General features: G+C 40.9%; 1 protein-coding gene across 2 annotated transcripts; it reads left to right on the top strand.

Moving 5' to 3' along the window:
* The first annotated feature begins 11641 nt into the window (after positions 1–11641).
* On the top strand, positions 11642–38391 carry LOC114655119 (zinc finger protein 474-like). Of its 2 annotated transcripts, none has more exons than XM_051929977.1 (4): positions 11642–11978; positions 24202–25387; positions 29476–29656; positions 34957–38391. In XM_051929977.1, exons 2-4 carry the CDS (start codon positions 24434–24436, stop codon positions 35097–35099), a joined length of 1278 nt encoding a protein of 425 aa, XP_051785937.1. In that variant the 5' UTR covers positions 11642–11978; positions 24202–24433; the 3' UTR covers positions 35100–38391. The 2 variants fall into 2 exon arrangements, with proteins under 2 accessions (XP_051785937.1, XP_028661829.1); XM_028805996.2 differs by having other exon boundaries at positions 11646–11978; positions 34951–38391.
* Positions 38392–60713: the final 22322 nt, after the last annotated feature.

The following is a 60713-nucleotide window of genomic DNA, read 5'->3' as shown; positions in this document are numbered from 1 at the left end:
GGTATCACTGTACTGTCTCCACCTTCCACAAAACACTCAAGAGATTTATGTACTAACCAAGACATTGCCATAATATGAAGTTCTTTCAGCATTTCAAGACATACTGTATCTCAGGCACCACTTTTACTTTTTTAATCAGTGCAGTAGCCTCAAGCATAGAAATGGACCCAATCCCAACTGTTTTTTCCTGATAACCTTTTGTTACCACTTCAAATCATGAAAGGGTGTAAGGGTTTATCATTGTGCACTTTTGACCTTTAGATGATACCTGAATGACTTACCATCTCTACTTTGTGAAGTATGAAATAGCTTGGCAGAACCTAATAAAATATACTCTGAAATAATTCTTCTTGCCTCTCATATGGCTTTTAATTTGACCACTGCAGCGTCTGCCCCTGCCCCCTTTTTGACTTGTTAGTGTGTCCCAGTCAAATTCAGAAACTCTCCTGGTGACATTGCCCCAAATGACTGTTTCTTTATGTGAATAGCCTCCTTTACCACTAGTGTTCAACAAAGGTCCCTTGGGTTGCCACCCTGACAGCCAAACCTCTTGGCAACTAGCTCTCCTGCTGAGGTTTTAAACATGTCTCATTTATGCTCCAAATCCCCAGCCTCTCCTAATATATGGGAGAACGCTCTTCCAGAAGTGAGAACTGAGCTCAACTGAAGCTGAAGCATCTTTCTAGCCATTTTGTCTTACGGGTCTGTCTAGCACAGATTCTGTCCATTTTCATAAGCTCACCACCAGGTGGTGCTGAATTTGTTGACAGATTGGTAAATTCTTTACCCATGTAAATAGATTTTATGGCCTTGGATCAGTTAACACAACTGCAAAATCAAACATTAACCCTTTGGCCCAAGCTAAGTTTAGGTACACCTTATAAGAAACAAGGTTTGCTGTTTATTATGGACAGTCCATATCTAGTACAGAAAACCATTAACATACTACTTCAATTCAGATCAAGCAGATCAGTCCTACCAATAATATCCTTCCTGGTGTCCATGTTATTTCTCACATATCATTTCTGATATGGGGTGGAAGTGTCACAGCATGATTACAGAGAGAGTAGGTGTTATGCTTTTGAGCATTAAATACAGTGCATCCGGAAAGTATTCACAGCGCATCACTTTTGCCACATTTTGTTATGTTACAGCCTTATTCCAAAATGGATTAAATTCATTTTTTTCCTCAGAATTCTACACACAACACCCCATAATGACAACATGAAAAAAGTTTACTTGAGATTTTTGCAAATTTATTAAAAATAAAAAAATTCAGAAAGCACATGTACATAAGTATTCACAGCCTTTGCCATGAAGCTCAAAATTGAACTCAGGTGCATCCTGTTTCCCCTGATCATCCTTGAGATGTTTCTGCAGCTTAATTGGAGTCCACCTGAGGTAAATTTAGTTGATTGGACATGATTTGGAAAGGCACACACCTGTCTATATAAGGTCCCACAGTTGACAGTTCATGTCAGAGCACAAACAAAGCATGAAGTCAAAGGAATTGTCTGTAGACCTCCGAGACAGGATTGTCTCGAGGCACAAATCTAGGGAAGGTTATAGAAAAATTTCTGCTGCTTTGAAGGTTCCAGTGAGCACAGTGGCCTCCATCATCCATAAGTGGAAGAAGTTCGAAACCACCAGGACTCTTCCTAGAGCTGGTCGTCCATCTAAACTGAGCGATCAGGGGAGAAGGGCCTTAGTCAGGGAGATGACCAAGAACCCGATGGTTACTCTGTCAGAGCTCCAGAGGTCCTCTGTGTAGAGAGGAGAACCTTCCAGAAGGATAACCATCTCTGCAGCAATCCACCAATCAGGCCTGTATGGTACAGTGGCCAGACGGAAGCCACTCCTTAGTAAAAGGCACATGGCAGCCCGCCTGGAGTTTGCCAAAAGGCACCTGAAGGACTCTCAGACCATGAGAAAGAAAATTCTCTGGTCTGATGAGACAAAGATTGAACTCTTTGGTGTGAATGCCAGGCGTCACGTTTGGAGGAAACCAGGCACCGCTCATCACCAGGCCAATACCATCCCTAAAGTGAAGCATGGTGGTGGCAGCAAAATGCTGTGGGGATGTTTTTCAGCGGCAGGGACTGGGAGACTAGTCAGGATAAAGGGAAAGATGACTGCAGCAATGTACAGAGACATCCTGGATGAAAACCTGCTCCAGAGCGCTCTTGACTTCAGACTGGGGCGACGGTTCATCTTTCAGCAGGACAACGACCCTAAGCACACAGCCAAGATATCAAAAGAGTGGCTTCAGGACAACTCTGTGAATGTCCTTGAGTGGCCCAGCCAGAGCCCAGACTTGAATCCGATGGAACATCTCTGGAGAGATCTTAAAATGGCTGTGCACCGACGCTTCCCATCCAACCTGATGGAGCTTGAGAGGTGCTGCAAAGAGGAATTGGCGAAACTGGCCAAGGATAGGTGTGCCAAGCTTGTGGCATCATATTCAACAAGACTTCAGGCTGTAATTGCTGCCAAAGGTGCATCGGCAAAGTATTGAGCAAAGGCTGTGAATACTTATGTACATGTAATTTCTCAGTGTTTTTATTTTTAATAAATTTGCAAAAACCTCAAGTAAACATTTTTCACATTGTCATTATGGGGTGTTGTGTGTAGAATTCTGAGGAAAAAAATGAATTTAATCCATTTTGGAATAAGGCTGTAACATAACAAAATGTGGCAAAAGTGATGCGCTGTGAATACTTTCTGGATGCACTATATACTGTCTAGCAGACAAATACTCTGAATAGTTGCTAGGTTTAGACAGATAGATAGATAGATAGATAGATAGATAGATAGATAGATAGATAGATAGATAGATAGATAGATAGATAGATAGATAGATAGATAGATAGATAGATAGATAGATAGATAGATAGATAGATAGATAGGGAAATTTGGCTTCTTACAGAAGCTCTTTAAATAAATAAAACATAAATAGACAGATAGGTAAGTAAATAAATAAATAGGCACACATGCACACACACTGTGATCTGAAGACAGACTGGAATGACTACAAATCAAGGAAATTCAAAAGAAAGAAAAGTTCTGACTTGGCTGTTACAGTCACAGTGAGGCATTATGTAGACATATTGCTGTTGGTATAAAGGAGCCCCAGTAGTGTTTCTTGACACACTTCTGTCTATACTATATATGTTTTATACACACGAACAGTCAAACGTTTCAACTGTAACCCATTATTTGAAGTGACCCTCTAGTCCAGTACTACAAATTCCAACTGCACATCACCCTGCTTATGAGTATCATCCAACTTGCTTGGGCTTCTTTTGTGTGAAACCTCCAGAGTAGAAGGAAGGCCACCTTCAACTGAGTGATTTAGTTCCTGCACATAGAGATGAGTCTGGCCATATGTAGCCATTATAAGTTTGGTACCTCAAGAGCCCATGTCCAGGTCCAAGTTTATACTTGGATCATTCTAACTATTGCTTGTCACCTGAGTACCATTGCTCCTGACTCCTACCCTTCACCTTGGAGATGAACCTACCTGGTGACTCTATGTTGCTTCCTCAGGCCCAGCCTGACTGAGCTATGCATATGTTGCCACTGGCTGCACATAGAGTATCCCAAGGCTTGGCTCCAAGAATAGTTTGTGGTATCTATGTTCAATGTCAAGCTTGAATAGACTTGTTAAGATTCACCATGAGAGTCTTACTCTTGGTTTAGATCAATCTGAAATGGATACCTCTAACAGGAACTTGATGATCTTGACAGCACAATTCTGAGGGAAACTCAGAACAAACTCCTCCATCATAATCCTTGGAAGGTTGTCAGAAAATGTGTTCCAAAAAAAGATGTAAATAATTTAAATCCAGGAGGGTTGACAGTAGAATATAAAGAACCAAAGTATGTTTGGCATAGAATGTGATCCAGACTTTATGATGGTATGCATTTCTTCATTTTAGATTAGCTCCACTGACTTTCTTAGCTTTGAGTCTTTACAAATGTGATTCATTTGTATGTATACAACATGGTTTCATTTATATAGGACAACCTGTGCAAATATATTACAAAATCAAGGGTCTAAGTCTTCTGAATGAAAAAAATATTTCTGTAGTCTGCAATGTTCCTCTTCTTTAGGAATATTGCTATGCCCCTCTATCTGTCTATCCATCTATCTATAGTACTTATATGGAAAGAGTATTTCCATATTTTCAAACTAAATATCATTATATAATATTATTATATTTCCATAATAAATACATTAAATTTGATTAGGTGGCATGGTAAAAAGTGTTGTCGCTTGAGAGATCTAGAGTCCTGAATTAAAATCCTGGGACACAATGTATTGTTTGTTTAGTTTGCAAGTTCCCCCCATGTCTACATGGGAGCTTCTTTGGGAACTCCAGTTTCCCTTTCATATCAAAAGATGGGCATGTTAGGTTAATTGCCGCCTCCAAAATTACCCAGCGTGTGTGTGTCTCATGCAATTGATTGGCTGTCTGTCTAAGTCTGATTCCTACCTTGCGCCCAGTGGTGCTGGGATACAACACTGGATCCCTGTGGCCTTAAACTGGTTATGCAGTTAGAAAGTTGGTGGGTGGAATTGTCTGCAGCTTTCTAATATTTCAAATTATTGATAGTTAATGGCCCACTGATAAGAACATAACTTTTCATTTCCTTATTAATAAACACTAACTGAATTTGACTGTTTTGTCTTTATTCAAAGAAAATAGTGTCTGGCTCAGATAATACCATTATTTGTTTTCCCATAAAAATAAATTTGAAGATTGAAAATATTGAAAATTCCATCAGCTTTAAAAAAGAATGAACAGAAAAAAAATTCATCACTTGAGGCTTTGGAATTTGTTAATATCCCATATCCAATGAAATGTCACTGTAATGTGCAATGTGACCATCATAGGTATTGCATACTTCATCCTTCTTATCAATGGCTCATTGTAATTGGACAGTCAAGCCCTGGCAATTTCACAAGCTGAAACCTGGCTTAAGTCATTTGGAAAATATTACTTGTAGAAGTTGCTTTTTTATTATTTCTCCCAACAGACTGTACTGATTAACTCTCTTCATGTTCTGTTTGATGCCAGCTGCAGAATTTCTGAAAGCTATCACTATGCTTATCTCAATAAATTCTGGCATACAGACCCAAAAGAAAAAAAAGAAACAAATAAGCAACTTCATTATAATCCTCCACAGAAAAATAAATACCTCACGTTCTTTGCACATTTTTAGGATTAGGCCCTGTTGCAGTATGGTGTCACACAGCACTTTGACCTCAGGTTCCAGTCCAGACAGGAATTAAAAGACTGCTGTGTAGATTTGTGGAAGCTTTGTGTTCTTCTTATGTTTAAAAAGTCTTTATGCACCAGTTGTGAAAACTGAACATGTTGTATTTAGCTATAGTTTGCACTCAAGGTTTTCACACACATGCAGTTAGAAAGCATTATTTTTGAACAGATTAATACACATGATAAATTATAGATTTTGTTGATTTAAATTTTAAAACACCAGTTAGAAATAAAAGTTAGGAACATAAATCAGAAGACCATCTACCATAACACAGTACATAAATCAGAATTAATTCATTGGAAATTATTAACTTTACTCGATCCATTTTCAGGTATGCAGCGCCACCTTCTGTAGTTAAACTTCAATGACTAGAAGAGGAGAATTCATTTACTGTGAGATTAGGTTAGAACTTTTGAAAAGCCTGGTGTTGTGCATTCCCTTGATTGAAATTTTTTTTTTTTCTTGTTCAAGCTTTATTATATAATGCCTTTTGTAGTGCCACCATTACTGAAACTTTAATGAAGCTGTCTACAATTTCTGTGTAAGCAATGCTGTAGAGTACAGTCCTCTGCTTCTCTCACCATAGACCATTCATGGGTACATTCTAACTAAGAATACCCAGGGAGGAGCTGGGCAGCCACTTCATGTAAGTCCACGAGAACGGGAATTCTGTACAGTTAGTGGTATTTGTACTAAAGGTAGTTTTCATTTTCCTTACGTCTTTTTAGAGTGGGAATTGACCTTGTGAGTTTTGAGGACCAATGACAGTAGGTACTATATGGAATGTGTTTTCTTATATGATTGTTCTACACATGCATATAGATTTTGTCAATGGACAGCTGTACAAGTCTAGTCAGCTTGAAGGATTCCGATTGCGATCATGATATTTTCCCTGATTACCCCTTATGCTCAGGGCCGACTGGATAGTCATAGGCTTACCAGGTAGAAAACAGATTTATGTTATGGCATTATATGCTACAGCCTAATTAGTGAGAAGGGTGCTATATATCAAGGACATAGAATTCAATTAAATGACTTAGGCAAGGGTGGCTTAGTGGTACAAAGAGATGTTCAATGACCTGGCAAGTGTCGTTAGTGGCATAGTGGTTAGTGCTATTGCCTCACGGAGCTAAGATATGGTGCTTATCCTCGCAGCATGAGGTGAAAAGCTGGAATTAGTGCTGAACTGAGAGCTCCTCCACTCAAATCCCAGCCATTGTGCAGAGTGCTTGTGTATTTCAGAAACTCTTGTACACAATGTCATATACTCTAAATGAGGGTTGGGGTTAATTCCTGAATTAACTCATCAATTGCAAATCAACTAAGGAACTAGACTTATAAAAAACCAACAGAAATAGAACTGAAATTGAATTTCAGGGAAGTAAATTTCAATACAATTCTGTGCAATTACATTATTTTCTTACCACACTTCTGAGATTATATGTAGTGATGCAGTATTTTCCATACTGAATAGCATGAAATCATGAAATATAAAGCTACCTTACACTTTTAAAAATAACAATTCTTTAATGGAATTGTATTGTTTTTTACTGGGTTGTGTGGTTCCTCATAGAACCATTTCATTCTGGGAAAGGTTCTCTACATATGAAGTTTGTTCTTTGTGCTTTGAAAAGCTTCCTAATTCCTAATCCCCACCCATAATTACAACAGCGCAAGTGAGCAGAGAGCTGAGGATACTTCGTGCCAGCAAAGCAGCGGGTCCAGATGGAGTATCGCCACGACTGCTGAAGGTCTGTGCATTGGAGCTGGGGGGTCCTCTACAGTGCATCTTCAACCTGAGCCTGGAACAGGGGAGAGTCCCGAGGCTTTGGAAAACATCTTGTATCACCCCAGTCCCAAAGGTATCACGTCCTAGTGAGCTGAATGACTTTTGGCCTGTTGCTCTGACATCACATGTGATGAAGACCATGGAGAGGCTACTGCTTCACCACCTTAGGCCACAGGTTCAACACGCCCTTGACCCTCTGCAGTTTGCATATCAGGAGAAGGTGGGAGCGGAGGATGCCATCATCTATATGCTACACCGATCCCTCTCTCACTTGGACAGAGGCAGTGGTGCTGTAAGAATTATGTTTCTAGACTTCTCTAGCGCCTTCAACACAATCCAACCTCTGATCCTTAGGGACAAGCTGACAGAGATGGGATTAGATTCATACCTAGTGGCATGGATTGTGGACTATCTTAAAGACAGACCTCAGTATGTGCGTCTTGGAAACTGCATGTCTGACATTGTGGTCAGCAACACAGGAGCGCCACAGGGGACTGTACTTTCTCCGGTCCTGTTCAGCCTATATACATCGGACTTCCAATACAACTCGGAGTCCTGCCACGTGCAAAAGTTCGCTGATGACACTGCTATCGTGGGCTGCATCAGGAATGGGCTGGAGGAGGAGTATAGGGACCTAATCAATGACTTTGTTAAATGGTGCGACTCAAACCACCTACAACTGAACACCAGCAAAACCAAGGAGCTGGTGGTGGATTTTAGGAGGCCCAGTCCCCTCATAGACCCAGTGATCATCAAAGGTGACTGTGTGCAGATGGTGCAGACCTATAAATATCTGGGAGTGCAGCTGGATGATAAATTAGACTGGACTGCCAATACTGATGCGCTGTGCAAGAAAGGACAGAGCCGGTTATACTACCTTAGAAGGCTGGCGTCCTCCAACATCTGCAATAAGATGCTGCAGATGTTCTATCAGACAGTTGTGGCGAGCGCCCTCTTCTCCGCAGTGGTGTGCTGGGGAGGCAGCATTAAGAGTAAAGACGCCTCACACCTGGACAAACTGGTGAGGAAGGCAAGCTCTATTGTTGGCATGGAGCTGGACAGTTTAACATCTGTGGCAGAGCGAAGGGCACTCAGCAGGCTCCTATCAATTATGGAGAATCCACTGCATCCACTTAATAGTATCATCTCCAGACAGAAGAGCAGCTTCAGCAACAGACTGCTGTCACTGTCCTGCTCCACTGACAGATTGAGGAGATCGTTCCTCCCCCAAACTATGCGACTCTTTAATTCCACCGGGGGGGTAAACGTTAACATTTAACATTATACAAAGTTATTGTCTGTTTTTCACCTGCATTATTATCATTCTTTAATTTAATATTATTAATTGTATCAGTATGCTGCTGCTGAAGAATGTGAATTTCCCCATTGGGATTAATAAAGTATCTATCTATCTATCTATCTATCTATCTATCTATCTATCTATCTATCTATCTATCTATCTATCTATCTATCTATCTATCTATCTATCTATCTATCTAATTTGTAGAATAAAAAGTCTTTACTGTATTGTGGATACTTAACAGATATGAAAACCTGAACTTAGCCTTTGTGTTAAAGAACATAGGCAGCGAGACCCATCTGTATTTCACAAATCTGTTACCATCTATTTGTGGTTATTTATTGTATGGAGCCTGTTACAGATCTAAATAGATAAAGATTTATTTTCTGAAACCTTCACATGGATTGGTCTTTTGGAAACCAAAACTGGTTATTCCATGGCACTGCTCTGAAGAACCGCTCTGGCACCTTTATTTTTAAGCGTGTATGTAGAAAAAACTGAAATCTTTAATGTGTGGTAGGTTATCTAACAGGACACTAATACATTAAGAAAACCATTTTGGGTTATTGTAAGCAGGAGTCATTTTTAAATCATGACTTATTGGTATTTCACAAATCTGTTACCATCTATTTATGGTTATTTACTGTATGGAGCCTGTTACGGATCCAAATAAATAAAGGCCTTTCCTGGAACCTTCATGTAGTAAACACGAGACAGTGGAATAAATCTGTGGCAGGGTGTGAGTTTTACAGTCTCTGCCAGAAAAGGATTACAATTTTTTTTATCGGAATTTTGTTTTGACATCTGTACTTTTAAGCTATCACAAAAAGCGGTGGAAATGTGTCCCGCTTTGCTGCTATATAATGTGTGATGTTGCAAACCTTCAAATACAAAAAGGAGTAATTGTAAATAAATAAATTTATTTGTTAACATATTTTATATCCATCCATCCATCTATTATCCAACCCGCTATATCCTAACTACAGGGTCATGGGGGTCTGCTGGAGCCAATCCCAGCCAACACAGGGCTCAAGGCAGGAAACAAACCCCAGGCAGGGCGCAAGTCCACCGCAGCATATTTTATATTTCACACTTTTTATTACATCATTTCATCATTATACATTCAAACAATGGAATTGTTCTGGAAAATAATTAAGAAGAATGAAAGATAAAAATAAAACAATCAGGTTTTCTAAACAAATTAAAACAAGGTGAGAATTAATTGTGCCTAACATGTAAAAGTAATGCATTAATTGTCATTGTTTAACTTTCTTTTATATAAGTCACAATGTTTGATTTGTATTATTCAGCAAGTTAAGACATCCCCTCCTCGAAGTGACAAAGTGAAATTCCTTGTAAGTTATTAGATTTAAATTGAATTCTGCCTCCTTTGATCTGGGTGCAATTCTGAATCCAACTCCAACTCCAGCTCTAAAAATGGAATTTGTATTTAACAAACATTCTCAATCCAAAACTGCTGTACAGTACAGTACCTCGTACTTTTTCAAACGCCAATTACATTCCCTGACGCTAGGCTACACTGTGCTCTTTTCTTTGAATATCTGTGTTCAACACACAGGGGCATCACTGCAAAGCCAATGTGCCACATGAATTGGTGTTCTGTGCAGCACATTTTTTCGGTAGTCAGAAGAAGACGTAGCCCCTTGCATTTGAGGCACCTGTGAGTATGTAGAATCTGCCCAAGAAAAACTAACGGAACACTGTGAGTGGACGAGTGGCAAACGTTATGAGCCTTCAAAACAGGGGTGTCAAACTCAACTCTATTGGCCAAAAATAACTCTTTATATAACCATAAGCAGCTGAAATATAGCAATAAAAACTACAGGACGTGGTCTTACATCTCTGCTCGTCACAGTTCTATATTTTGCCTCGCATCTCTCTTTAAAACAGTTGTTCCCTGTTTATCGGCTTTTCTTTTCCCGGACATTGCAATGGGTTTAGAAAGCTACTGGCGCCCACTGGGCTAAATCATCGAGTGGAAAATTATGTCAGCGGATAAAGTCGAGTTAGAGCGACAGTGAGGACACAGGTAATTTGTAACAAAGTAAATCCACTTACCTCTGCGTTAACGTGTACTACAATCAGATCGCACATGACAGAAAAAAGGTTGTAAACGCGCTAGTGGGGTGATTGGTCAGAAATGGATCATAGTACTTAACTTGATTGAAAATGCAAATACGCCTTCTAACCACATAACAGTTCAGTGACTGTAAGAGATAAGAGAATGGAGTATGGTGAAGGCAGCAGTAAGTTAAAACGTACTGGATGGCCAACCCTTAACACCTAAGCTACTTTAAAAAACTAGAGGAGAGTGTGAAGTCAAGCTATCGTCTCCTTCATGTGCCTGTCACATCTTTGGCATCATGTTAATTACTACATGGCAGAGTGGCATGTCACCTTCTTTTCACTTTTTGTAGTTGGGTCATCTCGAGCACGTTGTTTCCACTTTTACCAATGTTAGTATAAGTATAATCCGGCTAAATTCTATGCAGATAGAATCGATATTTAAAACGCACGTTGAATAGGGTCCTTGAAAACATTAACGGTCATTTGAGACGGTATTTAACATTTTTTGTAGATTGAGGAAGTGTGTAAAAAGGTTCTAGGGTCGGCGGATCGGGCTAGTGGTCTTTGCAATTTGCAGTCTTGCTTTAAAGAGACGTTCTGTAGTACTGTACACAGTTGTGCTATACTGAGATATACAGTTTAATTGAAACATAATTAAAAGTGCATGCCGAGTAAAGAGGTAGCTGTTGGAGGGCAGAAAGGTAGGAAGTGATCAGAGAATGGAGAAGCGGTGCAGGTCTGTTGCTATACACTAACGTGTTCCTTGTTATTTACTGTTACGTTCAGCCTGCGATGCATCTAAAGACTTAAAACACTGGGTCGGTGGAGTCGAATAACTGATAACCTGACTAATTCAAATTTGGACTGTTTCATCGCATTATTTAGTAGGGCCTACGCATTACTTCAGGTTTGTATTAGTGTATTCGGGAACAATTTAATGCAGCAAAATAAACCATACATCCAGCAGTTAATTTAATCATCTGCTTAATAGGTGAATCTGTTTAATAAAGATTATTTGGGAAAGTTATATATGTATGTTAACCCTTTACAATATGAATACTGTATAGACGTATTAAAGATAACGTTACCTAGTTTAATGTACATGGTGCACACTATTCAGATGTATAATTCAGTACCTCACATAGTAAAATAAAAACGACCGATTAAGTCAGCGATAACTAATTGAATAGACTAGTCACATTGGTCATCACACAATTTTCATCTTTAACGACGCTTTCCATACGGAACACTTAAGTATACCTCCACTCTCAAATAAATCCAAAAGTATGAGAGTCGCCCTTTAGCTGTTCAAAAACAAGACGCACGTGACGAGTGCCTCCCTTATTAAGTAATCCCAGGCAGTTCCAATTAAATGAGCGTTCGCGTCACTTTGTTGACAGTTGCTAGGAGACAAAGACGCTGATGCCTGGAGATCTATGGTTAATCTGCGTTGTCATGGAAGGACTGTAAAAGTGGGACAGTCCAGTGGAGAAGTTTGAAACTGAGACTTCAATATCGGTAAGCACATTTTCTTTCTTTCTTTCTTTCTTTCTTTCTTTCTTTCTTTCTTTCTTTCTTTCTTGTGAAGACTAAAACACTTGTTTTCTCTTAGATTATTTCCTTAAGCAAAAATAGAACAATACATATCATTTCATATTACAGTATGCAAAAGCTTTACTGTACATAACTGAACTTTCTGTTTTTGGAGGAGTAAACATTGTTTTAGAAAGCAATACATGAACAGTATAGCTATATACACTCTGCAGTTTTTGCACAATAGATGGAAGGCAAGGTTTTTGCATGAAATCACATCAAGAAGTGAGCTAAATGGGGAAAAATAACTTTTACTTGGTATTTACTAAGGTTGTACTACACAAGTAAATGAATGAACAAAAAGAAGGAAAAAAAGCAAAATAATCTAAATCCCTGTGTCTGATTAATATTAATGTAATTTCAGGAAATTTTAAAGACCAAACCACTACAAAAATCCTTTGTAGTAATAGGCTCACTTCAGTGCCTGCCAGTTTAGTGTCAGCATGTGTTTTCCCTCATGGTACACTGGTTTTATTCCCACATCTCATTGTCGTTTATGTTAGATTAACATATTTATGCACTATAAAATGTGCAATTTATGAATGTTGGGGTTCATGAGTTGTAATTTTCAGTTTGTGGATTTTGGTATTCATGAGTTGGCCCTCTGATGGACCAGTGCTCCATACATGCTTTGGTTTATGCTTTGCCCATAAAAAGGCTGGGATGAGCTGCGAAACTCTAAAACACTGAACTGAATTAAGTATGAGAATTTATGCTGTGTAATAAATAATAGGGTACATAAATGAGATAATGTATAATAAGGTATACAAATGAAATACTTTTCCTGTTTAAACATAGGCTAAAAGCCATGCTCCATTATGTTTTCTGTGGTGCTTATCAATAAAGTTGTAAGGTCTTATTAAATGATACCAGTTAATGGGTGGTTCTTTGCAAATTATGCCACCACTCAGAATAACTGCTTGCTTGAATAATAACTTGAATAAAACAGGGATTATAAAACTGAAAGCAGATATTCCTTTTATTTTGTCACTCTTTTATTGATGGATGGAAGCATTTCCATTTTTGGCTGACATCTATATCCTAGACAACTTACACCTTTTGAGGTCACAAATGGTTAAATCTTATTTGTTTTTCCAATTGGAATACAGGCAGGTGAAGAATCTTGCTGATGGTCACACAGTATCAGCAGCAGAATTTGAACCCACCACCTCAGGTTTTGAGGTCCAAAGCCTTAATTGCTGCATCACACTGAAACTAAAACTTTAGAGAAGACTTTTTATTTGGATTTAAATAAAAAAATATTTAATACAAGTCTCATTTTCTGATTATGGAGTGTTGTGGTGCAATGGTTAGTGGTTCCAGCATTCTAGGTTTGAATCCCATATGCACAAGGGCTTTTTAAGTCTCATCCCTGACCCCTACCTGGAGTGTACCAGAGACTACTTCCAGCATCAGAGATGGCCTGAAATAGACTTAAATTCCTGGATAACCATTTTATAATTATTAGGTGGATGTGTGGTGTAGAGGGTCCACAGCTCATGTCAAAAAGGCCACTTTTTAAATAAATAATCACCGTCTTCGCGGCTTATAGAGAGGGCGTGGTAGTGTAGCCGCAAACAGTTCCTGGGGAAGTTTGTGATGCGGGCGGTCCTCGCTTAAGTGCACAAGTGAGGAGTCGTCCACATCTGTAATTATTGCCAGGAGCTGCTGATTGCCACACCTGATCCATGTCCTCGTGATAAATAGAAGCACGAGGCGCCTAGGAGGGGGGATTGAAGAAAGAAAAGGAAAAAATGAATGGAGGTTGCAGGAGAGGAAGGCAGTAGGAAGCAGAGAGAGGAAAGCCGGTGCAAGAGAGCACCGTGGGCAGCTGAGCAGTGAGCCTGGGTGTTTGGCCAGCACCCGAGGGGCAGTCGATTGTGGTCTTTCCCGCAGTGCATTGTTTGAAGAGCAGGAGTGACCGGAAAGAAGATGGCTCGCTGTGTAAGGCCACAAAGACAGTGGGAGTCGGGACTTGGGATGTGAAAGCCTCAGCGTGAGCGCTCTGGTCACTGGGGAGCCCAAGTCATGGTCTGGTTAAGCCTACTGGAGCCAGGGATCGGCGAGGCAAACAGACTAGCAGAAGAATGCAGAGAGAAGGTCAGCTGCAGGTAGGGTGGCTCCCCTGGTGCATAGCCTGGATGGGAGAAGGAGGGGAGTCACCAGTAGAAAGGCACCGGGCCTTGTGTTAAAGGACAACTTCCAGCCATTGTTTTAACCTCATTGTTTTTAAAAGGATTTTTTTTCCTATTGGATTTTAACCTCCACTTTTCACTTGTTTTTATGGGATTATTTATTTGAATATTTTGATACACTGCACTTATTTATTTGAACACTGTTTTGAGTTTTGTTGTTTTAATAAAAGCACTTGGCACTTTTGTACACCATCCCCTTACTTTGTTGTGCCTCATTGCCTAGATCATCAGTGATGTTACCGATGGTGTCGGGTTCAAGAGCTCCCAGAAGCAAGATGGGAGCATGGAGTGAACCTGCATCGTTACAGGATGCATATACATTTGTGTGTTTCTCTTTTGCCTTTTTTGTCCTGGGGCACACACAACCACAGTAATGGCATACCCATGTCCTTTTTTGCACAATCTATCATTGGAATATTTATCTTACATTGTCTCTTAACCTGGCAGTATAAATTAAGATTGGCCACCCATCTTGGCTTCCACAATAATTATTGAAATTCTGGTCTTGACCATCATTACCTTTAAAGCATAATGTAGATGTATACACTGTAATATATTCAAATAGTGTGAAAACTATTGTTGTGATGTGAGATTTTACATATAACTTGATAAATATTTTGTATGTCTTTATTTGTAATTTAGGCAAAGCAATGTAATTTAGTGTAATTTACCCCTCCTCCCCCCTTTACGACTGAGCCAATTTTGAATTTTACGACAGAGTTGGGAGATGATGTACCTTAAACCAGTTTGGCTAGTGTTTCTTTGCTAAAGTCTGTCAACCCCCGCAAGAAAGACTTAAAGACATATGGTCTTGGGGGTGGCAGGTTTTAAGATGTTGTATTCTCCCATTGGTCTGAGGTATGGCTGTTTGGAATTGGCTTGTGTCAGACACTTTTAAGTATCATGATGTCCTATTGGCTGTAGAGGTTGGACAGAGAATTTATAAATCTGCTTGTTCAACCACATTCTCTCCCTCTTACCAACCAACAAATGATGAAGAATCTCTCTCTCTTGCTAACCTGTGATGATGTAGAAGTATCTCTCTCTTACTAACCAACATCTGAAAGAAGCATCTCTTGCTAACCTGTGATGATGAAGACAACACAATGAAGAGCACAGTTTAGCAGCCATTTTGAACAGACATGTGGCAGAAAGCTGAGCACCAATGATGCCTTAACTAGAGACATTTAAGTAACTACAAGTCTGTGTGCCGCCTGAACTAAATATCACCATTTAATCAGGTTGTATGGTTGCCAATATTCAAATGTACTTTACATATTGTTATTATTTATGAATATTATCAGTAATACATTATTTTATGTGTAACCTAACTTCTGCTTGTCTTTTTACTACATCTGATTGCCTGAGGTTATAGATATAGAAGGGAAGGTGGGGATAAGTTATATACAATAATACCTTATAAACAGTGGTAAGTCTGTGAGATTAGGCATTCTAAGCCTACATATTAATAATGCAATAGGGGAAAGTACAGCAATATATATTACTCTACCAAGACAAAACAACTATATATTTTACCAGGTAAGACTGAAATACTTTATGAAGCCCAAAGTATAAATGAAGACAGGCTGTTCAGGTTACAACATGCAAAACCAATCAAAGTATTTTTATTATAATCTTATGCCATTTTCAGCATTACTAATGAAGAAATTAAGTAAGACTATTAAGTCCAATGTTTGCAAGTGTATGGCTCTATGGGTACGTAACCCTTTTATAGGTTTTCATTGTAACCAATGTATTTCAGTCATGGAATAACTAATTAATGTTAGTCAAAATCCTTATCAGACTTCTGGTTTTACTTCTTTGTAATGAAATAACGCTTTGGTATATAAAGCAATAAAAATCCTTACTCCTTTTGTGGAAAGCTGCCAGTCTTTAGTATTAGCCACAGTGTAAATAACCATCAATGAGCTGGTATTATGTTGTACAAGCCATTATAAATACTTTGTGAAACAGTAGAGAGAGCAGACTGAAACATCCAGTGTCTCTCTGTTATCTAAACATATTCAACATGATTTACAGTACATTTGTTTATTTCAGTAGAAAAAGAAATCTGGTATTTTATTGAAAGGAATAGGGGAAGTCTAATTTTTTAAACAGGAAAACAAAGAAACACAAAATTTTGGCTGTTAATAATCAGATGTGTGTTTGTAATAGAAGTGAACACAAAAGAAAGGAAAAGTGAGAAGAGGCTGAGGAAGAGTAGAGACAAAGGCAGTGGAGATGAAAAGGGAAAAATGTCAGAAAAAGGTTCAAATGGGAATCACCTGTAAAGATAAAGTCTGTTGTTAAGTCAGCTGTCTTTCTTGGAAGGCTTTTTAAATTCAGGCAGCAAGGGTCAAAAGCACAAAGATGTTCCTGTCATTTTAAAATAGGTGGTTGAAATAAGGAGTTTGATTTAGCTTAAGCAGCACTGTACAAAGCTGAAAAGTATAACAAATATCCCTGTGTTTAAAAAAGTCTTATAATTTGTTCCTTAAGTGTGCTGATGCTGAATGACGAATTGGAAGCATTAGTAGACAGTGTGTCACATGCATGGCTTAAGCTCTCACTCATTGCAGCGTCTGGGGTAGCTGCATACAGTACATTCATAAAAAGGCATATGCACTTAGTTTAAGAGATTAAGCTTTACTTAGGGTACAGGCAGCATGGAAATGGTTAAGAAGAAGGACTACTGCTGCAGCTTTAGAATTTTTATCCACTGATTGGATCATTATGAGATTTTTGATTTAAAAATTGTCTACAAAATGTATTTCCTTTTAGACAGTTTTAAATCCTCAAAAGTAACTGTATGTGTTAAAAGATGTTTGGCTAGTGAATGCGGCCTTATGATAAAATATATCAGTTTGTGCTATGTTCGAATATCATTCTCGACGTATTCAAGGCGGATTCCTGATTCAAAATTGAACAGATATGTGAAAGTTTAATTTAAATAAGTTTAAACTGGTATATACTAGAAGAAAACTATTAGATAAAATTGTACAGTGAGGAGTTTTCAGTCTTTTTACATTTTATTTTGATTCTAAGCATTTTGTTACATTGTATAAATTGCAATTTAGAAATATGTAGGGTACTACATCTTATTTAAACTGGATACCCCCTTACCTTGTCCTAATATCAGGCATGGACATATGAGACAATTTTTCCCAAACAATGTTAAATATCTTCTTTTTCTTTATTATTCAAATTGCCAGTGCTTCTCTTTAGGGTTTCCTACAATAAAAAGCTCAATGACAACCTAAGTCTAGAAGAGAAGTGGCACAATCAGGCCAATCACAAGACAGAGGTGGATGTTAAAGACGTTGACGCAGACCTTCCAGTACATTTGACTAGTCTTATGCTACAGTAGCAGAACAGACCTGAACAACACTTGCTACACCCGAGTCTAGTCAAGCTGACAGTCATTCATCATCACCAAGTTCATTAGTAGCAACATCTGTCATTTACTGTATATCTTTAGCTGGGTGTGACATTCTCCCGGAATGTTACAAAAGAATAATATACAATATGACTCCAAAATGAATGTTATATTTCTTGGCTGACAGAGGCAATTATGCATTTCGGCAGTTGAACATAGCGTGCAGAGTCTAAAGTTTAATGGGATGGAGAATCAAATGAACAAAGCGGAATGTAAATTTAACAATCTGGAATGTGAAAAATGGAACAGGTAAAAAATTATAATATGCTAACAGTTCTATATTATTAAATCCATAAAAGCTCCTGGTTGTAGTTCAAATATATAGTGACAATTAGGTATTGGCATAGAAAATTATCTTAGTAACATTGATATAAACCCCATTATTACCTCTAATATTACTAAAATACAGTATACAGCATTAATATTGTACAATTTCTCACATTTACAAAAAAGAAGCTATTCTATAGTTTTAATGATAATAATAACATTGTCAATAATTTCAACCAGAGCCTACATAAATAAACAGAATTCAATTGTAAAGTTACTGATGAATAAGATACTTTGCACAAATTAAAGTCTAGGTTGCTAATCAAGATGGTATATTTTGCCACCATTTAAAGAGCCTGTTGTAGAATGGGGGTAAAAAGTTTTAAAAAGTGGGTTGTTCTAGAATGGGAGTATTAGCATAAATGTGAAATTCAAAAAGGAGTTATATGTTCATCCATGGGCGGCACGGTGGCACAGTGGGTAGCGCTGCTGCCTCGCAGTTGGGAGACCTGGGGACCTGGGTTCGCTTCCCGGGTCTTCCCTGTGTGGAGTTTGCATGTTCTCCCCATGTCTGTGTGGGTTTCCTCCGGGCACTCCAGTTTCCTCCCACAGTCCAAAGACATGCAGGTTAGGTGGATTGGCGATTCTAAATTGTCCCTAGTGTGTGCTTGGTGTGTGGGTGTGTTTGTGTGTGTCCTGCGGTGGGTTGGCACCCTGCCCAGGATTGGTTCCTGCCTTGTGCCCTGTGTTGGCTAGGATTGGCTCCAGCAGACCCCCGTGACCCTGTGTTCGGATTCAGCGGGTTGGAAAATGGATGGATGGATGGATGGATGTTCATCCATCTTCCTAACCCTCTTACCTAGGCCAGGACCGCAGACTGTATAATGTTTATTTATTACATTAATTTAATATTAATCAAGTGTATGGTGATGATTGAAGCAGTCTCAACATAAAGAAAAGGAACAATATAACATGAATGTTTATCTATAATATTAGTTTAGTATAGTGTTATGTCTGTTGTGCTAACTGAAAAGGTGTCTTTGCTTAGCAGCCTGACAATAATTGGTTTTAACCAGAAGTGAAAAGCAGAGAAAAAAGCTATACAATAATACTATTTCAGATAATTGGCCAGGCTTAATTTTTAACATTAGTATAGTATTTAAAAGGGTGGCACAGTGGGTAGCGCTGCTACCTCGCAGTTAGGAGACCCGGGTTTGCTTCTCGGGTCCTCCCTGCGTGGAGTTTGAATGTTCTCCCAGTGTCTGCATGGGTTTCCTCCAGGTACTCCGGTTTCCTCCCACAGTCCAAGGACATGCAGGTTAGGTGCATTGACGATTCTAAATTGTCCCTAGTGTGTGCTTGGTGTGTGTGTGTGCCCTGTGGTGGGCTGGTGCCCTGCCCGGCGTTTGTTTCCTGCCTTGCACCCTGTGTTGGCTGGGATTGGCTCCAGCGGACCCCCGTGACCCTGTAGTTAGGATATAGTGGGTTGGATAATGGATGGATAGTATTTAAAAAAGTACTAACTGAAATATGATATCATTAGTCACAAAAATGCCTTCTTATTTTGCCATGAGAAGAATGTCCAAGTCTTGTATATTTTAGATATTTCAGTTCAGGGATTCACTTTGTAGTATCACAGCTAAGCACTTCTTGCCAGCTATGAACCTGGGATGGACCTTTGGGTTTTGGGCAAGAAACAATACAGAGAGCCCTTCTCCACACTGAGGACAGCACAGCTTCATAAGCTGCAGTGGGATAGATCTACATGTGCAATATAAGGTTGGCTCTTGCCCAGCCCCATATTTCTGTGTTGGCCTGTGTCCCCCCCGATCCCCACTAAGAACTCCTGATCAGGGAAACATTTATCTAAGTTGATCTGTGGTATTGCAGCTAAACTGTTACAGTACGGTTGGTTATACTATACTTATTCAGATCAGTTTTCATGATTCTCCACTTCATCATTTTCGTTAAAGATTGATCTTCAGTCCTCTCTTTTAATCTAACTGGATACTAATGCCATATTGCATTCTTCACATGCATACTCCCTGTTTACTGACATTACAAGATGCTTTTTACTATAATTTCAGCACTGAAATCATGGGTTTGGAACTAACAAAGTAATACAAGATTACATTTGTTGCAGAAGAGGGCGGCAATGAAGCAGGGCTATCAATTGTGCTTTCAGCTTGTGATATTGCCATGCTGCTAATATGCCATTGAGGTAACCAAGGCCTGCATCTATTCCCTCGAGATCCAACTCCAGTTGTGCTAGTGCAAATTGGCCAGATCGAGTCATTGCTTCTTTGGTTTCAGTGCTTGCTTATTAGAAATGAGTTGCTCTCGTCCATAAAAAGGTTGACATAGAATGAAAGTGGTCTAAACTATCTGGAATGTTCCATTTAATGTATCCATACACCACTGCCATAAAGAAATTCACTACAATGGAAGGGAATGTTATTGGTTTGTAGTCATTGATACTATTCCTGAAGTAATTGATAGGGACCACAGACTCTGTTAGTGAGATATTTAAAATGTCAGTGAAAACAGTACCTAATTGATTAGTACAGGTTTTTAAAAAAGGAGTTTTTACTTTATGGGCATTGCCTTGACACTTTGGAAAGAGAGAAAGAGAATCACAACAAGTTTGTCACGATTAAAGGATGAGCACACATTAAGTACAACTAGGAGAGAAAATGTAGATAAAATTGGATAGCACACTGTCTTGAATGCAAGTCAAGTATTGTTATTCAAGTTATGCAATGCACTTATATATCAATAGAGAGAAATTTATTTTTCCCCTGGGGAAATATCTCCACACCAGTAACGGCGCATACACTTAACTTGAGCATTCATAGTTTTCATATTCTTTTCTCTGTATGTTTAGCATTAGTTTACTCAGAGGTTGATGCGCTTGCTGCTTCCTGAGCAGCTCTTCTTTTCTTCACCCTAGCGGCCCGCTTGTTCTCTTCTTTCGTCGGCATCTTTTCTTGCTAAAACTGATTAAGTCAGTGTTTGTGTTGCAAATACTTAGTATGTTTTCTTTAATTTTTCACTTAAGCTGGCACTTAAATCTTCAATCTGCCTCAAGAGTGATTTAAGATATGAAGACGTAGGGAAGTGATGGCGAGGGTGGTAAAAATGAGAACAGTGGCTGTGAAGAGTTGATTCTACAATAAAATAAAAAGAGGAATAACCTTGGAGGTCACTCATCACCCTGAAAGCGGATAGTAGATGTCACATAGTATATGTGTACCACGTTTCAGGTCAATAGGTCAAACAGTTTGTGAGCTACAGGTGATTTAAAATCCTGAACAGACAAACGAACAGCCATGGTAGCGTATTATATATAAAGATTACAAAAATGATATAGTAGCACCTGGTCAGGTACAGAATGAGTCCCGAGTTGCATAATTTTAGTTATTTGGAAAAACTGTAAAAGATTCAAGCTTTCAGTGTAATGAAATGGAGATTAAGAGGTGACAGAAGAGAAGTGTTTAAAATTACAAAGGAAATTATTAGGATGGATGCATCCTGTTTCTTGTAAAATTAGGTATTTGCAAAGAATAAGGAGAAGCATCATATGGAGATTGTTTTAGGGTAATTTTACACCAGCTTAAGTAAATATTATTCACACTCAGAGAACAACAAATATGTAGAATATGTTACTACGGAGTGCCATAGTAGCAATTTGTGGATCTTGACTTGAAAATTTAAAATAAAGAGGGATTAATGAGGAATTTTAATGGCCCATTCTTGTCAAAAGTTGTCTTATGTTTTTAAGTTGGTAGCATGGTGAGTAGTAGTTTCTTGAGACTTTTCTTGAGTTTTTGCAGTTCTGCTCAGATACACTATATGGACAAAAGTTTGTGGACACCTGACCATCACACCCATAAAAGCTTACTGAACATCCTATTCCTAAACAATGAACATTAATATGAAGTTATCTCCCCTTCGGCTTTATTAAAAGCCTCTACTCTTATGGGGACAATTTCCACAAGATTTTGAAGTGGATCTGTTGGGATTTGTGCCCATTCAGCCAAAACAGCATTTGTGAGATCAGGTACTGATGTTGTAACAGAACGCATGGCTCACAGTCGATGCTTCAATACATTGAAAAGGTGTTCAGTAGGACTGAGGTAAGGACTCTGTGCAGGTCACTTGAATTACCCAACAATGCATCAATCCATGCTTCTATGGACCTTACTTTGTGCACAGGGGAACAGTCAAGCTGGCACAGAAAAAGCCCTTCTCCAACTTTTATGCCAAATTTGGAAGTGCACAATTGTCTAAAATGTCTTTGTTTGCTATAGCATTAACAGTACCCTTTAGTGGAATCTAGGGCCTAGCTCAAACCCTTAAAAACAGACCGTTATGCCTCTTCCACCAGACTTTAAAGTAGGTACTTTGCAGTCCTGTATAGTAAAGCCCAGTCTATGACCAATGTTTGTCAATGGAGATTGCATAGCTATGTGTTTGATTTAATGCACTTCTTAACAATTTGTATAGCTAAAACTCCCAAGCTCAATAATTTTGAGGGGTGTCCACATACTTTTGGCCATATAGTGTAGGTTCTTTCCAACATGTCTTTTTTCCATATAGTCTATTTCTTTGTAAATCCCAAAAATAAATGTACTGCGTTAACTGGAAGCTCAACACTGGTGTAAGTGTGCACAGACAGTGGTAAGAGTAGCAAAGATGTGTGGATCTGAGAAATGGGCAATAAATGGAGCACAGGAGAAAAAGTTAGATGTAGCAGAAATGAGAATGCTGAGATGGATGTGTAGAGGTACAAAAAAGGGAAGAATAAGAAATGAGACAATCAGAGGTACAGCTAAAGTGGGGGAGATATCTATGAAAGTTCAGGAAAGTAGCTTGAAGTGGTATGGACATCTGATGAGGAGAGACAATGAATATGTGGGCAAAAGAGTGATGGGAATGGAACTACAGGGTAAGAGAAAGCAAGAGAGGTAAAAGCGGAGGTGCATGGATAAAGTAAAAGAAGATCTTAAGGAAGAGGGTTTGACTGGTTGGGGTGTAGGACCAAACTGTTTGGAGAAGGTTGATCAAGTACATCAACCCTACACAGAAATTGGAAGAGAAGAAGAAGAAGTAGAACAGAAGAAGAAGAAATCTGGATTACATCTGTGATCAATTCAAGTGATTGCACATGAGTAGGAAAGGCACACACCTGTCTATATAAGGTCCCACATTTGAAAATGTGTATCAGAGCAAAAACCAAGCCATGAGGTAAAAGGAATTGCCTACAGAACTTAGAGTTAGGATGGTGTCGAGGCACAAATCTGGGCAAGGCTACAAAAACTTTCCTGCACCGTTGAAGGTTTCCAAGAGCATCGCTACCTCTATAATTCTTAAATGGAAGATATTTGAAAAAATATGATTCTTCCTACAGCTGGCCACCTGGAGAAACTGAGTAATCTTGAGAGAAGGAATTTGGGAAGAGAGATGACCAAGAACCCAATGGAGATTCTCCAGATTCTCTCATCTGATGAACCCGAGACTAGCTTCATGTCTGGAGGAAATACCATTCCTGTAGTGTAGCATGAAGGTGATATACTGTAGTATAGGAACTGGGAGACTAGAAAGAGTTGAGGAAAGGCTGAATGGAACAAAGTACAGAGATGTCTATAATGAAAACTTGCTCCAGTGTGCTCTAGATTTAAGGGTTCACTCTCCAACAAGACACTGACCCTAAGCACAAAGCAGTGACAACACAGGAGTGACTTAGTGACAACTCTGGGAATGTCCATCAGTTGTCCAGCCAGAGCCCTGAGCTGAATCCAATAGAAATACAGTAGCTGTCCACTGATTTCCATCCAACGTGGCAGAGCTTAAGAGGATCTGCAGAGAAAAATGGTAGAAAATATACAAATCAAGGTGTCCAAAGCTTATTGCATCATACCCCAGAAGACTCCAGGCAGCAATCATTGTCTGAGGTGCTTCAACAAAATGCTAAGTAAAAAGTCTGAATATCTGTGTCAATAGGATGTTTCCATTTTTTATTTTCAATAAATTTGCCAAAATTTGTAAAATTTAATTTTTGATTTGTCTTTCTGGAGAAATAAGTGCTTCTTGATGAGGGAAAAATGAATTTAAATGATTTTAGAACACAGCTGCAATGTAAGCAAAATGAGAAAAAGTGAAGGGGTCTGAATACTTTCTGAATCCACTGTGTGTGCTCTGTTGTTGTTTTTTGTTGTTTTTCTATTTATGTTTCTGCCTTGCTTTTCAGGCTCACGGTTCTGGAATGTCTCCCACATCCCCTGTTTCTTCTTCAGGCCATATTGCTGATAAGCTGAAGGCGGAAAACAATAGATGAGGAAGTGGCTGTAAAAGCGTTTCAAAATGAAATGTAGCAGTGATAGGGGCTTCCAAGTCCTCAGTGTCAATCAATAGTAAAAACAGTATGTTTTTGTCTGCCTCATGTGTTTAAAGTAAACAAAGCAAATAAGTCAGTTAAATTAATGACTTCTCCTTTAATTAAAGATGCATTTACAGAAAATCATATTTTTCAAAAAGAGCATCTGACTAGGCCTGCTACTGTACTGTTGACCAGAAGGACAAACAAATTGAGCATGGCTGGAAATGACGAAAAAAGGCCCATAATACCACCCAAAAGGCCTGGTTTTAGGGTCTGTTATATATGTGGACGGGAATTTGGATCTAAGTCAATTGATATTCATGAGCCAAAATGCTTGGAGAAATGGCAAACGGAAAATGAAAAATTACCACCGAACCTCAGGAGGAAAGCCCCACATAAACCTGAAGCACAATCTGAATCATGTAATATTAAAGCACTGAATGAGGCAGCATGGCAAAGTTCTCAGGCTCAGTTGATCCCTTGTGAAAACTGTGGCCGTACATTTCTTCCTGATCGTCTTCCTGTCCACCAAAGAAGTTGTAAAAACAAAGCTGGTTTCAAAAGCTCGAGCTCAGGGTCTCCAATGGCAGCCCAAAACGGCAGTACATCTATGCAATCACGTGAATCTGTTGGTAAAAACCACTCACAGCCTGTCCAGAAACCCAGATTTTTAATTTGTTATATCTGTGGCAGAGAGTTTGGGGCTGCATCTCTACCAATTCATGAACCCAAGTGTCTTGAGAAATGGCAGACTGAAAATGACAAATTGCCCAAGAAATTGCGAAGGCCAATGCCTCAGAAGCTTTCTGTGGCCCAGAATGGAGGCACTTCAGTTGAAAAACAGAATGCGGCTGCATTGGAGAGCTTCAAATCGCAGCTGAGTCCATGTCCTAACTGCAGCCGAACCTTTGCACCAGACAGGCTTCTTGTTCACCTAAGAAGCTGCAAAAGTAAATCAGGCAGTCTCAGTTTGAAAACTGTTTCTCTTAACAATGGTGTTGCCAGTACAAACAGCACAATGACTTTGCAAAAGACAGATCAAGGACCACATGAGAAGGTAAATGTATTCACTTAAATGACTGACTTTATTGAAAACAGAATCATTCTGAAATCTATTTATTCATTTTGATTTTTCCCCCCTATTTTTCCTAATATCAGTGCTTCTTACAATATTATTTTTATATATAGAGTGTGAAATTGTTATAAATTTTAATTACAAAAATAATTAATATTATGCAATTACTTGATTCTCATATGGGTTAGTTTGCTTGTCTGATACAGAGGTATTGTTGTGGTCCCTGACTATAACCCCTTTTCTTTTCAGGGGGTACTTTGTACCCCACCAATCTTCTACCTCTTCTTTTTATTTTTTACCAGATGCCTTTTTATGTAGTAGTCTAGTGATATGGAGGTGGGAGAAGAAAACAGAAACACTGCAAGATTAATATGGGCTTTAGCATTACGCCATTCAGCATATGTGAAAGCTTCAAGGCTCTGTGATTACTGTTTTGCTTTTTTGGGATTTTTTTCTTTTGTCCTTATCTTTGTACATATATAGTAAAATAGGAGACAAAATGCAAATCTTGAACACGAATTTTGTGTAATTGATATAAAAAAACGAAGACAGTTAAAAATATCAACAAGGTCTTTCTCAGATGGTAGTGTAATCTCTACTAACTCAAAATGGCGGTGGCAGCCCTTAAGAACAAGCCAGACTGGAAGAAACTGTGACCTGGAAGTGGCGCCATTTGGACTGCCAGTATTATGTTCAGTAGGAAAGAAAGGAGGAGAAGCATATGATAATAATGCCAAACCTTGACTCGAGTGGAATTGCAGTCAGACAAGCCTTTAAGTTGTTTCTCAAGTGCACATGTGTGTGACATGGGATCCCCTTAGCTCAGACCTGTCGGGTCGGCAAACTGAACTGAAAGGACATATACCTGAGAGAGAACATCCATGTTCATGTGGTGGGAATCTTGGTGATGTTGAATTCAGGATTTGTAAGGCTGGCTGTCCAGAAACCATCCTTGTGACATGCAGGTTTGACTCTCTGTGGAGGGTCATTCACCATAATGTTGCATGGTATGTCACAAGAGTGAACTCATGGCCAAGGATGTAATACCTCATCTGTTGAATGTCCCACTAAATCGCCAAAGCTTCCACCACATACCTGGTGTCCCAGTTCAATAGTTTCCTGCTCTGGTATATTATTGGGTATTCGGCACCATCAATGCTTTGGCTCAAGTACTGTGTCTTAAACATTCGTCTGGAGGATAAAAAAGAAAACTCAGGAGTAAATAGTATGGGTGCTAACGTGAGGGCCTGCTTAAGATCACAAAATGCAGTGTCTTTATTTTCATCCCATGTCACTTTATTGGGATCCTCCTTCTTTGTTAAATTATTCAAGGGCATTGCTCTTTCAGAGAAATGAGGCCCAAACTGTCAGTAGTATCCAGCTAACCCTAAGAAAGCTTGAACCTGCCACTTTGGTTTGCAGCTAGAGAAAATGCAATAAAGAAGTGACTTTAGAGCACTTTGGTTGAACAGTCCCTCTCCTCACCATATAACCTAAAAACTTTGCCTCCGTTAGTCCAAAAAATCATTTTATTGGATTTATCCAAAGCGCGAGAAGACTGCCAGAATATTCTGTATATGTTTATCCCACATGTAGGAACAGATGACCATGTCATCTGGTAGCCGGCACTGTAGGAATTGTACAGCAGTAGCACTTTATCCACCAGATGTTGGAAGGTGGCTGGTGCCCCATGTAAACTAAATGGGAGGACATGATAATGCCAGTGTCCACTAGGGGTGCTAAACACTGTCTTTTCCTTTGTGGGCTCCATTAAAGGAATTTGCCAGTACCCTTTTGTCATATTGAGTGTAGTCAAGAAATGTGACTTCCCGAGTCACTTGAGAAGATCATCCACTTGAAGCATCAGGTAAGCATCACATCAGGAGACTTGATTGTGCCAATGGAAATCATTGCAATAATGCCAACTTCTGTTGGGCTTTGGGACCAGAACAGTAAATTTAATCTCAACGAAAGACAAACAGTAGCCAGTAGAGGGGGACAATATTACAGGAGGGCCTAGGAGGAGTGAAATAACTGTAGTAGTTCTTTAATGTATTACTTTTTTAGTTTAATCACATAAGTTAAACCATTAAAATTTTGGGAGAGGTTTTAGTGACCCAAAGCCAAATTTTAATAATGAGGCCATACACTCATATAATGAATTATTTTGTGTTGTATTTTTGTAATTAATTTAGACCACTTTACAGAAATCCGTTTTCACTTTGACTTTATAGCATCTTTTTCTGTTGATCAATGTCAAAAAAGCCAAATAAAATCCACTGTGCCTCGAAGTTGTACAATAATAAAATGTGAAACCTTTTAAGAGGGTGAATACTTTTTATTGGCACTGTATAGTGAGGAAATGGAAAATTAATTAGTGTGATGTGGAACAGTTGAAAAGAACATTCTTATGATTTCATTGTCCAGACTTGTTTTTTCATTCAGTCACCTAACTTTAACTGCTTATCCCTTATAGTTTAATTATTCACTCCATTACTTACAGTGGTTAGCATTTGTTATTTTTTATCATTGCAGTACATGACTCTCCATTTTCGGTAGCTTTACTGTCAAGTTCAGGGTCATGGGGACTGGAGGCTATTGTAGCAGATTTAGGTGCAAGACTGGAACTAACCATGGACAGGGCACAAACTTTGCTTAATTATGTACAGTACAGTGGAACCTCAGTTCACGAATGTCTCGGTACATGTACAAATCAGTTTATAACCAAAAAGTTCGCCAAACTTTTGCCTCAGTTCACGACCACACACTCGGTATACGAACAAACCAGTTTTCCTTTCGATTTGTACATGTTCAGTCTCTCCCTGTGCATTTCCTGTGCAGCGAGCAAGAGAGAGAGAGAGCACGACACACACACACACACAGGCAGCTCGAGAGAGAGAGACAGACGCACACACAAAGGCAGCGCGAGAGAAAGAGACACGCACACATACAGGCAGCGCGAGACAGAGACGCACACACACACACAGGCAGCGTGAGAGAGAGACACACACACACACACACGCACACATACAGGCAGCGCGAGACAGAGACGCACACACACACAGGCAGCGTGAGAGAGAGACACACACACACACACACACACAGGCAGCGCGAGAGTGAGACGCGCACACACACAGGCAGCGCGCGAGAGAGAGAGAGACGCGCACACACACAGGCAGCATGAGAGAGAGAGCTGGACGCATAAGGTAGGAAGGCAGTTAAAGAATGCACTGGGCTTGATTTTGTTTTCACTTCTGTTTACAGCGATTGTTTCGTGGCGTGCATTGTTGCAGTGTTACTTTTCTTGATGGTTTATTAAATTACGGATTTTTTCAAATGTTCATTTTTTTCCCTGTGCTTAAAACTCATTAAAAAAAAGTGTTTTTAGCCAGCGGTTGGTAGCGCTATAGCGCAAACTATTGCAGTGTTAGTTTTCTCTGTTGTTCAAGGTTTTCTCAGTGTTATTCAATGTTTTTACATTTAGTTTACTATTACGCTGTGCATTCTATGGTTTAATTAACTATATTTGTCACAAAACATAAAAAAATATATATTTACATACAGTTCGTATGGTCTGGAACGGATTAATTGTATTTACATACAATCCTATGGGGGAAATTGCTTCGGTTCACGACCAAATCGGTTTACGACCAGAGTTTTGGAATGAATTATGGTCGTGAACCGAGGTTCCACTGTATCTCAGGTTTTGCTATTTTGAAAGTGATGCCATACTTTCAGAGCAAATAGAATTATCCCGTAAGGGCAGAGTTTAAATTTCTGTCTGGTGTGACGTATATGTATTTAATATATTCTTCTCATGCACATGGGGCTATCCAGTCCAGTTTTCTTTCATATCCCAAAGCCATGCTTTGCAGTAGTTAATTGGCTCTAAATTGGCCCATTCTACATATGGATATGAGCAAGAGTTGTTGTTTGGATAGGATCTATTTTCCCATGATCGTGAGTGCAGTGAAAATAAAGTGGTTAGGTGTTCTTAAATTTTTCACATGTACATATATGTGTGTATACTGTATATGTGTATTAAATGATTTGATCTGTTTATTTTTAAGACAACGTCTGTGACACGTCCAAGAACAGTTATTTGCTACATTTGTGGCAGAGAATTTGGAACCAAGTCTATTGACATTCATGAACCGCAGTGCTTGAAGAAATGGCATATAGAAAACAACAAATTGCCAAAGAATATGCAACGGACAGAACCAAAAAAGCCTGAAGTCAGAGCTATAGCAGGTGAACCCAAAACTTATATTTTTGCAAATTTCTTAGCATTTTTAGGATCATCTCTTCTGATGTATTTTTTCATATGATGATGAAAATAATAATGGCAAGACACAACAATTTTGATCTACTTTATTTTAGATGTCACTCTTCTTTCTTATAGCTAGTCTTTCCTCCATTTTCATTTAGCCTTATGATGAAAGAAGGGGTAAAATAAGACAGAATTATTGCTTAATAGTCAAGTTAAAAACTTCTGTAGCTGATTCCTTTAGTTAATGCAAATGATATCATTCCTGTTGGTTTACATACATTCATACCTGAAACACATTAAACTCATATCTAGATTTTGCTTTTGGGTTGTCACCTTTGGTTTTCCATACTTGGCCCCTGAATATGCAGGTCAAGTGTAAGTCAGTCTTTTTCAGGATCTGTATGTTTGAAACCCTTTGGCACTTCATCTTGCTTTTTTAGGTACTACAAAGGAATTAAAGGCACGATTAAAGATTGAAATTAAAGGCAATGGCCTTTGGAAAAAATTTGTTCTTTTGAATTTAAAAATATATTCTACTGATTTTTAAAGTATCATTGGGTTAAATAAACAAAAAATAAAATTTTGTCTAGGGTTACTCGATCAAGGCACATGACTGGATTTTAAATAGATGAGCTTCTGGTTTGCAGGAGGAAGACATTCTGCCATTAGGTGAAGAGAGTGGGCTGAGCCAACATCAAAGCCAGTAACTGGGGATCTCCCTTCCCTGGCCCGATTGCCATCCATGTGTTGTCTAGTTACACAAGAATAGTGACAGACATCCTAATGTATTCTCAAAAATAGATGCTGTCACACATTTAGACAAAGCCACAAAACGGTTTGGGGCAGCCACCTGTATATTGTTTTGTATTGTTTCCTGACTGCAAAATGTAATGAATTGATATATTGAAGTACACAGATTGGAGTCCAGAAAAGAACTGATTTGCTTGTAAAAAGATGACGGTTTTAAAGGCGAGAGGAGGAAGTGATGTCATCAATAGGGCTGGCACTGGAAGTAGTGTCACCAGTAGGGTTGGAACCAGAAGTGACATCATCAGTAAGCCCGGAAGTGACATCATCAGAACCAGGCAGAATTTTCCCCAAACCAGGAAGTGAAAGAAAGAGGTAACGCACTCCGCCACTCCCTGGTATGGCATGGAATTGCTCTCATTCAGGCCTTTTAACTGCCTCCCATGTGCACATGTGTGACAGTACATTTATTATAACTAATAAAACACAATGGGGAAGGATAAACAGGACGCATACACATTCAAAAGGACAGATACATCATAAATTAAATCCTACTACATGTCAGAGCCTTCCTAGCCTGAGCTTTCTTTTTCTCAGGTGGAGTGATTCGTCTACATGTCTGCCTGTTATGAAACACAGTAAAGCACTCCTTTCTAACTTTTCATGTTTTCTCTCTCGCACAAACTTGGCTTCCTTTCCCTCAACATCCTCTCTTCACCACAGTCTATCACATGACTTTAAGCTTACTGACCATCTGACTTGATGGCTGTTTTATCATGGAAAGGCTTTTGAGAACACCTCTCCTCAGTACGCATACCCTTTCATACTCATACAGTATAATGCTTTACTCTCTTTTACTCTGACCTTTCATGGCAGTTGAGATATACAGCCCATTCTTTATTCTATGTCATGGAATTATTGGCGCTATAAACACCCGCCCAAGTCATTTCTAGACCATGTCCTGAAATCACTTTTGGTGTCAGGGTGACTTGCTTTGATAACAAGGAAATTAGTCTCAATTGGCCTTAAAGGATTCAGTTACCTCTAGATATTTGCCTTTGCCCCTGGGAGATAGCATTCCCCAATCCAGAAAAAATAAATCACTGCCTCATTCTGCTCTCTGCTCCTAACAGTACTGTACATTTTTCTATCAAAATATAAAGAGTAAACCAGTTGTTCTACTTGCTGAGTTACCCGCTATTATAATATTGTGACAGTCCTGGTTGGTTCCACAATCCCTGTTAGCACTTGAACCTGGAACCATCAATAGTCATGAACTGAGATGAGCCAGGGCAAGTGAGAACACATGAACAAGCAAGATGTACTCCATCCATTTAATAAATAGTTAATAAATAATCTATAGCAACAGGTGCTCTACCATGAAAGTTAAAATCAGTCAAAAAAATCACTGTTCCATTACAGTCATGCAGATATTGGGCCTCTCTATCTCACCCAGCCAACGCATCTTCGAACCTGTCAGACCCAGCTCAGGTCTTGCAGCCGGTGGAGAAGCCAGCAGCTGCAGACACTGCCTCTGGCTCTCACCACGACTGCCACATACTGGATCCCTAGCAGGGCTCCTCTTTTACCCCTCACTCCCTCTACTGCTCAACAGGGAATAATCCACTCCTGGAGTTTCAATTGCTTGCTCTTCCATGGGGTCACTGACTGCCTGCTTCTCATCACTGGTTTGAACTCCCCAATTCTGCATTCTTGTTCTCTCCTTTCCTTTCAGGTTTTTCTTTTTCTTTCTCCTTTTCTCTTTGGGCTGTTCCTTTTAAACACCTGTGAGTGTGGATCCAGTTAGCACCGATGAGGAGTAGCCGACCTCATTGACCAATCAACTCACCGCCACACCAAACACCCCATGTCTGTCCAGCTCCTCAGTCATGCATGAGCCCAACAGAGCCCAAGTTGCACCGTTTTTTAAAAAACCCAGCCTACAGTCATGGACCTCAACATGCTTCACCACAAATATATCTGAGAAATCTCTTTAGCATTCTCTCAGAGTACCCATTATGTTCTTTGACTTCCTTGGTTGTTCCTGGAGGTTTCATTTTCACAGTCTCATACCTTGTAGGGGTACTGCCTCCTAGTGGCCCCTGTTGTTTGACACTAGTGTTCTACCACTGCCATTGTAATTGTTTCTGGTACAGAAATTAGAAAGCAGGCAGTACCTTATACTGTGTTCTCTTGGTAGTGCCTTGAAGGGTAGGAGTCAGGAGCAATGGTACACAGGTGACAAGCAATAGTTAGAATGATCCAAATATAAACTTGGACCTGGACATGGACTCTTGAGGTACCAAACTTATAATGGCTACATATGGCCAGACTCATCTCTATGTGCAGGAACTAAATCACTCAGTTGAAGGTGGCCTTCCTTCTACTCTGGAGGTTTCACACAAAAGAAGCCCAAGCAAGTTTGATGATACTCATAAGCAGGGTGATGTGCAGTTGGAATTTGTAGTACTGGACCAGAGTAGTCACTTCAAATAATGAGTTACAGTTGAAAAGTTTGACTGTTGGTGTGTATAAAACATATATAGTATAGACAGAAGTATGTCAAGAAACACTACTGGGGCTCCTTTATACCAACAGCAATATGTCTACATAATGCCTTACTGTGACTGTAACAGCCAAGTCAGAACTTTTCTTTCTTTTGAATTTCCTTGATTTGTAGTCATTCCAGTCTGTCTTCAGATCACAGTGTGTGTGCGTGTGTGCCTATTTATTTATTTACTTACCTATCTGTCTATTTATGTTTTATTTATTTAAAGAGCTTCTGTAAGAAGCCAAATTTCCCTATCTATCTATCTATCTATCTATCTATCTATCTATCTATCTATCTATCTATCTATCTATCTATCTATCTATCTATCTATCTATCTATCTATCTATCTATCTATCTATCTATCTATCTATCTATCTATCTATCTATCTATCTATCTATCTAAATACACATGCAAACTTATAGACCTACTGGCCACATAATGTAATACTTTTTATGTCATCCTACGTGTGAACAAGAAAGATCAGCAGTCTATAAATATTAAATAGAGTGGCTTATTAATCCAAAAACTAAAGGAGACAGAAGAGGCCGAGAGAACACAGACTATCCAACAAGACAGAAAGCTAACCTTATCTGCCTAATTGCAGCTAGTTATACAAGTGATTAGCATGTCTCATCAAGTTGCTCACTTTCTAAAGGCATTTTTACACCTAGTTTGTTTGGAGCTTTTTTTTTATACTCTGGAGGGATTTCTCCTGTGGTCCAGATTATTTTTTAGGTAGATGTGAAAATACCAATCACAATCAGCAACAACTGAAGTGAGATTATTTAGAAATGGTGGTCAAGTTCAGAAATGAAATCATCCCTGGAATGGTTCACACGAGCTATGAATATGAACTGACAAATTGCTAATCTAACAACAAGAAATACTGTGCATTATGGGATACATTTCTGCTGATAATAAATAAACACATACATACAGTACATAAAAGTTCCCATAGGACACCTCACACAGGGACCATTTAGGTCAGTCCTAGCACCTGATTCAGCTTTAGAGTCTCTTTATGTCTTTCTTGATTGGACAGCAATTGACCACTTAAAAGAAAAGGTTTTAGTTCACTTGTGGTCAGGTAGGTCAAACCATATTGGTGAGAAACAAATGTTCTATGCAATCAACGATTAAAGCCCCTAGTCTGCATCACACATTGGGCACGATGAGGACACTGGGGACACATTAACTTTGATAATATTTAGTAAATTGTCGATTAAATGTTCCAAAATATACATGGGGCCATCTTACCACAGTGCCCAGAAATTCCTGTAAGCTTCCATTTTCAACAAAACAGGACAACTTTGGTTGCTTGTCTTCTGTTAAAAAAGTGCCCTTTGCTGCCACCTGCTGACCAAGAGAAATTCTGTTAGATTTCCATTTGTCTTCAATGACTACTTTCTCACGGTTGGTGCTTTTGGAAGGGAATATGTTTTAATTAATTTGAGTCTGCTTTCTTCCTGTGTCCCATGCTTAACTCCTCTGGCACTTGGAGGAATTCTTCAGCCACCTGATTAGTCTCCTGTTTTAAAGTTTGACTCCTTCTCCGCTTGTCTGCTCTTATTTTCATTTCTTGTGCTTATGCTTTCCATGTCAATTCCTTGCCATCCAGGCAGCCTGCTAGACTGTATATACTCATACATTGACACATAATCCACATATGCATATTATGAACTATTTTTTTCCACTCTAAAAGCTCTAATTTATATAATATTAACAATTTAAAAGAACTATCTATAGGTCATAATTACACTAAATGGGGAAAACAGCAGAGTTTAATTTGTGCCTTCCTCTTTAGTTTTACCAAAGCTGTCTTGCTCAGTGTGGATCCATTGACGCCTGATGTGGTTTTTATTTGACATTATTGCATTTGAAGGCCATTCCATCAGATAGTTATTCTTTATTGATTTAAGTAATGTTTAAACTGTCTGCCTATGAGGGAAATGACAGATTTACTTTTCATTTCCCAGCTACAGGCTCTTATGATATTGCAGCCATGAATGAGGCAGCGTGGCAAAGTTCCCAGGCCCAGCTGGTGCCTTGTGATATCTGTGGGCGCACTTTCCTGCCAGACAGACTCATTGTCCACCAGCGTGCTTGCAAGCTGAAATCAAAATAAAAGTGTCTATCCTGAACAAAGTCTCCAGGCAACCTTTTGCTATTGTATCAGTAGCAACAAAATGGAAAGACAGAGCATGTCAAATGTATGTGTGTATTTGTTAATGGTTAAGGTAAATGCTTATTTGTCTGACTCAGTAATACATTAAAACATTTCTGAAATGTTTCTGAGACACCTATCTATTAAAGGGACTTTTGTGTTTGTATTGAAATATTATTTGTAATACTTTGCATTTTATAGTATCAATTACACTTACTGATCTTGCTATGGTTGTTTTTCTTAATTGTGAAATGTTTTACTGGTTTAGTCATTTTGCTGTTAGAAAGTTTTTTTATTATTATTATTTCTGACTGATGTGTTATTTACATTTTTAAATTAATATTTGTATGGTTTTATTTTTGGGTGGCACAGAGGTGCTACAGCATTCAGAATTCCTGCCTGGACACCATCCCATCTTTGTGCAGGGTGGCATTCACCGGGTATTTGCTGGTAATTTACAAAATCAACATTCATTACAGCATTTTAAAACATCCATCCATCCATCCATTATCCAACCCGCTATATCCTAACTACAGGGTCACGGGGGTCTGCTGGAGCCAATCCCAGCGAACACAGGGCGCAAGGCAGGAAACAAACCACGGGCAGGGCGCCAGCCCACCGCAGATTTTAAAACATTGTTTTTTTTTATTGGTTGGAGCGTGCCCTGTCCAAGCAGGAACAATGCTTGCTGGGATAGCCTCCAACTGCCACACGACCCTACCCTGGATACGTGGATTAGGAAAATGGATGGATGGATGAAAGAAGCATATTCATGTTAACTAACTTGATCATGATGACGCAGAGAGGAGAATATTGGAATTAAGCAAGCAGCTTTGGGGTTTTAAGTCCCTTGATCTGTTGTCTTGTGCTCTATGCTGTCAGGATGGGCCACTGACCCTGAACCAGAAATAAATAAATGAGGACTAGTGCTCCATCCCGGGGTGGTTCCTGCTATGTATCCAGTGATGCCAGTATGAGCTCCACTCCCTGTCACCCTAAACTGGATTAAGTGAGCTAGGAAAACGCATTTCTCAATGAATGATTTTTATTTAACCACCTATTAATGAATCAATGCACATAAACTACTTGCTTAAATTACTGCTGATCAGATATTTTGATGCCTTATTTTTGTTAAGCATGGTAAATTTACTGATTATATTATTTGTTCAAAATGTCTATACTGTACATCCATTTTTTTAAATCTGCTCATTCCATTATAAGGTGGCAGAGAACCAGTTCAGTGCATCTCCCTCTTGGCAGCGTATGAGAATCAATGTGCTGGGGGGTTTGTTTGATAAACTGACGTCTTTACAAGCTCATTTTAACTTCCCTAGTTCAACCTTCTTTTTCTATCTACAACTCTAATCAGCCCTCACAACGTGTCGGGTTTACCACTCATTGTAGTTTATATTTTGTTCCTTCTCTCAAATAAAAAAAAAATGTGTTTCTGCTCTCAACTCCTTACTTTGTATAGCATCTTACAAAGCTCTCCCCTTGATTTCTCTCTGGTCCAGAGACCTTTCTCCTCTCTCTTTCCCACCTCTCATGGGACACTGTATTCTCCAGTATTGGGTTTAGCTCCAGAAATCATAACTACCAGCACACATAATTCAGTATTCTACATAGACTTTATCCTAATCCCTGTGAATGTCGTCTGATGGACCTCACTCATGATCATTTTGTCAATTATGTCCATTTAGTTTAACTGATGTTTCCCCACATGTTCAGACATTGCCCTCTTGCCTTTTCCTTTTCAAACCACATATGTCCATCCATCCATTTTCCAACCAGCTGAATCCAAACACAGGGTCACGGGGGTCTGCTGGAGCCAATCCCAGCCAACACAGGGCACAAGGCAGGAACCAATCCCGGGCAGGGTGCCAACCCACTGCAGGACACACACAAACACACCCACACACCAAGCACACACTAGGGCCAATTTAGAATCGCCAATCCACCTAACCAGCATGTCTTTGGACTGTGGGAGGAAACCGGAGCGTCCGGAGGAAACCCACGCAGACACGGGGAGAACATGCAAACTCCACGCAGGGAGGACCCAGGAAGCCACATATGTCTCCTATTATTTTTTTTCTGTTTTAATTATTTTTCTGTTGCTTTCTTTCAGACCTGTCTATACTAAAGCTTTAACCTCCTCAGTATTAATTGTTCAGATTTGGTACTGTGGTGGCCATATTAATTCTTTCCTCCTACAGGAAGACACTTGAGCATGTTACAGCGGACAATTGGTAGTCCTCCTTGTACAATTTAATGCACTTTAAATTATTCGCAGCACAGAATGATGTTGAAATTTGGACTGCTATTGCCCAGTTGTTGAAATCCCAAGGAGCTGCAATACCTTGATATTGTTTTTCTGTGAACATAAGCTTTTTTCTTTTATCTTTGTTGTGACTTGATCATAATCCTTTAACATTCTTCTTCTCTAGTGACTAGATTTCACCAAATATATAACCTTTGCCTCAAGCTGTGCACAGCAGGAGAGACTGGATTGCATTCTCCTCTGTCTTATGGCTGTTTATTGTTGATATCTCCTGTTATTTTGTTTTTGATTTCATAAAAACTTTGTTATCATAAAAAAATTGTCAGAGAGTCACATCCCATCCAGGCAACATCAAGACAGACACTTAAAAATGAGAAAGTGTCCATTCAACCACTCACTCATGTCACATATGCATATTTTGGAGATGTAGGAGAAAACTAGTCTAACATTGACAAAATGCAACCTGACTGGGCTGAGATTCAAACCCACGTCCACAGGGGTACCACCTTCTCAAACAGTAAAAACATTGTTCCATCAGATGTTTAATAATTCTGTCTACTTTTAAAGCCTAAATATTCCAACACCAAAACTAAAAATAAAAATCCCAATTTAATCATTTCTTCAATCAGTCTCGGGACTTCTTTACAGAAACTCAAATATTTATCCACAGAAATAGCCAGATGGGTTTTTATACGTTTACTGGCTTATGTCATATACTGTGTGTTAGTCTTATAATTAAGATGTTGATGAGAAATTATTACCTCCCCAGGATTATTATTATACATCATTGAGACATTAGCCAGTGTCAGACTGTTCAGTTGTTGTACAGTTGAAAATGGTTTATGCTAGGAATTCTATTTTTTTTGTTTCAGAGTCATAGAGAGTTCATCTACAGTAATGACACAAACAGGATTTAAATGAAATTGTGACTCATAGCTTTTCTTGGATAATGAAATAAACAGTTTGTCTGACTTGTCTGTCTCATTTCCCATGTAAGTGATTGGCACAGACAGGTGTTTCACACTTGTTATTAATACTGGAAATTGAAAGGAGTTTTGTGACTGAATAACAAAAAAAAATAAAGATACAATAGTAACCCAAGCAAATAAACAAGTCTTGACAATTTGAATTAAAGCCAAATGTCTATAGTATTTTAACTTTGTTTTCATTTAATTAAATACATGATAAACAAACATAGTGATTTATTTTTATAATTCACTAGATAAAATAGGAAGCGCTCACTGTTATCCACACCATAGCCTAGCCCAGCCAGGGCCTGTCATGGACGGAGCTCAGTAGAAAGAGGGCAAAGTAACAGGAGGGGAGAGCTGCCCAATGTGATGCCCCGGTGCCAGCAGCCAAGTCTAACACCAGTTTACTTCTACTCCTGTAAGCCTCAGTGCCTCTGTCCTTCTTATCTTGCTCTGCTCACCCATCGGATCCCTGTGCGGTACTGAGATACCAGCAAACATGCTCCTCTATTGAATGATTTGGGCCCCAGCCACTTCAACCGGTCACCCAAAGCCTGGCTCCATCGTCCAATCACCATCCTCAGCTGTCCATAGGATGACCCCAGAAGCCATTCTACTGCTTTCTTGATGATCAGCAGAAGCAACCTGCCCCTAGAGCGCCATTGTTCTTGCTCTCCATGGGGCAACCTTATGACCACCATTACTCTTCTCTGCCACACTGGCTCGCTCTCACAATCGTTACTCCTCGTTCTTTCCATGAACTAACTCACTCGGTTTCTCCCATCTTCTCCCTGTTCTGTCTTTTCTCTCTCTTGATTATCCTGCTCAGACTCCTCTTATAATCTGTGTGTGCAGGTTCTTTGCTTCCTGATCTGTGGAGTGTCAATAAGGAACAGGTGTGTAAATCATGCCTTAAAATTAACAAGCAATCGGCTAGTTTCTCCACTGAACACCTCATGGCTGCACAGCTATGCAGTGGCGTGCACCCACACCTACTATCCTGGGCCGCACTGTTATTACTAATATTCTGCATCACAACGGACTCCAAACACGCAACACCACACCAGAGCCCAGGGCCAGAAATCTAAAAAGCTAAGGGGGAAAACTATTTCTTTTTTTTTTTTTTTCAAAATCTCAAAAGATTTTGAGTTATAGAATCGCTGGATGTGATGTCCTGATGTCCACTATGCATTTCAGGTCCCTTTAACTAAACCCTTGTAAACCCAAGAAAACATTAAAATTGAAACTGTGGGGAGCCCTTATAAATAAATGTGAAAAACGTGTTATGGAGTTATAAATCACAGTTCCCATTCCAGGATTTCAGAGAAAAGGAGCTATAATTTGAATTCAGAAGAAGAGCATTGTTAAGTTGCTTACGTTTATTTTATCCTGCTTGATCTGTCATCCATGCTCTTAACTAATTAGATCTGCCCTGCTAGTCCACACATCCTTCTGCTGATACCAGCATAGGAGAGACATCCCCACCCATAATTACAACAGCGCAAGTGAGCAGAGAGCTGAGGAGACTTCATGCCAGCAAAGCAGCCGGTCCAGATGGAGTATCGCCACGACTGCTGAAGGTCTGTGCATCGGAGCTGGGGGGTCCTCTACAGCGCATCTTCAACCTGAGCCTGGAACAGGGGAGAGTCCCGAGTCTTTGGAAAACATCTTGTATCACCCCAGTCCCAAAGGTATCACATCCTAGTGAGCTGAATGACTTTCGTCCTGTTGCTCTGACATCACATGTGATGAAGACCATGGAGAGGCTGCTGCTTCACCACCTTAGGCCACAGGTTCAACACGCCCTTGACCCTCTGCAGTTTGCATATCAGGAGAAGGTGGGAGCGAAGGATGCCATCATCTATATGCTACACCGATCCCTCTCTCACTTGGACAGAGGCAGTGGTGCTGTAAGAATTATGTTTCTAGACTTCTCTAGCGCCTTCAACACAATCCAACCTCTGCTCCTTAGGGACAAGCTGACAGAGATGGGATTAGATTCATACCTAGTGGCATGGATCATGGACTATCTTAAAGACAGACCTCAGTATGTGCGTCTTGAGAACTGCACGTCTGACATTGTGGTCAGCAACACAGGAGCGCCACAAGGGACTGTACTTTCTCCGGTCCTGTTCAGCCTATATACATCGGACTTCCAATACAACTCGGAGTCCTGCCATGTGCAAAAGTTCGCTGATGACACTGCTATCGTGGGCTGCATCAGGAATGGGCTGGAGGATGAGTATAGGGACCTAATCAATGACTTTGTTAAATGGTGCGACTCAAACCACCTACAACTGAACACCAGCAAAACCAAGGAGCTGGTGGTGGATTTTAGGAGCCCAGACTCCTCATGGACCCCGTGATCATCAAAGGTGACTGTGTGCAGATGGTGCAGACCTATAAATATCTGGGAGTGCAGCTGGATGATAAATTAGACTGGACTGCCAATACTGATGCGCTGTGCAAGAAAGGACAGAGCCGACTATACTTCCTTAGAAGGCTGGCGTCCTTCAACATCTGCAATAAGATGCTGCAGATGTTCTATCAGACAGTTGTGGCGAGCGCCCTCTTCTACGCGGTGGTGTGCTGGGGAGGCAGCATTAAGAGGAAAGACGCCTCACGCCTGGACAAACTGGTGAGGAAGGCAGGCTCTATTGTTGGCATGGAGCTGGACAGTTTAATATCTGTGGCAGAGCGAAGGGCGCTCAGCAGGCTCCTATCAATTATGGAGAATCCACTACATCCACTAAATAGTGTCATCTCCAGACAGAAGAGCAGCTTCAGCGACAGACTGCTGTCACTGTCCTGCTCCACTGACAGATTGAGGAGATCGTTCCTCCCCCAAACTATGCGACTCTTCAATTCCACCCTGGGGGTAAACATTAACATTTAACATTATACAAAGTTATTGTCTTTTTTTCACCTGCATTATTATCATTCTTTAATTTAATATTATTTATTGTATCAGTATGCTGCTGCTGGAAAATGTGAATTTCCCATTGGGATTAATAAAGTATCTATCTATCTATCTATCTATCTATCTATCTATCTATCTATCTATCTATCTATCTATCTATCTATCTATCTATCTATCTATCTATCTATCTATCTATCTATCTATCTATCTATCTATCTATCTAGTCTGGGGCAGTGTGTCGTGAAATTATATTTTGTTTAGCCTAACTCTGCTCTAAAACGAAGAAAAGAAAACAAACATGTTTGCTTCTATAGGACTATGAAAATGCCCCAAACATGGTTTCAACTATAAGTTTTGCACTGCTGAAGCAAGCAGCAGCACCTCTGTGGTGAGTGAGGTAATGCCTATACTACTACATTTTTAATAAAAAAAAAAACTCTCTGTCCACACTTACATTTTCACGTTGTTTATGAAGGTATTGTCATCCATACTAAAATGCATGGGATGCTTACGTCTACCTTCACTGGTCATGAGCGCAACATAGGTGTCTTTAACTGGGCACACACTTCCTTAAACAGTGCCCACCCAGCACCACAGCCACAATAAACAGACAAGTAATAACACAAAGCACAATACTCTTCTCTCTCTCTTTCTATTCTTTCTCCTCCACACCTCCCAGCAAGCTTCGTCCACATCCACCCGACTGTGGCTCGCTTTCTGGGTTTTCAGCAGTCCTTTATATATTCCCTGACCTGGAAGTGCTTCTGTCCATGTGACCTGCCAGCACTCTGGGTCAGACGGAGTTTATTGATCAGTCCTGGAAGTACTTCAGGTTTTCCATCCTCGTGATCCACTAGTACTTCCGGGCTAGGTGAAAACTTCGTCCTTTATACTGTTACTCATTTGAAACCAACAATATCTGTTGTAGGTGCCAGAGAGGAAAGACATACATCCTGGCCATGATAAAGGAAGGATTCATGTCTGAACAGGAGGCCATAATAGTTTTAAAATGGGCTCACCGGAAGCAGTTCATTCTCCCACACAACATATGACAGTGTTCCTCAAGGCTGGACCAGTTTAAAGCACCCGTAGGGTAGCATGGGTGTTGGAGTCCGGAAAAACAGCTCTGTCTGGGTCTTTGGGGATTACCAGAGGGTGCTGCCAAGGGAGGACTGCCCTGGTTTTCGTATAACTATGAAGTGCTTCAGATGACTTGGACAGGTGTCCTGAAGCTGTTCCCTGGTATAATTTGAAAGAGAGCCCACTGGCTCAAATAGAGTCAGAGTCAGGAGGCGGTGGACAACACTCTTGGAGGAGTATGGAAGAAGTGTGAATAGTTTACTTTGCTGTTAATTGCATGTGGAGATCACTTTGTCAAATAAAAATTCTTTATTTGAACCTGGGATTATATTGGGTATTGCTGTGTCTGTGGTTTGGGGTTCAGTGGCACCCTTTTTTGGTTACACTTTCCATTAATTAGTTAATGAACCATGGTCAGCTGACAACAGAGGAGATTAAAATCATACAAGAGAAAGTCAAAAATAAAGTTCCAGTCCTGGAGACCTCAGCCAACTCGATGCCTACCTCCTTCAGGGTTTTCTAAAGTGGAGTATGTGCTGACCACCAAATCTCAAGAGAGAATCTTTCCCTCTAATGATTGCAACACCCCTTTATCCGAGATTACTGTTTCATATGCAGGAGAGCAGCATGGCAGTAGAGCAAAGGCATCAGGTGCTACATCCTGATACCGAGAAGAGAAACAAAATAGAGGAGGGTTAGTAATGGTTTAAAAACATATGACTAAGAAACTAAAAAACAAAAATACAGCATGCACAGCTAATCAGCAGCTCTAGTCAGGGTATGCAAGACTAAAGTTGTAAGTCTATGCCAGGATTTAAAAAGCTGAGACTGAAGTGGCATCTCCTATATTAGGAGGCAGATCGTTCCACAGATTTGAGGACCTGCAAATAAAAGCAAGGTACATTTATACATAGTTTTATATGCACGACAACCTAACTCTGACACAGACGGTCACAAGGTCCTCCATTGTCACCAAAATCACAATAAAGACTAACATCATTTTCATACAGTAGGTTCACTTTAATTCACTATCTTCAACTGCAGAAACAGTAGAATAAGAAGTTTCATTTGTAAAAGACACATTAAAGTGAAGAATAAGTGTCTGGCACTGAAAACCCACAGATGGTATTAATTTCTATTGTTCACTCTGAAGTCCACTGTAATGCACCCACTAAATAACAATAAGGTTGTGGTATTGTTGACCCTCTCTGTGTTAGTTTTTGTTGTAAATACACTTAGTGTTCTGAGGTACTCACAAAAAACAGCCTACAACAGCACAATACAGTAAGATAAGAAAGAGGTGATGTTTGCATATACAGCTTTTAATTTGCTGCTACTCATTAGACTTTTACTGTTAATTAAAAATCTAAATTTATATTATCAGTTCAAATTCATTACCAGCTTCTACTTTCATTTTTTGCAGAATTATATGAACTCAGCACAATGAACTATATAACAAATGGTTTCATAAAGAATTATGGAGAACATTGTGAGTGCACTGGCACCCTGTGCAGGGCTCTTTTCTGTTTTGCACCCAGTGCTTCTGGGAAAGGCTCTGTTACTCGGCATGAGTTCATTGATATTGCCAAGAAACGACTAGAAATCAAGGTCCCCATTCGGATATAGGAAGAGCTCTCATATTTCAGTCAGTGACATGCCAAGTATTCAAACTACATTCTTGGCACTGTGAAGCAGCAGTGCTACTGATTGACCCACCCAAGATGAAGTAATGCTACATTAGGTGCAATCTTCCACAGAGGAAACATGAATTGATTTGATAACATCTTCTTATATAATACGCCACTGTGGCTGTCCGTTTGTCTGCCAAGGATTTTAAATCACTGGTAGCTTGCAAACCGTTTGACCTATTGACCTGAAATTTGTTACTTATATACTACGTGATGTCTACTATCCGATTTCGGGGTGATGATTTTTATTACTCTTTTTATCCATCCATCCATTCATTATCCAACCCGCTATATCCTAACTACAGGGTAACGTGGGTCTGCTGGAACCAATCCCAGCCAACACATGGTGCAAGGCAGGAAACAAACCCTGGGCAGGGCGCCAGCCCACTGCAGGGCAAGCACACACACAAACCCACTAGGGACAATTTAGAATCGCCAATGCACCTAACCTGCATGTCTTTGGACTGTGGGAGGAAACTGGAGTACCTGGAGGAAACCCACGCAGACACGGAGAGAACATGCAAACTCCACGCAGGGAGGACCTGGGAAGTGAACCCAGGTCTCCTTACTGAGAGGCAGCAGTGCTACCACTGCACCACCATGCCCATTACTCTTTTTATTTTTATTTTATTTTATTGTAGAATCAACTCTCAGCAGCAGGGCAGTCACTTCCTTACCTCTTTATATCTTGAATCATTCTTGAGGCAGATTCAACACCTAAGTGCCAGCTTAAGTAAAACATTAAGAAAAACGTACTAAGTAATTTCAACACAAAAACTGACTTAATCAGTTTTAACGCAAAAAAAATACCGATGAAAGAAGAAAAGAAGCGGGTCGCTAGAGTGGAGAAAACAAGAGCTGCTCACGAAGCAGCAAGCGCATCAACCTCTGAGCAAATGAATGCTAAACATACAGAGAAAGAGTATGAAAGCTATTAATGCTCAAGTCAAGTGTATTCTCTGCACTTTATCGTGCAGTGCGCTGTTACTGGTCTGAAATAAAGGATGTCATCATATAGTTCATAAAATGCTAAGCAAAGCAGTAGTCTAAAGCAAGCACTTCTGGTGTCTGTTCAAATAACAGGTGAAAATGCCAGCTCCACAAATCCTACAATAAGGTCTGCATCAGAAAGTGTCTCAAGTTTCTGGTAAGAAGCATTTGAACCTTGTCACGATACACTTTTTAGCTCTCTGAAGAAGTGATTAGAAAAGAATGTGTTAGCATATGGCCTCACATTTAGTTTCCTTGTTATAAATATACTTTCCACAAGTCACCTCCTTCACTCCTCCATGGTACTTAAACTTTCCTTGTCATTTATTTTGTTACCCTGTTGTGAGGTCATAGAGAGCTTCAGCCTATCCAGACATAAACAGACAAGAAGAAGAGTTGGATGTGAAAAGAACATCACTCTCTTGCAGGACACACAAATATAGAGCAAAATGTCCTTTACCTAATAGATTATGCACAAAAATATATGAATTATGGCCTCTTTGGCCCCTCATATTATACAGCATGACTTATAACATTGTGAGAAAACTGGAGCCTGTGGTGAAGTGAGTTAGGAGTCCGTGGCAGCGTGTGGGTTTTTAAAATAAAAATAATGGACTCTGGCACTATGGGTGTAGGTGAATGTGGATGTGAAGCTGACCGGCCCTGGTATCACTAATGAAGAAATAGGCTGTTCATGTTTGCAGGTGAAGGCGCAATCAGCCTGGTAGTTTTCCACATTGACATTCCAATGAGTTATAAGGCAGAGCTAAGCTGCACACACTGTAGCGGGGCTACATAGTAATAGTGTTGCTCAATGTTTGTACTGAGTGCGTTTTGTTTTCATCGTCCTGTTTGCTGTTTGTGTGCGTCAGTGAATGTCGTCCCCGTAGACACAGGGGGGATGGATCATGGAAAGAGACCACAGCCCCGAAATGAAAAACACCTGTTTACAATCAATTAATTACATCCGGCTCATTACTATATAAACAATCAGAGAGAGGAGAAAGACGGAGATTACATTTTCACGACAACGAACCAACTTTACCTGCTGTTTTTCACATCGCGCTTTTGTAACCAGTTTGTTTTTTCATTCCGCCGGACTTACTTCAAATCAATCATCACCAGAGACCCCGGGGTTGGACTACATCATCCACCATACGTCAAGGATTCACGGTGAGATTGCTCCATTTTTTTCGGGAAAATCAAACGCATCACTTATCTGTTGACCAGTCATCCGTATTCAGGACAGGTGTTTACTCGGACTCAAGTTCACTATCATTGGCATTTTCCGTATTCATTCATTGTTATTCGTGTCTTGTGTTCGTTATATGTTACTGGGACAGGGGAGGGTTTGTTATTGTGTATATATATGGTGTTGTCACGTTATTGCTTTGGTGGAGGGATATACATATATATTTTTTCTACATGGGGAATGTGCAGTAGTGTTTTGTTGTATTTCATTTAATATATTTACTTATTTGACATACCTGCTTTTGTGTGCTTGTGCAAACCGTTAATTGTGGGGAAAATTTTTATTTGTTAGAGGTACGTCTTGATATACAAGATTCATCTCAGTAATTTATCCAGGCCACAGATCTTGGAAGTGTAGCTGCCGGCTGGATAAGGGGTCGGCCATTACAACACAGTATATATTGTTTCTAGACTTCTCTAGCGCCTTCAACACAATCCAACCTCTGCTCCTTAGGGACAAGCTGACAGAGATGGGATTAGATTCATACCTAGTGGCATGGATCGTGGACTATCTTAAAGACAGACCTCAGTATGTGCATCTTGGGAACTGCACGTCTGACATTGTGGTCAGCAACACAGGAGTGCCACAAGGGACTGTACTTTCTCCGGTCCTGTTCAGCCTATATACATCGGACTTCCAATACAACTCGGAATCCTGCCATGTGCAAAAGTTTGCTGATGACACTGCTATCGTGGGCTGCATCAGGAATGGGCTGGAGGATGAGTATAGAGATCTAATCAATGACTTTGTTAAATGGTGCGACTCAAACCACCTACAACTGAACACCAGCAAAACCAAGGAGTTAGTGGTGGATTTTAGGAGGCCCAGACCCCTCATAGACCCCGTGATCATCAAAGGTGACTGTGTGCAGATGGTGCAGACCTATAAATATCTGGGAGTGCAGCTGGATGATAAATTAAACTGGACTGCCAATACTGATGCGCTGTGCAAGAAAGGACAGAGCCGACTATACTTCCTTAGAAGGCTGGCATCCTTCAACATCTGCAATAAGATGCTGCAGATGTTCTATCAGACAGTTGTGGCGAGCGCCCTCTTCTACGCGGTGGTGTGCTGGGGAGGCAGCATTAAGAGGAAAGACGCCTCACGCCTGGACAAACTGGTGAGGAAGGCAGGCTCTATTGTTGGCATGGAGCTGGACAGTTTAACATATGTGGCAGAGCGAAGGGCGCTCAGCAGGCTCCTATCAATTATGGAGAATCCACTGCATCCACTAAATAGTGTCATCTCCAGACAGAAGAGCAGCTTCAGCGACAGACTGCTACCAATGTCCTGCTCCACTGACAGATTGAGGAGATCGTTCCTCCCCCAAACTATGCGACTCTTCAATTCCACCCGGGGGTGTAAACGTTAACATTTAACATTATACAAAGTTATTGTCTGTTTTTCACCTGCATTATTATCATTCTTTAATTTAATATTATTTATTGTATCATTATGCTGCTGCTGGAGAATGTGAATTTCCCATTGGGATTAATAAAGTATCTATCTATCTATCTATCTATCTATCTATCTATCTATCTATCTATCTATCTATCTATCTATCTATCTATCTATCTATCTATCTATCTATCTATCTATCTATCTATCTATCTATCTATCTATCTATCTATCTATCTATCTATAAAGAACCTGAGCAGGAAGAAAAAAAGGAGTAGAAATCAAGAAAGCAAAATTATGGAGGGAATGAAGAGAGGAGAGAATCAGTTGACAGACAGTGCTGGTGGAAGGTGGTGAAGCGACTGGAGAAGCCCCATGGAGGAGGCAGAGATACTGCAGCGGCAAATCAGATCTCTCCTGTTGATCTTGGGAGCAGCATTGATCTTGCACTATTCGCTGAAATAGGCAGAGGAAAGACGGTGTCAGACTTATTGCGTTCCGGTGGTCAGGACAGAAGTCGTCTGGGGGCCACTGTTGCTGGAATCTCGCCTCCATTGATTATACCTGGGAGATGGGTGAGTGGAATAAGAGGAGAAGTGAGACAAGCGAGATAAGAGAGAGCAGCACTGGGAACAACAATTTTTAAGACTGATTCTGACTTTGATATTACTGGATTATTTATTTGTTGAATTGAATTTCCTCACAAAGCAGTTGTTTTTTTTATCATGGGTTTATTTATTTAGGCATGCCAATTTGTTTTGAGCATTGTGGAAGATAAATGGCACAATGCAGTTTTTGAACCACTCTTGCTTATTTGTGTCCTTATTTGCGACCATCTTGGTCTATGACTTCAAGAAAGCGGGCAGCCCATTATAGAGCACTTAAAGAACACACACACAAAAACATGTGCAGAACATGCAAAAGTATTATTCTTTTCAGTCTCATGACAATATGAAAGCCTGTTTCTGGCCACAGGTATCGCATACAGTGCACACACTTCACTAATGTCGGCATCACCTCATCTCAGGTGCTGAGTCTCGGGTCTGACGGTGACAAACCATACAACTAGGAATTTCAGCCAGTGACTGATTACACAAATCGTTAGCAACTTTTCATCACAATTTGAAGTCTATTATTACACTACAAATGTAGAGATCATTTCATTTTGGCAGCTAATCAATATGAACTTCCATTGATGGCCTAGTAAATAAACAAGTGCTTACCAGACATGTTGACTTCTATGTTGCAATCTCGCCCCACTTTTTTTCTTATTTTGAACAAAAATATATGTGCTGAACCGATGAGCCTCATCTTCATTTGTACAGTCTGAAACACCTTCTTTCCTTTTCTTTCTTTTGCGCCTCTCCTTTACTGTTTGTGAGCATTGCGGATTGTACTTTCAGATGAGTGCTCATATATTTTCAGTACTCGCACACCTATAACTGGAGACTCACTACAATAAAATCAGACTAGTTTCATTTTGTTGTAGCAAGTGACTGAGTACTAGAACCGAGTTATTGGGTGTGTCACATTACACGTGTCCATAATGCATTGCAATTTTATTAACATTTTAGTCTACGACTAAAAAAATGTAGTGTGATGCTGGCTTTAAACCCAGTGCTGGCTTTAGCTTTTTTTGTTACCCAAGGCAAAAGTGAAAATGTTGTGCCCACACCACGAGTCTTCAGGGCAACTGCTATAGATACTATTGTAGATCGAAGTGGGGTGGTGGCGAGATGTTGGGTCCCTTTTGATTTTTATGTGAGTAGTACAAGAATGTTGAATTGAATAGTCGGGTGGCTGTCCCCTTCTAGGTTCATGTGGGTCGTACATGCAACATGCATATAAGACTGAGTGTCTGGACAGGGGTTGGCAGTAGTTAATATGAGGGCAAGGGGCCAAATATAACACAAAGCCAGCCTCACCTGAGCTATCTCTGCTTAGATGACTGCCTAGTTTGCCAATATCTTAGAACATATGTTTAAACCATAATGTTGTGTGACGCTGAATACAAGTAAGTCAGTTAATCAGCCTCTGCTACAATTGTAGTGAATACATTTTACTTCAGTTCAGTTTTATTTTCACTTATGCCAAAATCAGAAACAGCACATTTCACTTGTGGCCTTTATTTACATTTTGTTAGCGAGTTGTGGACAGTCACGGTGCACACCTATGACCACCGGTAGTGTAGTGTGACATCCCCAGCAACTCGGTCATACTGACCTGCAACAAGCCACGAAAAAATCAGACAGGTCATAAGAGTGAGTTCAAAATTGTGTACTGTGGCACCAGCCTAAGAGTGCACTACATGCTTGTTACAGCAATAGAGTTAACATATAATGTAAAACAACTGTATAGTTACAGTAATTTAAATATTGCTTTAAAAAACATTTAATAAGATACTTAAAACCCATGCAATATTGCACATACATTGAAACATTTATATTGTGTAAAAAATTTACCGCTCTTTAACATTTTACTGATAGCATTCATTACTTTGATAAAATGTAACAAAGATCTAAGGCCAGGTGAGTCACTAGCAATGCCAATGTATCTGTTCCACTCTGTGGTTTTGTTCCAAGATCAGGATGGCACCCAGATGTAACTACAAGATATGTAAACGATAAAAATATTATAAAAACACTTGGTAACAACTAATCACAATGATTGCTGCAATTATTAAAAAACAATAATATTTTCACCAGTAACAAAAACAAGAATTTACTCTGCAATAATACTGAAACTGTAGGTAAAACATTTGAGGGTTTAATTGATCCTCTAGCTCAGCACTGCCACCTATCCATCCATCCATTTTCCAACCCGCTGAATCCGAACACAGGGTCACGGGGGTCTGCCGGAGCCAATCCCAGCCAACACAGGGCACGAGGCAGGAACCAATCCCGGGCAGGGTGCCAACCCACCGCAGGACGCACACAAACACACCCACACAGCAAGCACACACTAGGGCCAATTTAGAATCACCAATCCACCTAACCAGCATGTCTTTGGACTGCGGGAGGAAACCGGAGCGCCCGGAGGAAACCCACGTATACACGGGGAGAACATGCAAACTCCACGCAGGGAGGGCCCGGGAAGCGAACCCGGGTCCCCAGGTCTTCCAACTGCGAGGCAGCAGCGTTACCCACTGCGCCACCGTGCCGCACTGCCACCTACAGTAGGTTTATTTATTTACACAATTTTTCAATAGTCTTGCTCTAGTGATCGTAGAATATGTTCTAGATTTGAGGCATTCATATCTTTGTACATTAAAAGAGTTCAAAAACTTTGTAAGTCAAAAGAAAAATGAAAAAATCAGCCCTGAACCAAAGAGGAAGCGAGTGCAGCAATGTAACAAGCGTAATATATCAACATATTAACAATACTAAGGGCGGCACGGTGGCGCAATGGTAGAACTGCTGCCTCGCAGTTAGAAGACCTGGGTCCTCCCTGCGTGGAGTTTGCATGTTCTCTGCATGGGTTTCCTCCAGGTGCTCCGGTTTCCTCCCACAGTCCAAAGACATGCAAGTTAGGTGCATTGGCGATCCGAAATTGTCCCTAGTGTGTGCTTGGTGTGGGTGTGTGTGTACCCTGCGGTAAGCTGGTGCCCTGCCCGGGGTTTGTTTCCTACCTTGCACCCTATGTTGGCTGGGATTGGCTCCAGCAGACCCCCATGACCCTGTAGTTAGGATATAGCGGGTTGGATAATGGATGGATGTCTCCTACTACTAGTTACATAGTAATTCTTTCTGTAATATTTTGATGTACTGCAGCGTATTTATAGAATTATTTCCACAGCCTGTTGGTAAAACACTACATTATTCAATTCAATAAAAATGTGTTATATTTTGCATTTTATGCAGACCATAATATGCTTCTCCTGTCATTTTCTGTCTAATGTCTGTGTTCTTTTGCCCATATTTTCTTTTATTTGCCAGTTTCAGATATGGCTTTTTCTTTGAAATGCTGCCTCTAAGGCTAGAATCCTGTAGGCCTGATTTCTATGTTTAAGATGAAATTGGTATTTTCTGTGTATTCAAGGAAGAAGCTGACTGACGGCCCCGTAAGGTTTTTTTTGTTTCTCATACTACAGACTCTAATGCCCTTATCCTCTTATGCAATTGTGCATTTGCACCTTCCCTTTCTTTTTCTACTTTGGTTATATCCATTTGGCCCTTTTCTCTCAAAACAGTAGTAGACACCTTGGTATGAAATCGTAAGTTTCTTGACATTTTGTCGCATTTGAATTACCTTCATTCTGCTAAAAAAAAATACTGTCATGTTTCTTGAGAAAACTGTTTCATTTTGGGTATTTTTGAACCCAGAATGATACTTTAGGAATTCATGTACCTTGCAACCCAACTGAACAGAATGACAGGAGTCAGCGGTACAAATGTTATTACAAAGGTTTCTCTGATAACCAGTTAGTATTTATACACTACTAATTAAGGATTAAGTCATTCCCGAATGGCTACTGAAAATGGGACTTTGGAATCACATATGAATGATAAATTATAAATCAGTCACTTCAATCTGTGATAACCATTAGAAACACTAGAAATATTTTGGCCCTATTGTTCAAACCTTTTAGTGATATTATGATATAAAAAGGTGTCAGTTTTTATCAAAAACTAGAATATGTCCATTTGTGTCCATGACTGGTAGTGTGTATGTTTATATATTACACTCTGTGTATATGTATGTGTGTGTGTGTATATATATATTGTGACAGATGGGCTCACCACCTATGGGAGGGGCCAAGGACGTCGGGTGCAGTGTGAGTTGGGTAGTGGCCGAAGGCGGGGACCTTGGCGGTCCGATCCTCGGCTACAGAAGCTGGCTCTTGGGACGTGGAATGTCACCTCTCTGAAGGGGAAGGAGCTGGAGCTAGTGCGCGAGGTCGAGAGGTTCAGGCTAGATATAGTCGGACTCACCTCGACGCACAGCTTGGACTCTGGAACCAATCTCCTTGAGAGGGGCTAGACTCTCTACCACTCTGGAGTTGCCCCCAGTGAGAGGCGCCGAGCGGGTGTGGGTATACTTATTGCCCCCCGACTTGGAGCCTGTTCATTGGGGTTTACCCCGGTGGACGATGGGTCCTAACCGTTGTTTGTGCATATGCACTGAACAGCAGTTCGGAGTACCCACCCTTTTTGGAGTCCCTGGAGGGGGTGCTTCTGGGGACTCCCTCGTACTGCTGGGAGACTTCAATGCTCACGTAGGCAATGACAGTGAGACCTGGAAGGGCGTGATTGGGAGGAATGGTCTCCCCGATCTGAACCCGAGTGGTGTTTTGTTATTGGACTTCTGTGCTCGTCACGGATTGTCCATAACAAACACCATGTTCAAGCATAGGGGTGTTCATATGTGCACTTGGCACCAGGACACCCTAGGCCTCAGTTCGATGATCGACTTTGTGGTTGTGTCGTCGGACTTACGGCCACATGTCTTGGACACTCGGGTGAAGAGAGGGGCGGAGGTGTCAACTGATCACCACCTGGTGGTGAGTTGGCTTTGATGGTGGGGGAGGATGCCGGTCAGGCCTGGTAGGCCCAAACGTGTTGTGAGGGTCTGCTGGGAACGTCTGGCAGAGCCCCCTGTCAGATGTAGCTTCAACTCCCACCTCCAGCAGAACTTCGACCACGTCCCGAGGGAGGTGGGGGACATTGAGTCCAAATGGGCCATGTTCCGTGCCTCTATTGTTGAGGCGGCTGACCGGAGCTGTGGCTGTAAGGTGGTCGGTGCCTGTCGTGGCGGCAATCCCCGAACCCGTTGGTGGACACCGGCGGTGAGGGATGCCGTCAAGCTGAAGAAGGAGTCCTACAGGTCCTTTTTCTCCTGTGGGACTCTGGATGCAGCTGATAGGTACCGGCAGGCCAAGCGGAATGCGGCTTTGGTGGTTGCTGAGGCAAAAACTCGGGCGTGGGAGGAGTTTGGGGAGGCCATGGAGAACGACTTTCGGACAGCTTTGAGGAGATTCTGGTCCACCGTCAGGCGTCTCAGGAGGGGGAAGCAGTGCAATGTCAACACTGTATATGGTGGGGATGGTGCACTGCTGACCTCGATTCAGGACGTTGTGGGTCGGTGGGGGGAGTACTTCGAAGACCTCCTCAATCCCACTAACATGCCTTCCAATGAGGAAGCAGAGCCTGGGGACTCAGAGGTAGGCTCCCCCATCTCTGTGACTGAGGTCACCGAGGTCGTCAAAAAACTCCTTGGTGGCAGGGCCCTGGGGGTGGATGAGATATGCCCGGAGTTCCTCAAGGCTCTGGATGTTGTAGGGCTGTCTTGGTTGACACGTCTCTGCAACATCGCATGTACATCAGGGACAGTGCCTCTGGATTGGCAGACTGGGGTGGTGGTCCCCCTCTTTAAGAAAGGGGACCAGAGGGTGTGTTCCAACTACAGAGGGATCACACTCCTCAGCCTCCCTGGAAAAGTCTATTCGGGTGTTCTGGAGAGGAGGGTCCGTCGGATAGTCATGCCTCGGATTCAGGAGGAACAGTGTGGTTTTCGTCCTGGTCGCGGAACAGTGGACCAGCTCTACACTCTTAGCAGAGTCCTGGAGGGTGCATGGGAGTTCGCCCAACCAGTCTACATGTGTTTTGTGGACTTGGAAAAGGCATTCGACCGGGTCCCTCGGGGAATCCTGTGGGGGGGTACTCCGAGAGTATGGGGTACCGGACCCCCTGATAAGGGCTGTTCGGTCCCTGTACGATCGGTGCCAGAGCTTGGTCCGCATTGCCGGCAGTAAGTCAAAACCGTTTCCAGTGAGAGTTGGACTCTGCCAGGTCTGCCCTTTGTCACCAATTCTGTTCATAACTTTTATGGACAGAATTTCTAGGCGCAGCCAGGGCATTGAGGGGGTCCGGTTTGGTGGACTCAGGATTGGGTCACTGCTTTTTGCAGATGATGTTGTCCTGTTTGCTTCATCAGGCCGTGATCTTCAGCTCTTTCTGGATCGGTTCGCAGCTGAGTGTGAAGCGGCTGGGATGGGAATCAGCACCTCCAAATCCGAGACCATGGTCCTCAGCCGGAAAAGGGTGGAGTGCCCTCTCAGGGTTGGTAGCAAGATCCTGCCCCAAGTGGAGGAGTTCAAGTATCTCGGGACCTTGTTCATGAGTGAGGGAAGAATGGAGCATGAGATCGACAGGCAGATCGGTGCGGCATCCGCAGTAATGCGGGCTCTGCATCAGTCTGTCGTGGTGAAGAAGGAGCTGAGCCGCAAGGCGAAGCTCTCAATTTACCAGTCGATCTATTTTCCTACCCTCACCTATGGTTATGAAGTATGGGTAGTGACCGAAAGAACGAGATCGCGAATACAAGCGGCTGAAATGAGTTTCCTCCGTAGGGTGTCTGGGCTTTCCCTTAAAGATAGGGTGAGAAGCTCAGTCATCCAGGAGGGGCTCAGAGTAGAGCCGCTGCTCCTCCGCGTCGAGAGGAGTCAGATGAGGTGGCTTGGGCATCTGATCAGGATGCCTCTTGGACGCCTCCCTGGTGAGGTGTTCCGGGCACGTCTAACCAGGAGGAGGCCCAGGGGAAGACCCAGTACACGCTGGAGGGACTATGTCTCTCGGCTGGCCTAGGAACGCCTTGGGATTCCCCCGGAAGAGCTAGAAGAAGTGGCCGGGGAGAGGGAAGTCTGTGCATCTCTGCTCAAGCTGCTGCCTCCGTGACCCGACCTCGGATAAGCGGAAGAGAATGGATGGATGGATGGATGGTGACAGATGTCCAGGGACCTTGCCCCACTGGGACACCCGGAAGAAGGGAAGGACTGGGAAAAGGGCAGTATCTTCCCTGGACCACAAGTGGATGACCTCCCTGGATTACATGGGGGCCACAGAGCTTGGGAACTCAACCCTATGGTGGGTCATGGCCACCACCAGGGGGTGCTTGGACAGCTCCGAAAATGTGGTCCACAGCACTTCTGCCACACCCGGCAGTGCTGCCAGAAGAGGAGCTGAACTCGCTTGCAGCACTTATGCCACGCCCGGGTGCTGTATAAAAGAGGTTGCCTCACTCCACTCAGGAGCGGGAGTTGGGTGGAAGTGGACAGAGCTTGGAAGAAAGGAGTGGAGGCGACAGAGAGAGAGAGAAATAAAACAGTCTAAAGGACTGTATTATTGGTGGTTGGTGCACTGTTTGTGGGGTTTATTGTGTGTTGCACAATAAAACGTGTGTGCTTCGAGACATTCTGTGTTTGCCTGTTTGTGTTCGGGTCCAAATATTCCACAATATATAATAAAAAAATCCTGCGATGAGACAAGACTTTTTTGAAGAGATTTTTTCAAGTCCCGCCCTCCTCTCAACCATATTCAAACATGCACACGGTCCACTCACATCTCATTCGTGTTAATGCTTTTGACAAACACATTTACTGCTCTCTCAGATCTTATACATTTTTATGTTTTCCTCACTTTAAGTTCCCAATTAAAGAATACGTATTATGTCCAAATCTTATTGATGAATTTCATTCCGAAGGGTTATCAACAGAACAAATGAATACACGGGCAATCCTAGCACCAAGAAATGGTGAAGTCAAGTGAATTAAAGCGAAAAGTGTCGATCGGTTACATGGCAAATTGGTTAAATGCATATGAACAGACTATGCATCTTTGTGCGGAAGATGAAAACGTAAACTTATAATATTCCAAAGAATAACTACAACCGTTAACACCGTCCAGACTTCCACCGCACCAAATTACAGTTGAAAGTAGTATGTAACCAAAAAAGGTAGTACATCTTCCCCAGATAACATTAGACAACAAAGGAGATCTTGATATACCATTCGTATTAAAACGTTAACCATAGAATAGAATAGATTTTGCAAAGACAAACATTCGAAAAATTCGGTGTATTTAAAGAGAAAGAAATGAAATTCTCTCATGGGCAGGTATACATTGCGTTGTCACAATGTAAATCCAAACACAGAATCAAAATTTAATGCGATATTGATGTAAGTTTTACAGTAAAAGTGTAAGTTTAAAAAATATTTGCCTGTTATTTCAAAGCCAAACAGAACAAGATTGTATAACGCAAAGAAAAACTCTAACGCAACATGAAACATATTTTACTTTCAAATTATTACGTTTTACTAAGTTTTAATATGGTTAATTACTCGCTGTAATGTAAAATTGTTAGTTCAATTATGCATATATAACAGTTCCCATGAAAATAACAATCTGTTTAAATTGTACATCCGCATCCCCATACGCAAGCAGCAGAACCGCAAAGTGACTTGTGCCGGCCCAGGGGTTGGAGAGCGAAGCGACATTGTAAAAGATGGCTGGCAGTTCAACCTGGCCGGGGCACTACTTGTGTACTTCTGAATCCCCCAAAACACTAAATGGCAGCTTCCCTGGAGTGTAGCGGTGCCACAGAGTCCCGCAGGGCATTCTGGGACTTGGAGTTCCATTTCTCAGCCTTGCTTGGTACCGTGGGTGCTGCCAGGAGACGCTACAGGGGGACCTGGGGAGTCATGCTTTCCCTATAGCCTGGAAGTACTAGTGAGTCATGGGGACGAAAATCCAGAAGTACTTCCCAGCTTGTGCTGGCAAGTTACGTGGATGGAAGGACAGAAACACTTCCGGGTTGGGCACTATTTAAAGGACTGTTGGGAACCCAGCAAGTGAGCCTGAGTCGGAAGAATATTGTGTATTATGATTGATTTACTTGCCTGTGTATTGTGGCTGTGGTACTTGAAGGGCACTGTTAAAGTAGAAAATAATTATAATATCTTCTTGGTGCTTTTACCTAGTGTCCTGTGTGTCTGTCTGTTGGGTGTAAAGGGGCAACAGTGCCACCTAACATATATAGTACCATACATTAATATATATATATATAAAGTGCATCCGGAAAGTATTCACAGCGCATCACTTTTCCCACATTTTGTTATGTTACAGCCTTATTCCAAAATGGATTAAATTCTTTTTTTTTCCCTCAGAATTCTACACATAACACCCCATAATGACAACGTGAAAAAAGTTTACTTGAGGTTTTTGCAAATTTATTAAAAATAAAAAAACTGAGAAAGCACATGTACATAAGTATTCACAGCCTTTGCCATGAAGCTCAAAATTGAGCTCAGGTGCATCCTGTTTCCCCTAATCATCCTTGAGATGTTTCTGCAGCTTAATTGGAGTCCACCTGTGGTAAATTCATTTGATTGGACATGATTTGGAAAGGCACACACCTGTCTATATAAGGTCCCACAGTTGACAGTTCATGTCAGAGAACAAACCAAGCATGAAGTCAAAGGAATTGTCTGTAGACCTCCGAGACAGGATTATCTTGAGGCACAAATCTGGGGAAGGTTACAGAAAAATTTCTGCTGCTTTGAAGGTCCCAATGAGCACAGTGGCCTCCATCATCCGTAAGTGGAAGAAGTTCGAAACCACCAGTATTCTTCCAAGAGTTGGCCGGCCATCTAAACTGAGCGATCGGGGGAGAAGGACCTTAATCAGGGAGGTGGCCAAGAACCTGATGGTCACTCTGTCAGAGTTCCAGAGGTCCTCTGTGGAGAGAGGAGAACCTTCCAGAAGGACAACCATCTCTGCAGCAATCCACCAATCAGGCCTGTATGGTAGAGTGGCCAGACGGAAGCCACTCCTTAGTAAAAGGCACATGGCAGCCCACCTGGAGTTTGCCAAAAGGCACCTGAAGGACTCTTGGACCATGAGAAAGAAAATTCTCTGGTCTGTTGAGACAAAGATTGAACTCTTTGGTGTGAAAGCCAGGCGTCATGTTTGGAGAAAACCAGGCACCGCTCATCACCAGGCCAATACCATCTCTACAGTGAAGCATGGTGGTGGCAGCATCATGCTGTGGGAATGTTTTTCAGCGGCAGGGACTGGGAGACTAGTCAGGATAAAGGAAAAGATGACTGCAGCAATGTACAGAGACATCCTGGATGAAAACCTGCTCCAGAGCGCTCTTGACCTCAGACTGGGGCGACGGTTCATCTTTCAGCAGGACAATGATCCTAAGCACACAGCCAAGATATCAAAGGAGTGGCTTCAGGACAACTCTGTGAATGAACTTGAGTGGCCCAGCCAGAGCCCAGACTTGAATACGATTGAACATCTCTGGAGAGATCTTTAAATGGCTGTGCACCGACGCTTCCCATCCAACCTGATGGAGCTTGAGAGGTGCTGCAAAGAGGAATGGGCGAAACTGGCCAAGGATAGGTGTGCCAAGCTTGTGGCATCATATTCAAAAAGACTTGAGGCTGTAATTGCTGCCAAATGTGCATCGACAAAGTATTGAGCAAAGGCTGTGAATACTTATGTACATGTGATTTCTCAGTTTTTTTATTTTTAATAAATTTGCAAAAACTTCAAGTAAACTTTATTCACGTTGTCATTATGGGGTGTTGTGTGTAGAATTCTGAGGAAAAAAATGAATTTAATCCATTTTGGAATGCGCACGCGTGAGAGAGAGAGAGAGACACACACACACGTGTGCACGAGAGACAGACACACACATACACACACGCGCGAGGGAGAGAGAAAGAGACACACGAGAGAGGGCTGGCCTCATAAGTCCGAGAAGGCAGTTAAAGAACGCACCAGGCTTGTTTTTAAAGAGACTGACTCGAGCATTGTTTTAACCTCATTGTATTTAATGAGAAAAGCCCTATATAAATGTAATGAATTATTATTATTATTATTAATGAAGACTTTTTTCTATTGGATTTTAACCTCCACTTCACTTCTGTTTACAGCGATCGTTTTATAGTGTGCATTGTTGCAATGTTACATTTCTTGGTTGTTTATTAAATTACGGATTTTTCAAATGTTCATTTTTTTCCCTGTGCTTAAATCTTATTAAATGAAGTGTTTTTAGCGAGCAGTTCGTAGTGCTATAGCGCGAACTCTTGCAATGTTAGTTTTCTCTGTTGTTCAAGGTTTTCTCAGTGTTATTCAATGTTTGGTATTATTAACTATATTTGTGCTTAAAAATCTTTAAAAAAATATTTACATACAGTTCGTACGGTCTGAAAGGATTAATTTTATTTACATACAATCCTATGGGGGAAATTACTTTGAGTTACGACCAAATCGGGTTATGACCAGAGTTTTGGAACGAATTACGATCGTGACCCGAGGTTCCACTGTATATATAAAATTATAAGGCAAGTTTTGGAGGGCCACCCCGTATACTGTCAAAAAAAGGAAAAAAAAAAGAATTTAGATGCAAAATTGGAAAACACAGAATACAGAGTAATCCCTCAAGACTGAGTCTAACAGCGACTGATGAGATTTAAATGCATGGCGTTTATATTAGAAGTCAGACAAGAAGAAGCAGAACAGATGGGAAATGATATCAAGCACAGCAGTTAATGGGAGGACCTTCAGGAGAAAACAGATATGAGGTTGAAGGAACCGGAAGTGAGGTTTCAGGAAGTCGTCTTTTCTGAGGATCTGCAGATGAAGAAGAACAGGCATTATTGCACTTTATCAACCCCTCACCCCCATTCTCTTACTATATATAGTGATGTATGAGTTACTGTCCTGGTGTATTTATATGAAGGGGTACCCAAAAATAACCAGAATTTAAAAAAAAAGATTGTTTTAATAATTTTACTTACTGAAATGTTAGTCTCCTTCAAAGTACAATCCATGTGAATGAATGCACTTGTCCCAACAGTTTTCCCACTGGTGGAAACATTTTTGGAATTGCTGAAGAGGAACGTTGTCCAATGCCTATAGTGATTTTTCTTTGACTTCCACCACAGTACAAAAACACTTTCCTTTGAGTTCTTTTTTATATGCGGGAACACGGAGCAAGATCAGGGGCCTCATGTATAAACGGTGCATACGTACAAAAATGTTGCGTACTCCCGTTTCAATGCTCAAATCACAATGTATAAAACCTAAACTTGACATAAAGTCATGCATATTTGCACGGTAGCTCAAGCCCTGGTGTACGCAAGTTCTCCTCTCAGTTTTGCAAACTGGCGGCACCCAGCACCAAAGCAGTGCTTTTGTTCCAATGTGGTT

This window comes from Erpetoichthys calabaricus, chromosome 7 (genome assembly GCF_900747795.2).
Source record: "Erpetoichthys calabaricus chromosome 7, fErpCal1.3, whole genome shotgun sequence".
Lineage (NCBI taxonomy): Eukaryota > Metazoa > Chordata > Cladistia > Polypteriformes > Polypteridae > Erpetoichthys > Erpetoichthys calabaricus.
The sequence above is the reverse complement of the archived record's forward strand: the minus strand, read 5'-3'. Positions and strand labels throughout refer to the sequence as shown.

Excerpts from the sequence above, each read along its gene's own strand:
- LOC114655119 (XM_028805996.2), top strand. The coding sequence starts at position 24,434 with ATGACTTCTCCTTTAATTAAAGATGCATTTACAGAAAATCATATTTTT. Across the intron at positions 25,388-29,475 it reads ATCAAGGACCACATGAGAAG|ACAACGTCTGTGACACGTCC; the intron begins GTAAATGTATTC and ends TTTATTTTTAAG. Across the intron at positions 29,657-34,950 it reads TGAAGTCAGAGCTATAGCAG|CTACAGGCTCTTATGATATT; the intron begins GTGAACCCAAAA and ends TTCATTTCCCAG.